The sequence below is a fragment of the Hyperoodon ampullatus genome, assembly GCF_949752795.1.
Source record: "Hyperoodon ampullatus genome assembly, chromosome: 17".
Classification (NCBI taxonomy): domain Eukaryota; kingdom Metazoa; phylum Chordata; class Mammalia; order Artiodactyla; family Ziphiidae; genus Hyperoodon; species Hyperoodon ampullatus.
The window spans coordinates 24,157,660-24,229,748 of NC_136930.1; the positions used below are offsets into that span (position 1 = coordinate 24,157,660).

At 36.5% G+C, this 72,089-nt stretch overlaps 1 protein-coding gene across 3 annotated transcripts; it reads right to left on the reverse strand.

The window, feature by feature from the left end:
* Positions 1-3,274: 3,274 nt before the first annotated feature.
* SNX16 (sorting nexin 16) lies at positions 3,275-35,053 on the reverse strand (the record flags this gene model as incomplete). Of its 3 annotated transcripts, XM_079722339.1 has the most annotated exons (8): positions 3,275-3,480; positions 4,212-4,331; positions 4,854-4,990; positions 9,154-9,223; positions 21,865-22,013; positions 29,009-29,095; positions 34,679-34,818; positions 34,906-35,053. In XM_079722339.1, the coding sequence occupies 8 exons, from the start codon at positions 35,051-35,053 to the stop codon at positions 3,384-3,386; spliced, it is 948 nt and encodes a 315-aa protein (XP_079578465.1). In that variant the 3' UTR covers positions 3,275-3,383. The 3 variants fall into 3 exon arrangements, with proteins under 3 accessions (XP_079578465.1, XP_079578463.1, XP_079578464.1); XM_079722337.1 differs by having other exon boundaries at positions 34,679-35,053; XM_079722338.1 differs by lacking the exon at positions 29,009-29,095 and having other exon boundaries at positions 34,679-35,053.
* Positions 35,054-72,089: the final 37,036 nt, after the last annotated feature.

The following is a 72,089-nucleotide window of genomic DNA, read 5'->3' on the forward strand; positions in this document are numbered from 1 at the left end:
TATTGAGTATACATTGGCTGTATTTTTGTTGTTGTTGTTGTTGTTTGCTTTGTGTGGAGATATTAACTCTGTTCTACTTTTCCATCAATGAAAAATACAAGAAAGTGGCAAGTAGGGTTTGCTCTAATTTGAGGCAATGGTTAAAGCCATAATTTGAGTTTATTGTGTTCTGGCCAATAGCTTACCACTAGCCAGCATTTCTAAATTTGCATTCATGTTCACTGATTTTATTTAAAGGCATCTTTTAAAATAATTTTTATAATTACTGGCATCACTTAATGATGCAGTAATTGTTTTAGTACAGGCTATGACAAGTTCTTACCTAATGTAGTCTAAAATATCATTAAAATTTGAGACTTTACCAGAACAAAAATACATCTGTTCTAATTGAATAACTTAAATAGGGAAGAAAATTGGAGTTAAAAGAAAATAAGAGGGAAAAATAAGGTCATCTTTACTATACAAAAGGATAACTCATAAGGTTCTATAGAGTAGCTACAGGTGAACCACAATTTGGCTTAGAGCTCCCCAGAAAACAAAACAAAACAAAAAAGAGAATGACAGTAATACAGTCTTTAAGATAAAAACAAATCAATTGTTTAGGAGACACACAGGTTTTACTGGAACTGAGACCTACAAGAATTTTCTCCCATGAGTTCTCATAAATGGTACACAATGTGATAGAGAATGCATCAGCTTTAAAAACACATGTATTGAAAATACAAGTTTTGATGATTGTTTTTGCTAGTAGAAGCCAACAGCATAGAAGCAAATTGCAATGGAGTAAAGCTAATTCTATGAAGAATCAAAATGCGGATCAAATATGTAGCTCTTTGAAAATCTCCCAGAATATAAAACTTAGATTCCTTTCTCTTTCTAGTTGGGAATACAAACTTGTTTTAACAACATCTAAAACTTCCTCTATTCCTATAAGTAACACAAATCCATTTCAAAACCAGACTAATTGTTCTTAGACCTAAGGCCACTGTTCCCTGCTAATCACAGAGAGGTGAAGCAGACTACATGATTTATCTGAGGACCATGGTTTTCTAAATAAATGTGCTTTAAATGGTAATCTAAGTATAGTAGATAGAACACATTCTAAAATGCTGAATTTTATGGTTGTACTTCTTATACATGGACTTAATTTTCAAAAGGTTAAGTTAAAAGATTATCTACAAAATTCTGTTTCAGTTACGTTCAAATTTTTAATCAATACTGGTTACATTTGAAGTGCACTGCACCTATTTACAAAAACTTAAAATGATCAGTGATATAAAGTGTAAACTTAAAAAGAAAATCACAGACTCATTCCACATCTGTGAAATGCAGCAGTTAACTGTAATTAAATTTACAATAATCGTAAGGGATAGGAAGAAGAACATAGAAACTGGAGGAGAAAAATAGTATTCAAGATCTGAACAACACAGCTACTGTTGTACTGAAAAAATAATTTATTAAATGAGTATAATACTGGGAATAAGATGCATTATAAAAGTAAATTCTAAATATAAACAACAGTGGTTTTCCTAATTAACAAGAGTTTTTCTTCACCCATTCAAAGTTTTAAATACAATCTTCTGAAAGGCCAGATTTTGAAAGTGTATTGTTCACTTTAAGACAGACATGTATGTAGCACTATAATATCTGGAATTTATCATCTTGTTTTATTAGACTAAAAATGATATTGATTAATTTAAATGATTGTTCTTTTTAAACCTTTTTAAAGCCTAGAATAATATTTTGAAATGAACAAGTAGACCATTTTATTTTACTCTTTCTGTCTCCCTGGACAGCACACACATTTCTAATACCGTTTGTGGAAAATATTGAGATAGAGCATACCTGTCCATTTTGATGAAGACTTTAAAAAATTTTGGTACTTTGGTAAAAAGCAGTCTCCTTTTTAGATCAAAGGTTGACAACAGTATCTATTAATCTACGTCCATAGAATTTTAAACAACCACATCTTAATATGTACATCAAGATACTGATAAGCTTTTAGCTAGTGAAAGAAAAAAATGGAGACTGTTATTCTTTCCCCAATAAGTTTCCTTCAGTTTTTAGAAAGCATACGCAGTTCAATATACCAACTGGGATTTCAAAATGCCAGCATGATTACAGTGCTTATTAACAGCAATATGCAAAACAATAGAAATATAAAATAAATAATTTCATACTATAAAAATGAAACAAGGCACTTTCAACAACTATATGCAAAGCTGAGATAAACATTTTTTTCATAACGTGGACTCAAAGACTCTAGAAGACTTCTGTAAAGAGTGAAATAGTGAAGGCACTACATAATTCTTTTTCCTAACTCCACTTACTAAAGAAATTCACCAATTAAACTTGGCACAAAAGAGTTTAATTGTCATAAAGTGCATCACTTGGCTAAATATATTAAGAAGAAAATCAGCATCAATACATTATAGCAACATATTCACATATACAGAAATAAAAATGCAATGCCAGGAGTTGACATAGGAACTTTGCAGGATATATGGCTTTTCCTCTTTTATTTTTTTTGTATAACTGCCTATTTGCTTACAATCTATATTTTCAAAAGAGTATGCCTTGATTAGCAAAAAGAGGTAGTGTTCTGACAAAGGCAAACCCACTGATTCTATAGGTAGAGATTTAAGATAAGAATTATGTGGAAAATGTACAAGTATAACATATAATACACTGGTACAACATTTATTATAGTATTTTGATATTAGTGAATTTGCTTTTAAAATCAAGACTATTTTATCACTTTAGCTATGTTATTACAGCTCTTTCAAAGAGTTTTCCTTTGGTACTAGAAAGTTTTCTTCTTTTAAATAGTAACATTCCAAATAAGCAACTTTTATTTAGAGATGATAAACATGTCAACATTTAAAACTCAATCCATCTTTACCACTTATTTAAACCATTAATGAAAATATATCATGTCTGAGACACAAGGAAGTATATAACCAACAGACAGCAACATGCAATTTATGTCCACTTAACTAATGTTACTGGTGATTTAAACACACACACACACACACACACACACACACACACACAAAGTGTGCACACCCACGTTAGTCTGGAGCAATATATTGGCAAAACAACAAAATAATTTATGCACAGTATTTAAGGATGTGGGCCTTGATGACAGAACTCCAGATTTTTTTTAGTGTGCTACATACAAAGTTTGGCTAAAAGACAATGTAAAGCAACAGTGAATATATTTCCTATACCAATAACTTAAATTTTTCTTTATGTAAACTTTATACATGTGCAATCTTGCTGTTTTCTGTAAATGCTTCAGTCTCTTTTTTTCTTTTTAAATATCTGCTACTCTATTCTAAATTTGCAGGAACGTAAAAATGGAAGGAACCACCTGAGATGCATTAGTCGTCTTCTGCATTATATGCCACTTCTGCTACTTCTATGTCTGATGTGGAATTTTCAGGTTCACTAAAACTTGAGCATTGCTTATTATCAGCTCTGCAAAAAAAAGAGAAACACAATGAAGAGACTGGATGCATGCTATTTCACTTCACTATTACCTTAAAAATTTTTTAAGTCATGTAAAGAATAAATATTTAATGGAAAATATTTAATGAAAAAGAACATTTAAATATTCAATCAGAAATTTAATATTTTAAAGTTGTCATTGCCAGATAACACCTTTGGAGATACATTTTTAACTCTTTCAGCTCTCTGAACTACCACTTTTCAATAAAAATCTAGTTTGTAATGACCTTTAACCAACAGAAAATTTGTTCTCATAATTATAGCTTAACCACTATCACTAATGTATTAATGGTGACCTTGGATTTATATGTAATAAAAATTCTATGTGTGTTCAAATATACCATCTTTCCATCATTCCTATTAGGTAGACAGGGTGTTTGCTATTAGTGTCCCACTTTTTGCATGGAAAAGACTGACACTGAGAGAGATTAATTTGTTAAGGTTACAAAATTAATGAATTAACTGAGTCACAGCCCAGTTAATTCAGACATATCTTCAAAATAAGTAACGAAATTTATAGGCTGGATGACAAAGATTCATTTTTAGGGACAGCCTAGAATATCTATAATCTTCCTCTGTCTGCTCATCAGATTCATGATATAATAACACTGACTTCATAAAAACATACTCTACAGAGTATTATGACTGTTTCTCTCCAATTATTCAGATGATTAGGCTATAATAAACCAAACATTATATACCTAGATTCTTCATCTAAGACATCTTGATCAACCTCAAGTGCAGAGGACTCCACCTTTGGGATCTGTCCACCTTCTGTTCCTGGCACGAGCAGTGATTCTTCAGGTTCCAAACATAAGTTCCTGAAGGTAAAGTACAGCAACAAGTTATTTTCTATGAATAAAATAGGTATATGTTTATTGTTCTGAATGCATGTAGCGTTAGTAGCCTTCAGCTGTTCTAAGTGTAGTCATATACTTAATAAACTGTTGACTCTGGGTATCAACAGTGAAATCAGTACTTATGATTAATTTAAAATGATTTTAACATCAATTCGATATATGCTGACAAGAAGGCAAACTAGAACTTTCATATGTGAAAAGCTGGAATAAATGCCTAGAAACAAAGATACTATTTAAATAGGTTAGAATAATGTTTGTCTTGGTGAACAGCTAGAGCTTTATTTTCCTGATATTTCCCGTCCTTCAAATTTTCAAGCTTCTAAATAAATAATCAAACAACAGACAATTTCCAAATCTACAAAAATGTACACCATGAGTCTAAGACTTTTGGAGTCAGAAATTTCCTAAATTGTAACATACAAAGGGCATTTAGCCCAGAGTATCGAGCTGAATTAGACTGAAAACGCAAACATCACAACACACCTGATTCTGTTTTCTAGAGTGTCTATAAGAAGTTGCTTTTCACAGAGCAGTTTCTTCAGTGATTCCAACTCTTTTTGTTTTTCAAGTAGTTCTTTTTGAAAACGGTAGTTTGTCTCTTCTAAAGTTTCACAGAAAGCCTTAAAAACAAACAGCAAATAAAAAACACATGCAGAAAAAGAATAACATTAATTACTTATGCAGTACCTTTCTCAAGGGCATAACTGAAGAGTCAAAGAACATAGGTAACCAAAATAATGTGTATACAATCCAGATGATTTGTTCTCCACCTTCATCTTTTTAGGTCTCTGCTACCTTAGTACCTACTGGGGAACTTATAAATAAATACAAGTCCCTTTTCTTGAGAATTATTAAGTAGTAAGCTAGGGTGCCTGAAATGAATATGTGATATCTCTCTAGTGTATAACTGGGAAAAAAATTACTAATAACCACTGTTTTAGCTTCTATTCTCCTTAGCCTGTTTTTGCCCAGTCCTAGATGATACTTTAAAGAAAAAAAATAAAAAAAGAAAACTATGGCTATTGATTCCATTTGTATTAGCTCAGAAGACACAGCCTATAATAACGATTTCCTTCATAGTGCCTTCAATATTATTTTCCCTTGCTTCTCCTTTTACTATATTCACTCAAAGACATTCTGTCCTTTATACCCTGGAAGCTAAACACTATTGAAATAGATTAAAACAAAAAACAAAATCATACTGCCATGAAGAATGACGTCATGAAAAAAATCTGGGTCACTTACCTTGATGAGGCTTTCACTGTTGCTGATCAATTCTTTTAATTGTTCCTAGTTATCTATCATTCCCTGTCTCCTTTGTGACTACGTTAAACCTTCACCCCTGGCAAATCCCCTACAATATGTTACTACTGGTGAGCCCAAGCCCAGCAGATGATCTTTATTCCTATACCAGAAAAAAAAAGTTACTCTCCCAGAATCCTAACCACATTTGCATTCCGTTCTTGTCCTCAAGAATATGTGCCTCTTCAAGTTAAGCCCAATCTCCTTTGGAAGCCTGCCCTATCCCATACACTCTCTCTTAAATTTTCAACCTTTCCCTCTCTTTTGGCCCTTAGGCTTATTTAATCAAGTTGACTGAAGTTGATTAAGCAAACCCTAAAAATCTCTCCACATAAAAACAAAGTCATATCCACCACTCCCTTGATAGGAGTCTCTCTAGCTACTAACTCATCTTGTTCTTTTCAAAATAAAAAAAGATTTCCAGGAAAAAAGTTTTTATCATCCAAATTTAGCCTCCCCATTCATGGCTAAAATCATTAGGAGTTTTACTCTCTTTTCTCTACTAATTATACCCAGGTAAATGCTAACAATGACTTCTAACTGTCAAATCCAAAGTACTGTTTTTCTCAACTTCATAGCATGTCACTACTGACTTAAAAAGTAAAAAAAAAAAAAAAAATTAATGGAATCCTCTTTTATTGTCCTCTGTGAAACTTCCTGGTTCCCCTAATTTTACAGTTACTTCTTAGATTTCTACTTGTTCTTTGCATGTGGGCATTCATCAGAGTTTTGTCCTTGATTATATATTCTCTTGCTCTATATTTCATCCTTGGGCAATTACTGTTATCATTTCAACTATAACCTATACTATTTGCTATCGACTTCCAATTTTTTTTTCTGTTCATCTCCAGCCCAGACCTTTCCTGAGTACACAGATATCATTCATATGCCTATTGGTCCCCTTCAACTGTATGTACCGATGGTAAGTCAAAATGCACTCCCAACGGAACATCTGCTCTACCACCTCATCATCAAAGCCACCAGGCAAACATCTTAGATCACTGCATTTCGCTACTTTCTATGCCCCAGCTAACCCAGTCTTTTCCACTTTCCCCTTCTCCTCCTCCCCCATTGTCTCATCAACATCTCACTATACTCATCTACTCTCTATACTCATTTCTATTGTGCAGTATTGGCATAAGGCTAGGTAATGCGATCAGTGAAAGAGAAGAATGCAGAAGCAAACCCTTCCCTTCATGTTCATTTGACTTTTGATAAAGGTGCCAATACAATTCAACACAGGGTACTGACACATTTTAATATCTATGGAAACTTAAGATCCTCACTTCACACCTTATACAAAATTAGCTCAGTATGGATGTTAGAGTTAAAACTATAAAACTTCTAGAAAAAAAAATAGGAGAAAATCCTGGTGGCCCTGTGTTAGGGAAAGAGTTCTTATGATACAATACCAAAAGCATAAGCCATAAAGGATGTGATAAAGTGACCTTCATTATAATTAAAAACATTAGCATTTCAAAAGATACCATTAAGAAGATAAAAAGACACATACAGCCTATGAGAAAATATTTGCAAATCATATATTTGATAAAGGACCTGTATCCAAAATAATGAATTCTTACAACTCAATAAGACAAACAACCCAACTAAAAAAATAAGCCAAAGGCTCAGACAATTCATCAAAGAAAACATACAAATGGCAAAAAAGCACATGAAAAAGTGATTAACATAAAAATCATTATGGATATACAAATTAAAACTATAATGAAATACCATTTCACACCTACAAGAATGGCCATAATCCAACAGACAGATAATATCAAGTGTTTGTGAGGACATGGAGAAACTGGAACTCTCATACACTACTCGTGGGAACGTAAAATGGCATAGCCACTTGGGAAAACTCTTTGAAAGTCTCTTAAAAAAGTTAAACATAATTTACCATATAACTAAACATTCTACTCTTAGGGATCAACCCAAGAGAGATGAAAACGTATATCCACAAAAAGCCTTCTCTGAAATTGTTCATAGCAGCATTATTCATAATAACACAAAACTGGAAACAATCCAAATATCCCTCAGCTGGTGACTGGATAAACAAAATGTGGTATATGTGCACAACAGAAAACCATTCAATCATAAAAGTAATGAAATACTGAGAGAGACTATAACATGGATGATGCTCAAAAACATTATGTTAAGTGAACGAAACTAGATGCAAAGATTATATATACTGTATACTACTGCATATTGTATATATTATGCATATACAATATTATGCATACTGTATATGAGATTGTATATATATAGGTACACATATACACTTATATGCACATATATATATACACACACACACAGTATGATTCTACTTATATGAAATATCCAGAAAAGACACATTTGCAGAGACTGAGAGCAGATAAGTAGCTGTCTGGGGCTGGGAGTGTGGAATGGCTACAAAATGGCTTGTAGAATTTTTTTTTTTTTTTTTTTTTTTTTTTTTTTTGTGGTACGCGGGCCTCTCACTGTTGTGGCCTCTCCCGTTGCGGAGCACAGGCTCCGGATGCGCAGGCTCAGCAGCCATGGCTCATGGGCCCAGCCGCTCCGCGGCATATGGGATCCTCCCAGACCGGGGCACGAACCCGTATCCCCTGCATCGGCAGGCGGACTCTCAACCACTGCGCCACCAGGGAGGCCCTAGAATTTTTTTTGAGGTGATGGAATTTTCTAAAACTGGATTATGGTAATGGAGACACAACTCTACAAATTTACTAAAGGTTATTAAATTGTACATTTACAATGAAATAGCAAATAGCAAATTTTATGGATGAAAGTTTTACTTCAATAAAGCTGTTTAAAAAAAAGCTATGGCATTCCTCTAACACAAAGAACTGACTCAGTTTAATTGAAAACATTACAAATCTACGAATTAAATCTGTTCCATTTAAACACTATTAAACATTTGGAAGAAAACTTGCATAAATCCTAGCTAACCTATTATTACCAAATCTGTTTGTGAATCTAGCCAATTGCTTCAAGAAGTAGGCTACTTTAACACGTCAAGTAGTGTAATTTGAGTAGCCTTAAGCTTGAGCTGAATTGGTAACAAGACAATAACTTCTACTTCTGAAGATTAGTTTTTTAATTTGATTTTAACTGTAGGTTCTTTACTTTGATACTTAGATGGAAGAAAACTCAGCATGCAAATGTTACTTTTAAATGTAAAATAAATTTCCAAGTAATCTTTTTTCTGAAATGGTATAAATAAAGAGAATAAATGTAGAATTTAATTTTAGGGCTTCATAGACTATAGGACATGTACGAATTTTTATTTTTTCACTGAATTATGTTCATGTATTTCAATGAAAGAAAGCTTTGACTCAAACATTAAAAGCTTTCTGTGCAAAACTACCATGGTCCAAAATTATAACTTTGCTGTTTGATGTTCCATTCAAGAAACAATGTAGTTATTGTATGGTATTATTTGTTCCTCTTTTCATGTGATATATAATACAGCACTTACCCTGCTTTCTTCTAGGCTATCAAATGGACCTGGTGGATCATCCAGACAAAGAAATTCTCTCACTGCAAGGCTTTCAAAGGAAAAAAAAAAAATTAGCTGGGGTACAAATAAGTTTACAAAAGATAGCGAGATAGCAGAAAGCAAAAGTTACTCTGAAGCTAGCTAAAGTGTTTTAAGCAAGTTGGTTCTGCTGATAAATGAAAATAAGCAAGATGGCGTATGTGTTTTCACACAAGTAACAAAATACAAATATAAAATCTATAGAAGATACAAAGATTTTAGGTTATTTCTATGATCTTATGAACATAAATAGATTGTGAATTTATGTTACATAAAAACTACACGACATAAAACATAAATCAGAAATGGTACAGGAAACCAATGTAAATGGTGAAAAGACAGTATTATTTTCAAAGAAATATTAATTTGAACTAGTCTAAAAAAGTCATTATCTTTTTATGAAATACAATTTCTAATTTATACTTCATTTGTTTCTTCTTCAGATGATTCTAAAGTAACTGAAGTATTTACTGTGAAAGAAGTTAAAGATTTTTCTTGCAATCATGTTTATTATATTAATTTACTTAAATGTTTTCCCTAGAGAATTCAAGAGAAAGAATTCTGATCATCCCATTTCTGAATTACCATAAAGTTCAAAATAAAGAAATAATATGACATTGTTATACTTATACTTTTCAATTACCAGAAACAGGTTAAGATGGTAGAAACCTGAACTTCCTTGTTACAAAATACTCCTCTTTCTAAAAAGTAATCTTGGATTGAGAGACAGCTCTATATGTATGTTAAAACAAAAATGTGGAGACTTAAAGGATGATGATGAAGGGGGTGGTGATAAAGAGATAAATGGGATCTTTAGTAAAATCTTTCCAAAGGAGAGAATGAATATAGAGAAGTGATGTTAAGAAAGTAATCCAAAAGAACCCAAAAATAGAAAAAAGAGGAGCAAGTTTCTAGATTATAAAATCTTCATAATATAGATAATAAAAAAACATACACTCAGGGAAACTGAGATAAAACTTGAGTACTCATAATCATGAAATAATAGAGATGGAAGGGATCGTAAATGTGATCTAGTTGAACTATCCATAGTATGCTGCTTATATTATCTCTTTTATATGTTCAGCCAAGAATATGTCTAAACACCTCCAGAAATAGGGACTATAACTATCTCTTAAAATAAACCATCCTAAGTTTGAATAACACAGAAAACTAGAAAATTATTTCTTCACTGAGCTGGATTTTTCTCCCTGAAGCTTCTATTCATGAGTCTTAGTTTGGCTTTCTGGGGCCCTTCCAGGTAAGTCTAAGTCTTCTTTCACATGATAACCCTAAAAATATGTCAAGAATGTTATGTTTACTCTAACCTTATACCTCTAGCAAGCAATACCAACACACTAACATTTCATTTTCTTTTTTCATATAACAAAATTTAGTGAGTATTTAAAGCCTATATGGTCTCCTGCATTCATGGAGCCAACATTTTTTTCCAATTTTACTGAAATATAATTGACAAAAATTATATATATTTAAGGTATATAACTTGACTCGATATATACATACATTATGAAATATGAAGTACAATCAAACTAATTAACATATCTATCACGTCACATGGTTATCATTTCTAACATTTTCAAAGTACATTACACACACAGGGTTTTCACATACCCTACCTTATTCAATTTCCACAACAATCATGTGAGGTGAGGATAGGCATTATACCTCCATTTTACAAGTGATAATAAAGTTCAGAGAGGTAAAATGACCCACCCAAGGTCATTAGTGCAAGTGGTAGAGCTAGACCTTAAATCTGTCTTCTGAGTATAAATATGTGCCTTTTTTCTACCTTTCAACTCTTTTCTCTTATGTTTTGGTTCATTTGTATTCTTTCCCCTTGCTGATCACTTCTTTCTGGCCACTTTCCATTTCTCTGTATCTTTAATCAAAGTCTCTAGAATACTGCAGTTGGTCTAATAGTATAGAGAAGAACAGGACCACCACACGTTCTTTTGGTTTAGATATTATACTTTCTATCCACCCACTATGTATATCGGAAAACCAACTATTAGGCAGAATGAGGCACAGGAAATAAACTGATCTTGGGATTGACAGGTCAAAAGTTTGGATGGGGGCTTCCCTGGCGGCACCGTGGTTGAGAGTCCGCCTGCCGATGCAGGGGACACGGGTTCGTGCCCTGGTCCGGGAAGATCCCACATGCCGCAGAGCAGCTGGGCCCGTGAGCCATGGCCGCTGAGCCTGTGCGTCCGGAGCCTGTGCTCCACAACGGGAGAGGCCACAGCGGTGAGAGGACCGCATACCGCAAAAAAAAGAAAAAAAAAAAAAGAAAAATTCGGGTACCTTTTCACCCCGCTAGAAAAGGAAGCCATTACCCCTTCTTGAGAATCACTGACTAGAGAACTTATTTAGATTTGATAAATATTTGACTGCCTATGTGTGCCATGGCTCTGTTCAGTGATTTCTTATATATTATCAGTGTATAATTTATAAACAAATCAAGTAAATTCAAATAAAGTATAAGTACCAAAGAGTCTGTATTATTAAATGGTCTATGGATTAAATAGAAGTCAATTTAAAAAAATTACTATTTATTTACTTGTTCACTGATAGGTTCAATACAACCCCCTAATCTCTCTTCTGTATTTGGTCTTTAATACTTTTGTTTCCATTTGACCATGATAATGAAGGTAAGAAAAACATCAGAATTAGGAGAGAAACCTATCTAAGAGAAAATCCAACAATCTGGAATTGAAAGGTATGGAAAGACTATCTTTCTGTTTATCACGTAGAGTAACTTCTTAGTGTGGTTGGGAAATCTCTATTTTAAAATTGTGATCAGTTGTTGACTTAACTTGCCTGAATATAAGGGAACCAGAGATGGTACCCTTCAGCACTGTTTTTATCAGAGCAAATTTGCCCTATAGCTTAAACTCTTCCTTTGAGTCTCTTGAAAAAGTTTCCTTTAAAAGAGTTTTACTGTAATTTTCAAACTTCTTAAAAAACTATTTCATCCAGTGAATCTTCACCTTTTATTTCATAATACACCTTCCTTTATTTCTTTCGTGGGTATGTATTTGTTTACATTCCACAATTTAAAAGACCAGTAATTTAATAGCTAAATGAGCTCTTTATCTCAAAATTTATATTAAAAAAAGCTAAAACTAATGCCTACAATTCATTAAAAGGTCTATAAAGAACTAAGTTAAAAAAGTACTAAAAATACTAGATACTTTTTCTGTCAAAACCAAATTAAGCATAAAAAGTCACTGCATGAAAATATTAATTGAGGGATTTCAGATAGAAATGTTTTATCAGTTACTATTTCTCTTCAGTATTCTCTACCAGTAAAAAGAAAGTAAAAATTTGACATTAAATACAACCCTGAGGATAGGGACTCAGGGATCAAGGCTGGTGACAGTGAGGGTCACGGTGAGGGAGATGGGTTGCTGGGTGTGAAGCTGAAGGGCTCACGTTTACCCTCCTGTGCTGGATATGCAGGCAAGGCTGTGGGCCTAGTTTATATCTTGATTATCTCTCACCTAGTTACTTTTAGTCCACTTGTGTCCCTACATTCAGTTTTATTCCTTCTAATACAAAAATACTTCAAAAGCAAACGTTTTATGTCAAACCCAGCTTAAAACCCATCTATGCCTCCTCTAACAAGAGGGAACAAAGCCAAGGTCTTGGCGTTGGCATAAAGCACCTGTGTACATTCAAGCTTTTACTGCCTTTCTTATTTGACACTTCAGCAATAGTACTTCCTCATGCCTATCATGTTGTTTCATGCTTGCTGCTATCATCCTGGCACATCCTTCCCACCTTCAGCTGGCTAACTCAGACTTCATATTCATGACTTAGCTCATCTATTATCTCCTCATAGAACCTTCTCTGACTAAATCCCCCTCCCCTATACTCTACTGGGTTCAGTACTCTTATATGCATTACTACACCACCTTGAAGAGATCCCTTTCATAGGACTTACTACAGTGTATTATTAGTATTTTCTGTTTACCAAGCAGTCTGCTTCAACAAAAAGTAGATGACAAGTTCCACGGCTGTACAGAATCTGAATAAATTAGCATAGCACAGAATAAGTATTCAAAAATTAATGAATTTATTTGTAAGAGCTATGCTAATTGCTCTTAAAAAATAATGAAACTATTAAGAGCATCAGAACAAATTTCTATCCACTATTGTAGATAAATAATACAGAACAACTCTCAAATTTGAGATGGAATTTAGTTTTTAATAGATATGCCTGCTTTGACGAGGGAGTAAGCTTAGGACAGCAACATGTAAGACCAAGAGCCTTAAGAGTTAAAAGAAGGTTAGAATCTGGATGTTTCTGATGGTATGCATTCAAGATTTATAAAGAAGCACAATGAAAGGAATAGCATATGAGAAACTTAGAGCTGAAAGCGGATTTTTAGAGAACATTTAGTCCAATTATTTCATTTTCTAATTGGAAACACTAATCAAAATCAGTTAAGTAGGGCTTCCCTGGTGGCGCAGTGGTTAAGAATCTGCCTGCTAATGCAGGGGACATGGGTTCGAGCCCTGGTCCGGGAAGATCCCACATGCCACGGAGCAACTAAGCCCATGCACCACAACTACTGAGCCTGCGTTCTAGACCTGCAAGCCACAGCTACTGAAGTCGGGGCACTTAGAGCCCATGCTCCACGACAAGACAAGCCACAGCAATGAGAAGCCCGTGCACCGCAACGAAGAGTAGTCTCTGCTCACCGCAGCTAGAGAAAGCCCGCACGCAGCAACGAAGCCAAAAGTAAATAAATAAAATAAATAAATTAATATATAAAAAATAAATGCATATGTTTAAAAAAATCAGTTAAGTAATTGCCTAAAATTATTTCACTACTAAGCCCAGAAAACTGAATTTTGCATAAGGTCTTTGAGACCTAATTTAATAAGTTAAGAGTTTATGTGTATCTGAATACAAAATATTTAGCTTTATTACATTAAAAGAACTGTCCATAACTGAAGGTCCACCAAACTAATATTTTGTGGTAAAAATCATCCAACCAACCTTAGCAATAATGTGTTCATTCTCATGAGCTGTCATTATATAAACTATTGCATATATAAATGAATTCTTTTATTAAAATACTAACTCAACCTCTCTTGACAGTATCTTCACATATAAAAACAACTTACACATAAAATTTCCTGTGAGGTGTGAAAATGTATAAAAAATAGTTTCTTTACATAGTCTCGTTCAAAAATTATAGATTTATTGAATTTTACAACTAGAAGAGACCTAAGAAGTCATCTAATCCAATATATCCCATGTAAATAATTCCCTCTTTAATACCACTGATAGTTATCTAGCCTAGTCTCTTCAAATATTGATGCTTAAGGTAAACTTACTTTCTCAAAAGGCAGAATTTTTATACCAGATACATTTTTATACCAGACAGCTTGAAATGACATGTAGCTCTTTTTTCTCTGAGCTGATGGGGGCTTCCTCTAATTGTTCACTTATTCCTAGTTCTATACATTAGTCTTGCTATTCAGAATGAGGTCCCTAGGCCGGCAGCATCAGCATCACCTAGAAACCTGTTAGAAATGCAGAATCTCCACTCCAGACCTTGTTAATTCAGGATGTGCATTTGAACAAGATGCACACTTATAGCTGGAGAAGCACCGCTTTAAAGCTAAATATCATTTGATTAATTCTTTTCCCCATCACAATCTTTCAAATACGCGAAGATGGTTATCATGTCCTTCCAAGTACTTTTTTTTTTCAAAGGGTAAATTCTCATTTCTTTCAATTGTTTCCTCATGTTTGGATACTATATACTACAATATATATTTTTTAAACCATGAACTGCTGTTAATCCAGATCTATCTGCACTTTTTTCTTTTAACAGATGTAGAATTTAAAACACTGAATTTTGGCATGGAACTCCTTTTAGATGAATGGTAATATAAGGAAAAATATGTAATTTTAACCCTTGTATCTTAAAGGATTAAGAAGAAAAATGTGGTAAATCAGGATATATGTGTAGTAATTCTGAAAACAGAGAATAGTAAGATATTTGGTGTGCTGATTAAATGATATAATTATTTCAAAGTAGCACAAACCAGAATAAAACAGTAAATAGCTAAATTTTAACTATAACAGATTATGCAATATGAGAACATCCCCCTCTATCCATCTTTACACATCCTTCACCTTGACAAGCTGAGTTACATGCTGTTTCGGGTATAGGACTTTGCCTGCTTGCTTCTGCATTTTGATATAATATTCCCTCTCATTTGGAAAGTCCTTCTTTACTTTCTCTTTATCGGTTCAGATAGCATTCATTCTTTAAAATCCAGCTCAAACGTCATCCTCTAGGAAGCCTCCTCTAATTCTCTCAGTCAAAAGTTCCCTCTCCTCCTCTTCTGAAAGACATCCGAGCTCTATTCATTATAGTTCTTTTGGGTGTGTCTTCTTCCTATTCAGTTTTCTTGAATAAAGGATTAGCATCTAATGCACCTTTGTGTAGCTGTAAGACCTTATATATAGTAAGACCTAAATAAACATTTATCAAACAAACAAAAACCAATAATAAATCCTTTATCATAAAAATATTAACATTTTTATGTTTTCTTACTTTGTATTCTCCAAATGTATCTGAAAATAACATTCTCTTAAAACATCTAAACCAACAATTCTTAACATCCCTTCAGTTCTTATTTCACTTCTGTTTTGTTATAGTTAGAGAAGTTGTAATATTAAGAGCTGCCAGTTGTGTACTGGCAAGCTCTTAGCCAACATGAAGGTTAACAAATAACTGTGTCATGAGGTGCTAAGGAATCAAAACGGAAAGTGAAAGAACTGTATAAAGAATTAATATCAGATAATTATTTGGCCAAATAAAGATAGTAATTTTAATTTTCTATGCTGCCATTCCAACTGTAACAGGATGCTAACAGGTATACCAAAGGGTAAGGTAAACTCACTGCTATTTTAAGTAGTGATTCTTAAATATGTAGTTTCATGTTTTTATAAAGAAGTATTGGGATTTTGTCTTTATCCTTTGCTCCCTTATAAGAATTCATAAATGGCTGTTTGACAACCTCAGATTTTCTGGATATTTTTCTAATTATTTGTCCTCCCACCCATAATCTTAATCTATTGTTGAAGATTCTCAAACCCCACTCCCTGCTTCAGTATTGCTTGATTTACTGCAAACAGGACTGATCTTCCCCTTCTCTGAATTCCCTTTACTTTTATAATCTGTATCAGGCCAAGTAGGACTTCATAAACTCCATTATTTTGTTCAAACAGAAGCTTAATTTCTTCAAATGAATTAAGTTCAGTAAGTATATCCTCAGCTTCCTTTTTACCCTTCTTAGTATGACAAAGGGCAAATGCTTGGGATACAGATTAATAACTTTTCCCTCTGCCAAGTCATGTTTTAAACAGTAATTTATTAAGAAACTGCTTAAACTGTGAAATAAAAAATGTTACTCATCACTCGCAAAAAATATAGTACCCTAGAACAAACAAGGTATACAAACCTTATTTAGAGTTCTATTTAAGTTATCTTACTTGTATTCCTTAAATGTCTGAGATATATGACAAAAATAAGTAAGCAATAAATGTGAGGCACAATAGAGGTTTTCATGCAACACTTTTTAGAACCTTTAATATTCTAGGAATAGCAAATGAAACCTTTCCCCAACTTACTTGACCAAGAAATCTTTCTGTCCCTGAAACACCTATCTATAAATTGAATATGATTATCACTGTTCTAAGGACTGCAGTTTTAGAAACAGGATCTTGAATGTTTACCATACAGATACAGATCTATTAACAATAATTTAAAAAAAAAGATACATCTCAACGAAGATACACTTTTTTTTTTTTTTTTTTTGCGGTACGCGGGCCTCTCACTGTTGTGGCCTCTCCCGTTGTGGAGCACAGGCTCCGGACATGCAGGCTCAGTGGCCATGGCTCACGGGCCTAGCCGTTCTGCAGCATGTGGGATCTTCCTGGACCAGGGCACGAACCCATGTCCCCTGCATCGGCAGGCGGATTCTCAACCACTGTGCCACCAGGGAAGCCCAAGATACACTTTTAATGTTTAAAAAAATCAAGAAATCACAAGATGAGTTCATCAACGTGGTTCATACTATTTAATATTTCATTAAATAGAAAGAGTATAGTCATTTATAGAATAAATTTGATTTTAATTTACCATATTTGCAATACAGAGACGTAAGAGTTTACTGAATAAGGAATAAGAGAAAGGGGATATGATGTTTTGACTTCTTAGCTGTAAAAGTCTTCTTTTATGGTATGGTATAAAATATATTTTCTTCAAAGGCTTTCTCTATGATTTTAGACTGTTGGTTTCTATTCCTGCTATGTGTATCTGAATTAACACTAACCTCTGTTTTTTCTTTGGAGAGATGTAAAAAATTATAGAAAAGTAGGGAGCATCCATCTTCCCACCACCTAGGCTGGAACACACAGTTGCTAAGTTTTGTCATATTTGTTTCAGTCTCTTTTTCTTATAAATAGTACAACAGCAAATATCAACAGTTCTGCCATTCATTCAACAAGTACTTATCGAGCATGGACTCTGTGTTGCATTGTGCTAAGCACTGCACACTGAATGGTGGGTAAACCAGCCACATGACCTACTACTGTGTATGCACCTTACAGCCTGATAGGAGAACACAATCAAATAATCACAGAAATAGTTACAAACTGAGATGTTGTGAAAGTAAAGTACCAAGCAGCCTTTCTCAGCTGGGATTCCATGACAGGATTAAACCCTGCTGACAATGATGTGAGTGACTATTTTCTCATTCTCTTAAGAATGGTACATAGCTAGTAGCATCCTAGAAGTACGTAATGAGAAGTTAATTCATTACATGCAATGGGTGTCTTAGGGCATTAGGAGTTGACTTTCAGAACCAGTAGAGAAGATACTATGAGAAAGACCTGACCTAGTTTTTGGTGGTGGTGGTAGGTGAGGGGTTGGTCCAGAGAGCCAGTTACCTAAAAGTCTGTGTTGAAACGTGAAGGAGTTATCTAGGCCAGGGCTGGGGGAGCAAGGGTAGTAGTGTGAAACGTTGCCTTTCTAGGGAATAGCATATTGAAAGGTCCTAAGGGACAAAGGAGCAGGCGACTTCAAAAAATTACAAGACCAATATGGCTGATGTACAGAGAATGGGGGCAAGGGAGGAATAACAAAACATGAAGTTGGAAAGACAAGCAGGTGGTCAGGGACCAGAAAGGATGACTTAAACTGCATTACAAAAGATGACTGTGGCTCCAATGGGCTATAGAAATAAGAGTGGATGAGGAAGATGAGTGATGGGAAAGGAGTAATTAAAGTGAGAGAAAACTGCTAGACTAGGTGGCGATGGCAGGAATGGAGAAAAGTAGACAGATTCGAGTAGTGCTTAAAGTATAAAGGCAGGGATGTGTCCAGATGACGTGTGGGTTTTAGGTAGAGGATGATGCTGAATATTGGGGGAAAAGTCACTGAAGTCTTTCCTAGGTTTGAGGTTTGTCTGAAGGAGATGTCAAGGAGGCAACTGCAGATGTGAATCTGGAGATGAGAAAAGGGGTCTGGCTTATAGCTCCTTTATTAGAGGAAAGTGAGGGGGGATGGGCAGAGATCTTAAGCAGTCACTGAGCTTAGCACATATTAAGAAGCAAGATGTAAAAGCAAATTGGAAAAGAAGAAGTAAAACTGTCACTGTTTGCAGATGACATGATACTATACATAGAGAATCCTAAAGATGCTACCAGAAAACTACTAGAGCTAATCAATGAATGTGGTAAAGTTGCAGGATACAAAATTAATGCACAGAAATCTCTTGCATTTCTATACACTAATGATGAAAAATCTGAAAGAAATTATGGAAACCCTCCCATTTACCATTGCAACAAAAAGAATAAAATACCTAAGAATAAACCTACCTAGGGAGACAAAAGACCTGTATGCAGAAAATTATAAGACACTGCTAAAAGAAATTAAAGATGATACAAACAGATGGAGAGATATACCATGTTCTTGGATTGGAAGAATCAATATTGTGAAAATGACTATACTACCCAAAGCAATCTACAGACTCAGTGCAATCCCTATCAAATTACCACTGGCATTTTTTACAGAACTAGAACAAAAAATCTTAAAATTTGTATGGAGTCACAAAAGACTCCAAACAGCCAAAGCAGTCTTGAGGGAAAAAAACGGAGCTGGAGGAATCAGACTTCCTGACTTCAGACTATATTACAAAGCTACAGTAATCAAGACAATATAGTACTGGCACAAAAACAGAAATACAGATCAATGGAACAGGATAGAAAGCCCAGATATAAACCCACGCACCTATGATCAACTAATCTATGACAAAGGAGTCAAGGATATACAATGGAGAAAAGAAAGTCTCTTCAAAAAGTGGTGCTGGGGGTTTCCCTGGTGGCGCAGTGGGTGAGAGTCCGCCTGCTGATGCAGGGGATGCAGGTTCGTGCCCCAGTCCGGGAAGATCCCACATGCCGCGGAGCGGCTGGGCCCGTGAGCCATGGCCGCTGAGCCTGCGCGTCCAGAGCCTGTGCTCCGCAACAGGAGAAGCCACAACAGTGAGAGGCCCGCGTACAACAAAAACAAACAAACAAACAAACAAACAAATAAATAAATAAAAAGTGGTGCTGGGAAAACTGGACAGCTACATGCAAGAGAATGAAATTAGAACACTCCCTAACACCATACACAAAAATAAACTCAAAATGGATTAGAGACCTAAATGTAAGACCAGACACTATAAAACTCTTAGAGGAAAACATAGGAAGAACACTCTTGGACATAAATCACAGCAAGATCGTTCTTGATCCACCTCCTAGAGTAATGGAAATAAAAACAAAAATAAACAAATGGGACCTAATGAAACTTCAAAGCTTTTGCACAGCCAAGGAAACTATAAACAAGACGAAAAGACAACCCGCAGAATGGGAGAAAATATTTGCAAACGAATCAACGGACAAAGGATTAATCTTCAAAATATATAAACAGCTCATGCAGCTCAATATTAAAAAAAACAAACAACCCAATCCAAAAATGGGCAGAAGACCTAAATGGACATTTCTCCAAAGAAGACATACAGATGGCCAAGAGGCACATGAAAAGCTGCTCATCAGCACTAATTATTAGAGAAATGCAAATCAAAACTACAGTGAGGTATCACCTCACACCAGTTAGAATGGGCATCATCAGAAAATCTACAAAAAACAAATGCTGGAGAGGGTGTGGAGAAAAGGGAACCCTCCTGCACTGTTGGTGGGAATGTAAACTGATACAGACACTATGGAGAACAGTATGGGGGTTCCTTAAAAATCTAAAAATAGAATTACCATGTGACCCAGCAATCCCACTGCTGGACATATACCCAGAGAAAACCAGAATTCAAAAAGACACATGCAACCCAATGTTCACTGCAGCACTATTTACAATAGCCAGGACATGGAAGCAACCTAAATGCCCATCGACAGATGAATGGATAAAGAAGATGTGGTACATATATGCAATGGAATATTACTTAGCCATAAAAAGGAACGAAATTGGGTCATTTGTAGAGATGTGGATGGATCCAGAGACTGTCATACAGAGTGAAATAAGTCAGAAAGAGAAAAACAAATATCGTATATTAATGCATATATGTGGAACCTAGAAAAATGGTACAGATGAACCGGTTTGCAGGGCAGAAATAGACACAGATGTAGAGAACAAACGTAGGGACACCAAGGGGGGAAAGTGGCGGGGGGTGGGTGGTGGTGACGGGATGAATTGGGAGATTGGGATTGACATGTATACACTAATAGGTATAAAATGGGTAACTAATAAGAATCTACTGTATAAAAAAATAAAAAATTCAAAAAAAAAAGAAGCAAGATGTATATGCATAGTACATGTGTAATATACATAAGAGAAAAACTAAGAAAAAAGGGTGAAAAAAGTAAGGGCACTTTTCTTATTTGTTTTCCATTCTTATGTGAAAAATTGCTAAAGATAGTTACAGACACGGTGTCCATAGAATATACTATGGCTTCATTATAAATGCTCTGTAATTTTTTTCAAAATGCTTCTAATTTATCTGATAATGTAAGTTTCAAAATTAAATACCCAGATGATATTAAATCATATAGCAATTTTCTTGTAAATATATTCAGATACAAAAACCCCATATAGGTCCTTTCTTTCCCTTTTTAATATTTCTGGTATTTTCACTTTAAGCTCTGCATAAATTAACCTGACTTCACAATTTTCAAATTTTTGCATTACTTTGGAGACATATAAATATTATCATCAAAATTATATAGTGTTATTTAACTAAAAATCTACCAGTATGTGAGCCACTCTGTTTAAATTATTACTAAAATTCTAAAATCAAGTTTATAGCTGGGTGGTTTGAATATATGGGACACTGAATTTTCAACTTTGCTGACTTTTTGGAGGTGTTACTATAAATCAAACACCAAATAAAGTCCTTGCTGAAAAAAGGCAAGAAAATTACAGTTAGTGCTTTATTAGAGATAAACACGCCTACCTTATATTTTTGTGCTTGAGTATATATGGTCCTAGATTTATTCTTTAATTTAAACCAATTATTGGAATGCATTTATAACCTGTTATTCAATTTGTTACATACCAGTTAGCAATGTCCTTGTGAGCTACTAAATTTTGAAGAAATGCTTGTAATCCTAATTGTCTATCTTCTAAAAAGTCGGCATTGTAATTATCTTTAAACCAGCGTTTTGGTGGAAGTGCTAATCGAAAGCCTGGAAACATCTCTTTTAACTGAAAAAGAAGAAAAAAGAAGATACAATGTTCAACTCAATTATATGAATTCTACAAAATCTATCCTGTTGACTATGTGAAACTATTCACATAACAAGCTTACAATAGAAGAATTAAATTCAGCTATGCTTTTTCTGCCTTGGTTGTTTTATTTCTTGATTTCTACCAGTTGTGTATGCATAGGAGTTACAGTTGCTCCCTGTCCCTGCTAACACGTGGCACTGCCTGTCTTTTTAATGTCAGCCATTCCAGTGGGTGTGTAGTAGTATTTCACTGTGGCTTTAATTTACATTCCTCTCTTGAATGGTGTTAAATATCTTCTCATGCGCTTGGATCTGCGTATCTTCTTTGGCGAATTATCTATTTAAATCTTCTGAACCCTCTGCTTTAAAAAAACTGGGTTACTTGTCTTTTAAGTTGTCAGAGTTCTTTATATATTCTAGATGGAAGGCCTCTGTCAGATATATGTATGACAAATACATTCTCTCAGACTGTGGCTTGATTTTTCATGTTAACTGTCTTAACAGAGCACACTTAAAAATTTTTAATGTTACCTAATTCATCCATTTTTTTATTTTATGGTTTATGCTTTTTTAGATACCATCTAAGAAATCGTTACTCACTCCAAGGTCACAAAAATTTTCTTTCACGTTTTTTCATAAGATGTTTATAGTCTTAGCTTTTACATTTTGGCTTATGATCAATTTTGCGTATTTGGCTTAAATTTTACTTTCTTAGGAAAGACTTTTCCACCTTTTAAGCTAGGTTAGATTTCCCTTTATACACTCTGATCAAGTGACTATAACTGGATAACAAGTTATCTCAAAACTCAGTGGTGTAAAATAACCATTTATTAGGCCATGGACTCTGTGGGCTGGTAATTCGTACAGGGAATGGTGAGGATGCATTGTTTTGTCACAATGAATTAGAACCTCAGCTGGAAACTTGAAGTTGGGAGCTGGAAGCCACTGAAGTTTGTTCCCACATATTTATACTGGATCATGCTGCTTGTTGGCTGAGACATTAGCTGGGGCTGTCAGTCACAAGCCTAACATGGCCTCTCCATGTATCTTGGACTTCCTCACAGCATAAAGTCTGGGTTTCAAAGGGGAGCATCCCAAGAGAGAAAGCCAGGATGAAGCTGTATGCTTCTTATGATCTAGCCTCATCATCCCACAGCATCAGTTCCACTGTCCTCTATTGGTTAGATCAGTCACAAGCTCACCCACGTTCAAGGGAGAGAGGAAACAGATTCTACTTCTTGATAGTCAGTGGCAAGATTCTGGAAGAGCATATGGGACTGAGAATATTGCTGCATACATTTTTAGAAAAGACAATCTGCCACACATTCTCAAATCATTATTTTTTAAATGACATTTATCACGATGTAAATTAAGTAATGTTTATTTAATTTTGGACTCTTCTACCAGACCAGTCTTCTAAACCTTGGTTGCACATTGGAATCACCCAAGGAACTTTGAGTAAGAACTCATAATACAGACACTTTGTGAGGGCTCTATTATAGAACAGCTCCCTCTTTTCTGAGGATAATTAATGAGGATCTTGTATTAATGACTGTGTCCTATCTCTGATATATTTGCATTTAATTAGTTGGGATATGGCCTGGGCATTGTAATTTTAAAAAGTTTTCCAGGGAAGCCCAAAGTACAGCTAAGACTTAGAATCATTTTACGTTGCAATGATTGTCTTATTCATAGTTGCACCCCCAATGTCTAGCATAATGCCTGCTACATTACAAGCAGCCAACAATTTACGTTCAATAAATGAATGAAATGAAATCATGTACTGTTCAAATTTCTATACTTAAATATAAGACAAAATATCACAATGTAAGAAAAAAGACTAGCAAAAGAGAAAATTCACAGGGTAAAATGCTAAGTAAAAATATAAAACATAAATTCTGTCTATATTTCTATCCTGAAAACCCTGATTTGATTTCAAGATGTAAACAGATAATTTTGGCCTTGGTGTCTGGTTGTTTACTGTGTATGCAATGCAAGTAATAAAAGCCATAAGGAGAAAATAAAAATAGTATTTTTATTAATTTCAAGCTTTAAAATTTAAATGTCACATATGTCCACATGCATGGTTAGATTTTTTTCCCCTAAAAAAATAATCCTCAGAAAAGAGTGAGTTGCTCCACATTTGAGCCCTCACCAAGTGTTTATATTATGAGTGCTTACTCAATAACTTTATTTTGAACAAAGGACAATTTGAGAACTATACATTAGCTTGAAATAACTTTAGTAGAGGCTAGTTTTTATATTTCATTAAATTAAACATTAATAGATTTCCTGTGAAATGACATCATAATAGGCATTTGATGTCTCCATAAAAAGCCTTTAAAAAAGTAATGCACATAAGTTTTGGATTAAGCTGGAGAACTGAGTACACTCATCTAATTCTCTCTTTCTGCAGCCCTGCTAAAACTACAGTGAAGAGAAAAAAAAAAACATAAAACAACATACTGGAAACCAAAAAGTAGACAGGAGAGTAGCAATTGACTCAGGAGAGTGAAGAAAACCCAAAGTGCAGAAAAATTTATACCAGGTTTATACTTACAGAGACCTCAAATTGCTTACAAAGTGGCAGCACAAGGCAGGAGATTGGAAAACACTTCTCTGGAGAGTCTGATCAATCCAATAGGAAAGATCTTAAGATCCTGACGTCAGAAGTTCTCCAACACCGCCCTCCTTCCCCATTATACAGTGAATCTTAAAGTCAACATAAGCCTCACCCATGGAGTAAGAGATTCCAATTAGCTTTTAGTACCCAACTTTTAATCATGACTAGACAACCAGAGAGAATTACTACACACTATTACTTAACATGGAAGACAAAGACAAACAGAAAAAAGTAACTCAGAGAACATAGACAATACAAGGAGAAAAAAACCATAAAATAATAAAAATACAAATAAAAACAATCACTAATACACTCAATGGATTAAGATACTACATTCAAGAAATAAGAATAAAATGACCAAAAACAGGGACATTCAGGGAATAAAAAGGTGGTTTTAGAAAGAAATAAGGAAATCTCCTTCGAAATAGCAAAAAAGAAAAGGTAGTAAAGAAAGGGGAGGAAAAGATCTGGAACCAGCCCAAATGTCTGTTTTACAAGAAAGGTTACAGAAAGAGGGAACTGCCAACACAGAAGGGAGGAATTCATTAATAAAGCAGTTCAAAAACATTTTTCTGATCTGAACCACATAGGTTGCTCACAGAGTGTACAAGATAATAGAAGAAAATAACTTTACAAAAAGTCATTGTGAAATTTCAGATTAATGACAGAGAAGATTCAACAGACTTCTAAAGAAGAAAAAAAACAGGTGACATACAAGTGATCAGGAGCAAGAATAGCTTTGGGCTTCTCAAGGGTAATACTCAACACTAAAAGCGAGATGAAAATAGCTTAATGTCTTCAAAATTCTGAAAAAAATACTTCCAATCTATGATTCTATACCTAGCCCACATTTCAATCAAATACGAAAACTGCATGAGAATATTTTTAGACATGTGGGGTCTGAAAGACATCACTTCCCATGTAATCTTCCTCAAGAAGCTACTAGGGGATTAGTTCTACTAAAAGGAAAGATTAATTCAAGAAAGAAGACATGAGATAAAGGAAATAAAATCCAACAAAGGAAAAAAGTGAAAAAATCCCCAGAAAGACAGTAAAAGGCAAACTTAGGACACTACTTATGAACTGCCTGATGTCAATCAGTTCAGGACAGTGTGACCCAAGAGACAGACATGTTGAGGATTACCACTGAATTTCTTTTTAATGAGAGGATCAAATGCTTGGTTGAGCTTAGCCCAGATTTTCATATGAGCTTGGCTTGTCTTGACAGTGAGCTGATAATGGTTCTGCTCCCTCCCTATGCTCTGCTGTGTGGAACCAACTGAGAATACTCATTTTACCTCACAGAAATACTCAGCTTTGACCTACTCTGCAACCTGGGAGTAGAAAATTGCGAGCTTTTAAGCAGAATATAGAGAAAACCCTACTCTCATGACCATATTTCTGCAAATTATTCATCACCAGCCTGCCCTACAACCCTGCCAGATGCCTCAACTCTGAAAAGCTCTATGTGTTCCAGATCTTGCTCATGACTTTGCCCTCTGACTTTCCCAGAGGAGGCTCTTAAAAACTCCTAGAGAAGCTGAAGCCAGATTATAACCCAGGAGATTAAAAAAAGAGGGATAAAAAAAACACTAGCATTCTATAGAAAATTTTCTTTCTAAATAGTGTTATTTTAACTATGTTAAATAATTTTCATATTATCAATTTACTATTTTTTCCTCCTAGTATAGATAAATGGAAAACATAAACTCTTCAACATTAGAATCAGATCTATATAGTTTCTATATAATACCAAATTCCTAGCACAGTGCTGAACTCAAACTACTCACTTCACAAATACTTCATGATTGGTTTTATAAAATAAAGATCCTAAGATTTTACTTTATTTTTAACAATTACAGAAATAATAACTACCATTTAAACTGTGTGGCTGCTGGTGCTTGACACACATTTTTGATTCTTGCCAGTAAAATCAGGTGATGGGTGGAGCTCTTTCTGGTACCTAGAAGACTGACACAGACACTTATCAATTTTAAGTGCCCAACTCAGAGTATCAAGGAGATATTTACTAGATTTAAATTAAACTTCTACTAACATCTTTCTTCAGAAGCTTAAGAGCTATCTAAATCTCAGCTTGCCTAAGATAAATATTTTGGCAATAAAGATGAATCTAGAGAGACCAAGGGACGTAAACACTAAATAATAGTTGAGTCCTGAAAAGAAAAATAAGAAGTCATAAAGGATGAAATAGCTCAAAATTGAAACTATTAGATACTGTATGAACAAAAATTATAACAATTTCATAAGAAAGCTAAGAATTCCACTTTAGTATCTGGTAACTTCATGAATTACTTTGGCCTTCTTGTTTGTTTAATCATTAAAAAAAATAAACAGAAGTAAAGAATTACAGGTTTTTAAATTGTGAATATAAAAAGAACTCAGAAACAGAAAATAAAATTTACATATAATGGTAGAAATATATTAGAAATAATACTTTTAAGTATTTTGACATGTTGCAAAAAGTCATCTTAACAATACCTTAATTAAGGATAAAATAGTTCAGCATTTTATATTTTACCTTTTCATTCAAACTGAGGTTTTCAGAAATGGTATCTGGACAGTTGCAAAGTCACATAAATGGTGTTTCCCACCACCAAACATTTTAAGAATATACCAACTTGAGAAGTTCTGAGTATCCAGGAAGAAGGTGGGGGGAGGTGGCAGATGGGAAAGAATAGGACCAGTAAAGTTTTCTCTACTAAACATATGTCAAAATTAGGGAATAATATGTGGTCCAAGTTCAGCTTACTTGGCTTCTCAGAAGTATCATAAATCACTTGCTTCTTTTGGAAAAATGCTCTTTCTCTTGGTTTCTTAAATACCAATTACCCCCACCTGCCCCACATGATTTCTCTCCAGCTCTGTGAATGCCCCAGCTGCTGTTTTTCTACTAACTCTTACTGCAATTAACTCAATGAATTCCCTAGTGTTGGAAATTTAGGTTGGTTCTAATTTTTTAACTATTAAAAACAAAATAAAACATGAACAAAGAAAACAATACATAAAGCATCATGATAAGTATCCTTAGGGCTAAATCTTGCTCAAATCCATAATTTATTATATAGGATAAATCCCAGAAATGTGATTGTGTCAAAATTATGCTCAGCTTTAGGGTGTCCTCTAGGAAGACTCATGTTTCCAACAATGGATAATACCATTTAAAGCCTGTCAACTTGACAGGTGAAAAATTGTTTAATTTTCTTTTCTTGGAGTACTTATGATAGTAATTTATTGGTCATTTATATTTCTTCTGTGGATTACCCCATTCATATCATTTGCTGAATTTTCTATTTTTTTTTAACTTATTTTTAAGGGTACTTAATATACTGAGGTTTATTATTATTGTCTTTGTCTATTTCACACGTGCAGTGGGCAGAATTCTAGAAGGCCCTAGGACCTTTGCCCCTGGTGTTGCCTCTGTGTTTTGTTTTTACACAGGAAAAGAGATTCTGTAGACACAATTAGGGTTACTATTCAGTTGACCTTAAGATAGGAAAATTATCTAGGTAAGCCTAATCTTATCACATGAGCTCTGTAAAGGGTAAAGGTTTCTTCCTGGCTGGTGACAGAAGAGAAAGTCAAGAGATATTCAAAGCACAAGAAGGACTTGACCGTCTCTTCCTGACTTTGAAGATGGAAGGGCCATGAACAAGGGCTGAAGAACAGTCTTTATGAGCCAAGAACAACTTTTGGCTGACAACTAGCAAGGAAACAGGGACTTTGGTCTCACAACCACAAGAAACCAAACTCTGCCAACAACCAGAATGACACTGGAAGCTGATTCTTTTTCAGACCCTCCAGGTAAGAGGCCAGTCAAGCCAACAGCTTGATTTTGACCTTGTTTGATTTTAAGCAGCAAACCCAGCTGAGCACTCCAAATCTCTACATAATGAACAGGTAAGTTTTAAGTCACAGCTTGTGATAATTTGTTATACACCAATAGAAAACTAACACAGTGTGCTAAATTTTTCTTTCTTGTTCATTCTTTTGTAGTCATATGATTTAGGGGGTCTTATTATACATATACATCTTTTCAAACTCACAAGATTATATAAATAATCACTTATATCTCTGTTGCCAATTTTAAGGTTCTCACATTTTTAATATTAAAAATAATTTTTTGTTTCCAATAAAAGGAAGTTATGCATAGAGATGTGACTTCGAACTATTAAAGTTAAATGAAACAGTTAATTTTGTTTGGAAATAGCAAAGGCTTGACTTCGCTCAAATAATTAACAAGGAAGAAAAAACACAAATATAATAGAACTCCAGGAACAGATAATAATTCAAAACTGATAAGTCAGTTTTAGATTTATTAAAGTACTTACTTTATCGTTAAGTCTAGAGAAGTCAGTGTATCTTCTAAAAACTACCCAGCTTTCTTCTGGACTCTTCTTTACTAGTATTTTATATACCTATGCAGAGAGAGCGAGAAACAGAGAGTTTTAAAATATATTTATGTAAAAATATTTAAAAATTCAAACCAAATAATTTAGAAACTTTTATTTGACAACCCAGATCATAACAATTAATATATAAAAAATATCAGAAATTAAGACCATCAAATGTTCAAATAATCAAATGTAGGTACCAAAAGCAAGATTTTTTCTTAAGAAACATGACTGACATATTTGAGGCAAAATGCTTTTTTGCTGAACACTAATAATAAATAAACTTATCAGCCTTCAAAATATATTTTATGCTAATATATTCTAAAATTAATAAAAGAATCAATCATGCTTGAAAAAACTTTGAAAAATCTTGTCTTATACAGTTGACTTAGTTTTTAAATTCAGTAACTGCCAAGCAAAGTTTTCAAATAAATTAGATGATGTTTTAATCTTCAAGGCTGAAATACAAGGTAAAAAATACCCATATTAGATAAAAGTTTACATTTATATAATTACATACAATTATCTAGGCTATTGAATAGAAAAACTTGGTTGAAGCAAGTCAATATTTTAAAAAGCATATAAGAAAAAGCTAGATCCTATTTTTCATAAGTATAATTTTGGAAGTACTATTTATAACAGAATCTCAGAGAAACATCTCCTGGTAGTTTTTGGTACAGTGTTTTGAGCTAAACTATATACATGACATATGAAAAGTACTCAGTAACTATCTATCACATGAGTGAAACTCTCTTAAAAAGAGTAACTTTTTTTCTTAAAGTCTGCTGTGCAATAACTTTCAATTGAAGCTCTAGAGTTGCACTCTAACCATAGGTGGCTATAGAACACTCAAAATGTGACTAGTCCAAATTGACATGTACTGTGAGTGTAATACAGACCAGATTTCAAAGACTTAGTATGAAAAAAGATGTAAAAATATGTCATTCAAATGATTATATACTGGTTGCATGTTGAAATTATATTTTAAGTATATTAGGTTAAACAAAATACATTACTAAATACAATTTCACCAGTTTCTTTTTACTTTTTCTTAACATGGCTACTAGGAAAATTTAAATTATAAATATGACTCATATCATAATCCTATTGGATGATCTAGAGACAATTCATTATTTAGGGACTGTAGATCATCCTTACCATTTGATTTTTCTCCCTTACAGACTTCTTTTTCAGCTTTGAAGGGAGTCAGCAAGGGTTAGGATGAATCCCTTTGTTTTGAAGTAAATCATAAGTACTTTATCTTTATTACATTTAAAGGTGAGGAAGAAAATTATTTGGATACCCTGTGAAGTCTCCAGGCAGCCCTGATGTAAAATAGTCACGAAGGGGATACAAAGAAAACATTCTTTTTAGGAGTTACTAATTTAAATTGACTTCAAAACTTTTGACTATGAATAACTGATGCGTGATACAAGTCAACTTCATATGATAATTAGGTTTATCTATACATAATACATACCAGCTTTATTTTCCTGTTTTAAAAAATGAGCCCTTTTCTAACTAAGCCACTCTTTACAGTGGTCCCTAAACATTCCTGTTTCTCTAGGAAAAACAAAGAGGTTTTCATTTTATCTTTTCTAGAAAGATCTCTTACTTTTCTACTTGTTTAAGTAGTGCTTTCAATGAAAACTTTATGGACAGTATTGATCATTGCCTCCTCTATGTTCTAATAGCAGTTATTGTCTCTACTCTTTATTTGAAACTTAGTATATACTACTTTGTACTGTCTAACTTGTTATGTACTCTCTGTTTTAAGTAAACAACAACAAATATAGATGCATACACTAATCATAAGATACATACAGAAAAGTGCAAAAATCTTAAGTATATAACTTAATGAATTTTCAGAGTAAACACACCATGTAACTAGTACTAAAAGCAAGAAACAAAACATTACCAGAGAAGTCCACCTCATGACTCTTTCCCGATCCTACTCACCACCCCTCCTAGTCACTTTTTGTTTTTAAACACTTTTCAAAGGCTTGACACTCTCTATATAAGATCTTGCCAGTTTGTCCTAATACTTTCTTCAGTTAATAGATCAATTTAAAGAAATACACCAAGGTAAAATTATTTTACAAACCTAAGACTCCCAAGCTTGTAACTCCAGCTTAGACTTCTACCCTAAACACAATACCGAATATAGAGATATAAAATACATATGTGTGTACACACTCACATGCACATACACATACCTGACATCCCCATTTTGATGTCTAACAAACATCTCAAACCTAGCACTTCCCAAAACAAATCTTGATCTTCCCCTCAAAATTTGCCATCTCGTTAAATGGCAACTCTGTTCTTCACATTGTTTAGACCAAAAACTTCGGGATCACCTTTGACTTCTCCATCTACCACATCCCAAGGTTCTACCTTCAAAATATATCCAGAATCTGATCACTTCTTAGGACCTCTTCCACCACCTGGTCCATGCCACCATCATGTCTCCCATGGATTACTGCAGAAACCTAACTGCCTCCTGCCTCTATTCTTCCCCCACAAAAATCTAATCTCAATTCAGCAGCCAGAATGAGCCTTTAAAAAAACTAAGTCAGATCATCTGACTTTTCCTTTTAAAACATTTTCAAGATTCCCATCTCATGCAGAGTAAAATCTAAAGGCCTTATAAAGGCTATGTACTCTACTTGATCTGGGTGTCACACTCGCCCGCCTTTACCTGTTACCTCAGTTCATACATCTCTTCCCATTGCTTACTCTCCTGTCAGCCACAAGGGTCTTGGCAGTTATGCCACCTGTCTGGAAAGCTTTCCCCCCCAGATATTCCCATGCTAACGTCTTAGTGCTAACATCTTTTCTGTGAGGCCATGACTGACAACACTATTTAAATTGCAACTCTAGTTTCAAGAAACTGTCTATTTCCTTCCCCTCTTTTATTCCTCCCTATAACACTTATCACCATGTGACATACTAGCATTAAAAAAAAAATACTTATCTATCTTTCATTCACTCAGTTGAGTTGCTGTCCCAACATTACCTGGAAGAGGGCCTGGCACATAACAGGTACTCCAAAAATGTCAAATTAATAAATAAATGACTATGACTAATTTCATATTTGCCACTTATTTCTTCCTCTGTATTGTCTTGAAAGAGTTTATATATCACTGCCTTAAATCTGCCTATGAACTTTTCACACATGTCACCTCAATGAATGCTCATTCCTTCGTATGGAAGGTAGGTCAATGTAAGGAAATGAGCCACAATTTATTATAACTTCCAAAAATCACTCGCAAAAAAGTCAGGTCCATGCAGATTTCCCATCATATCATCAGTCTTACAATATTTGAACTCTAAAGACTGTCTCTTCATAAATTATTTCAGTATTTTTTTTCTTGGTGGTCCTTCCATACTGTCATAAATTTACAGCATGAAATGTTGAAATAAATAGGAAATCATTACTTCAAGAAAATCCAAGAGAAAAAACAGTTTGAAAGAACAAGTTTATAAATGAATTTAATTTAGCAAGGTCACTGGATGCATAAATATATAATAACATATGAGACCAAAATATATAAACTAGCAAAGAACAAATAGAAAACATTATGTCTAGAACCTCAAACGACATCCATACCCAGAAATAAATCTTACCAAAATATGTATGACGTCTTCCCTGAAAACTACAAAATATTATTAAAATAAGTTAAAGACTTAAATAAATGGGTTAGGTTCATAGATTCAAAGACTTAGTACAGTAAATATGTCAGTTCTCCCTAGATAGATTCAATACAATCCCAATGCAAAGGGCCAAGACAATCCTGAAGAGGAACAGCAAAGTTAGAGTAATTAAGTTACCAGATGTCAAGACTATCATCAGGCTTTAGTAATCAAGACAGTGTGGAATTGGTAAAGCAGGGAAAAATGGAACACAGAATCAGACCCATACATTTATGGTCACCTGACTTATGACGTAGGCAACAGAGTAAATGCAGAGGAGAAAGAGTTGTCTTTTCAATAAAAATTTGACTTTAGGGAGAAAAAAAATGTGTCTTGACCCTGACCTCACACCACGGACAAAAAGCAATTCCAGATGGTTTACAGATCTAACTGTCAAAGGTCCAACAATAAAGCTTTTAGAAGAAAACATAGGACAACATATTTTTAACCCAAGAGGAGGCAGATTTTATTTTATTAATAAATTTATTTATTTTATTTATTTATTTTTGGCTGTGTTGGGTCTTCGCTGCTGTGTGTGGGCTTTCCCTAGTTGTGGCGAGTGGGGGCTACTCTTCGTTGCGGTGTGTGGGCTTCTCATTGTGGTGGCTTCTCTTTTTGCGGAGCACGGGCTCTAGGTGCACGGGCTTCAGTAGTTGTGGCTTGCAGGCTCAGTAGTTGTGGCATGTGGGCTTTAGAGCGCAGGCTCAGTAGTTGTGGTGCACGGATTTAGCTGTTCCGCTGCATGTGGGATCTTCCCGGACCAGGGCTCGAACCCGTGTCCCCGGCATTGGCAGGCGTTTTTTTAATCACTGAGCCACCAGGGAAGCCTGAGGCAGATTTTAAAAAGTGCTAACCATAAAAGAAATTTAATATACTGGACTATATTAAAACTAAGAATTCTTGATTATCAAATGCACCATTAACAAAGGCAAACCACAGAGTGAGAGATGATAGTCACAATACACGTTCTGAAAAAGGACTTATGCCCAAAATGCATAGAAAACTACAAATCAAAGTGGAAAAGGCTTTCCAAAAGAAAAATGAACAAAGGTCTTGAACAGACACTTCAGAAGACAATACCCAAATGGCCAAAAAAAAGTATTAAATGCAAATTAAAACCACAATATGGTATCACTCTACCCACTAGAATAGCTAAAATGTAAAAGACAGAAAAATACCACATGTTGGGAAGATGTGGAGTAACTGGAACTCTCATACACTACTTAAAGGAGTATAACTTAGTACAACCACTCTGGTACATTGTTCATCAGTATCTTCTAAAGCTGGGCAGATGATCCAGCAATTTTACTCCTAGGGAGCTATCAAAAAGAAATGAGTACATGTGTTTACTGAGTGATAAGTACTAAAAGGTTCACAGCAGTAGTATTTGTAAGAGTCCCAAACTGGAAATTATCTAAATGCTCCTTAACAGTAGAATGGATAAATTGTAGTATATTCACATAAAGGAAGAGCATCAGTAATAAAAATGAGCTGCCTACAATTACATGCAAAATCAAGGATGAATCTTACAAACATAATGCTGAAGAGACCATACCCAAGAGTACATACTCCATAAATTCCACTTACATAAAGTACAAAAATAGGCAAAATTAATCTAGGCTAATAGGAGAGTGGGCATTGACTGAAAGAAAGCATGGGGTGAGGCTTTTAGGCTGTTGTAATGGTCTGTTCTTGATTTGTGTGCTAGTTTCACAGCTGTGACTGGTTTGTGAAAATTCGTTCAAGTAAAGCAAAAGTTCACTATGGCATGACAACTTAAGGGTTATAAACCATTTGAATTTTATGTTCAAGAAGTTACAAGTATAGGCTAACATCACTTAACACAAATTTAGAACACAGGTTAATCAATTTTTCATCTTCTACTGATGTACAGCAGAAGTCAATACTCACAGTAAATTTAGCTCTTTCTTCCATCACCTCATAACCCAGGATAATAGGTGTAGAAGGTCTATCTTCCAAATTCACTGTTTCAGAATTTTGTTCTTCACTTTCTCTTGGTCTAGCAGAATACTCAATGGAAGAATCTGCACCTGTAAATTTAGTCCTAATGAGGGGACTGCTACAGACAGATGAAGTGCTTTCCATTTGATCAGGTACACTTGTCTGTTTAAAATTACCCATATTTGAGTCTTCTAACTGGCCTTTGGAAGAGTTTGAGCTTGTTGAGATACTCCCAAAAGAAGAACTTCTTTGGTTTCTGTTGGTTGCAAAACTGGAAGCAGAGTTCCCTATTGGCATGGGAACTGGGACATAAGGAGTTGCCATCTTCTTTTGGCTTTTGCAACAAACCTGCACACTTCTGAGTTCAAACAATTAGAGAACAAGTAATATGCAATCCATTATTTTCTTCTTAGGAATTCACTACCTAAAAATGAGAAGAACATATTGAAAGATTAGTCTTTAATCGGGAGCATTATCCAAAAAAACCCCAAAATGCTCATATCCATTTAATTTCGTGACACTCTATTACTTTATTTGGAATGAAAACATGTCCCAAACCTCCTCCTTTAATCCCAAAATGTCATCTCTAAGAACTCCCATTTTTAAGGTAAGGAGAGCAGAAGTATTCACACCCTTTTTCTTGACCTTGATCCTTTTTATACCCACTTTATTTCTTCGTGATGGATTTCTATAACGTCCATTGTAACCTGATCTCATCTATATGAGTTGCAAAGAGGAAAAGTGATAAAGACCGTCCGGGAACTTTATTCTCTGCTTATGATCCTGACACTACTAAATACAGTACAGGAAGGGAAGGGTAAAGGGAAGGAAAGAAAGGGAAAAGAATTATTCATATTTCCTTCTGATTTAATTAGTGAAACTGAACAATTACCCTGAGTAATGATAGTGAGCCAGAAGCTTAGACACCTTGTAAGATAAATAATAACAGTTCTTAAAGCAGCGGTTTATTAAACCCAGGATCAAATGGATTAAAAAAAAAACTTAGTCAAATTACATTAATCAAATAAACCCCAAAGAACATTAAACACATATCCAAAAAGATTAAATGAATAAAAGTTTAAATATTCTTCAGTTTCTAGATCATCACTAATTCTGCTACGCCATAAAGTGCAGGTATGTAACCAATCTTCAAAACTATACTCGGTAAGCTCTGTTGTCAAAAGGACGAGTTTATTTTGCCTCAGAATAATTTTGTAATAATACAAAGAAAAAAGCTTTACCACTAAGTTGTTAACGAATAAACTAAGAAATGGCGATAACTACAGACCAGGGAAATGGCACATAACAAGAGGTCTGTCTATCCAATTACATCTACGCAACGCTACTGGTGAGAAAGGTAGGAAACAAGCCGCTCAGACTGACAGATGCTGAAATAAAAATTTTAACCCAGCACGTGGCTCTGGGCTACCTTCCCCATCATCAAAGATTCAGGAAACTTGAGCTGCTGATTCACAGCTCCTCGGTTCCGCCAGATGGCCTCCCCAAAAAGAAGTAAATAAAAGTCTGAAATCTCAACCTCCTCACCGCCTGTAAGGTCGCCCCGCCTCCAGTCATTCGAATGAATACCTGAGGCCGCAGGGCTGGCGCGGGGGGCGCTCAGACAAATACAGTCATTGACCTTGCAAAAACGTGAGCGCTACCCAAACGTTAGAAAAACGTACTGGGCTCATTAAGAGTGTCTCCACTTTTGCCTTGGCATCGACATGCTCTGAGGACGAACATCTCAGTGCTACTCTGGAAAACCAAGGGCAGGTGAAGTGTCCCGAGCCTGAGCAACACGGTGGGCGAGAGAAGTCGGTGACGAGAGCAAAGTGCAGAAGCCCGGGCTCAGCTCGACCCCAGGAGTGTCTGGTCGGTGTCTGATCAGGCCAAGGGTCTTCGGCTTGGTGGATGGCAAGACTCACCGCTCCCGGGTCTCCTTGGGGCCCCAAGACGGTCCCGCCTCCGCCGCCCGGTGCGCAGCCAGCGCCTCCCAGACGCCCGGCGGAGTTGGCGGTGGCCTGAGGGTGGCCTGGAGCTCCTGCCGCGTACGCCCACCCTCCTGGGGAGCCGGCCCGCCGCCAGCCAACCGCGGGGGCGCACGTGTCACTGCACGAGCGCCCAGGACAGCGCCCGCTGCCCAGTCCCTACCTTAGCCCGTTCCGCGATCCAGCTCGGGCGCGCTTCCCTGGGACGGTTAAATCCGACCCTCCTTAACCGCAGCTTTCCGTCTCCACCCACCACACCGAGAGGCCTCACGTGACCCCCCTTCCAGAAAACAGCCGCTCCCTGCCTCTGCCCGCCTCCGCCCGGGCCACAGGGCCCAGGATCCCGGCGAGGTGGAGGGCGGGGCTGGGCGGGGGGGGGGGGGCGCCGCCGCTCCAGGAAGTGACGTCACGCCAAGGGCGCCGGCCCCCAGAGGCACAAGCCGGAGTTGCGGGGCTAGGGGTCTCTGGCAACTAGGTTGAAACTACTTTTGTGGTAAGAATTTTACCTTCTTTTCCACAGCTTTATTTTTATAAGTTAACTTTTGAGAAATGGAGACTACGGTACCTAGTTTGCCCAACAGGTGATGAGAAGACTGCAATTCCCGGGAGGCACTGCGGCCAACATTGGACGGGGCTTTCTGCTCTGCATCATGGGACTTGTAGTCATCACCAGTTTGGGCTGGTTCTACTAGGTTACAGATTAGTTAGAGTTAACAGCGCTTCAAGGGATGACAGTTGATTCTGAGTGAGAAGATAGAATGCTCCGCTACAGCCTATTCGTCCTACATAATTCAGAACTCCTCAGTGACAGAGAACTTCTGAAATTCTTCACTGTGTTAGTGGTGGTTTTTTTTGTTTTGTTTTGTTTTTACTATCTCAAGAGCAATTTTATCTCAAATAATATGGTATTAGGCTTGTTAGACGTGCACATTTAAAGAGCTGAAGATTATCAGGAAAGTCGTTCTTTGATAGTCAAATACTGAAATTCAGACCAGTCTGCAGGTCTGTTTATCATTAGAATTGAGCAATTTGATATAAAAATCATTCCATGATTTCTAAGGCTTTGGAATATTACGAAGACTCGGAAAAATTGATAGTCGTAATTTCAAAATGCACATAGGAAGGTAATCTGGTTTGTGGCATAATAATGGTTTGGGGTTGATAATATTGCTCTTCCGGTGTGAATGAGACATAAAAAGAGAATTCTGTAGAAACAGTAGACTAAAACATGAGGTAGTTTTCAGGACAGACTTGGGAGTCTTGGCTGTGAGGTGGCAGTTATATCTATGATTTCTGTAAGTTAATAAAGGTATAGAAAGAAAAGAAAAAGGAGCTTTGCAATATTTTCCTCACTTGTGGTCAGGACTGCAGGTGGTAGCAAAAGATACTTTTGATGTGGGAAATCTGATAATCTTAATATCAAGGAAGCTGAGGAATATTAAACTTTCAAGAAGTAAAGGCATAGAGATATCCCAGTTAGGAGGAGAAAAAAGATCTAGGAAAAATCATTGGAATTGTCCAAAAGGAACTTCCTTCACTAATTATTGAAAGGAGCATACAGGATATACATACTATATGTAACTTTTATCTTCCAGAATATCTGGTATAGATTAATGTCTAGATTTTACTTTTAGAAAATGAACTGAATATTTCTTAAAAATATTTTTAAAGAGATATAATTGACATATAACATTATATTAGTTTCAAGTGTACAGTGTAATGATTCAATATTTGTATATGTTGTGAAGTGATCATCACAGTAAGTCTAGTTAATATCTGTCACCATACAACTACGATTTTTTTCTAATGTGATAGTTACAATTTTTTTCTCATGTGATGAAGACTTTTAAGACTTACTCTCTTACCAACTTTTAAATGTGCAATATAGTTTCATTAACTATAGTTACCATGCTGTACATTACATCCCCATGGCTGATTTATTTTATAACTGGAAGTTTGTACCTTGTGACCCCCTTTACTCATTTCACCCACACCTCCCACCTCTGGCAACCCCAGTCTGTTCTCTGTATTGATGAGCTTGGTGTTTTGTTTTGTTTTAAATTCTACATATAAGTGATATTACATGGTATTGGTTTTGTTTTTCCCTGTCTGGCTTATTTCACTTAGCGTAATGCCTTCAGGGTCCATCCACATTGTCCCAAATGGGAAGGTTTCATTTTTTATGGCTGCGTAGTGTTCCATTGTGTGTGTGTGTGTGTGTGTATGTGTGTGTGTGTGTGTGTGTGTATCAAATCTTTATCCATTCATTTATAGATGGACACTTAGGTTGTTTCCATATAATAGCTATTGTAAATAATGCTGCAATGAACTTGGGAGTGTCTTGTATTTTTCTGAATTCGTATTTTGTTTTCGTTGGATAAATACGCAGAAATGGAATTGCTGGATCATATGATAGTTCTATTTTTAAGTTTTTAAGGAGCCTCCATACTGTTTTCCATAGTGGCTGCACCAGTTTACATTCCCACCAACAGTGCAAGAAGGTTCCCTTTTCTCCACATCCTTACCAACACTTGTTATTTCTTGTCTTTTTGATAATAGTCATTCTAACAGGTGTGAGGTGATATCTCATTGTGCTTTTGATTTGCATTTCCCTGGGGATTAGTGAAATTGAGCATCTTTTCATGTGCCTGTTGGCCCTCTGTATGTCTCCTTTGGAAAAATGTCTGTTTAGATCCTCTACCCATTCTTAATTGGGTTGTTTGCTTTTTTGCTATTGAGTTGTATGAGTTCTTTATATATTTTGGATATTAACCCCTTATCAGATATATTATTTGCAAATATTTTCTCCCATTCATTTTCTTGATGGTTTCTTTTGCTGTATAGAAGCTTTTTAGTTTGATGTAGTTCTTACTAGTTTATTTTTGCTTTTGTTGCCTTTGCTTTTGGAGTCAGATCCAAAAAATCATCGCCAAGACTGACATCAGGGAGCTTACTGCTCATGTGTTCTTCTAGGAGTTTTATGGTTTCAGGTCTTACAGGCAAGTCTTTAATCCATTTTGAGTTGATTTTGTGTATGGTGTAAGATAGTAGTTTAGTTTCATTCTTTTGCATGTGGCTGTACAGTTTTGTCAACACCATTTATTGAAGAAACTGTCTTTTCCTCATTGTATAGTATATTCTTGGCCCCTTTGTCAAAATTAATTGACCACATGTGCATGGGCTTATTTCTGGCCTCTGGAACATCCTTAATATTTAAGAAAGGATATCCTGTGGTTGTCAGAATAAAAGTTGTATTATCACAGACAACATCTAATGGCTAATCTCTATGCATGGAATATTTTATTGATAGTTAAGCTTGGATGCCTCTATACAGTGCACACAAACTGAATTGCATACGTTTTAATTTGTAAAGTAACAGGTCTTTAATTTGTAAAGACCATTTTTCTGCCCTTTCAGTATTGTAATTTTATATAAAAGATATATACCTAGCAGGATGTATTGAGCCCACTCAAGGTACTATTTTATACAATGATATATAGATAGTGATACTTGGCGGTAGTGGGTTTAAGGGGCAGGGGAGAGGAAAGGTAGAAAAAAACACAACAGAAAAAGTATGTACAATAGGCAGACATCTCTTGAGGTAGCTTCCTAGATCCCAACATTTCCCCCTTCTACAATACTGGGGCCCTCATGGCCATGTTCGTAATATGATACTTTTATAACAAAAGTTTTTTGTCAAAGTTGATTGTATCTGAAGAGGATATTTGACCCAAGTTGTGTCCAAATGATGCTCTCTTCTAGGAATTATTTTGAGGGCGGGTGGTGTGGATACAGGCTGGAAGTCACAGAAGCTAAAGTCAGACTAAGGGAAATTCTGTGGTCCATGAAGTCCCACGGCTGAGATCCCTGGAGTTGATCTGGTTCTTCCCCGTTCTCCACTTTTCCTTAGAGTTCATGGGTAACTTAGTGTTCTTCCAATAGATTTGCTTTTTACTTAAATCTAGCCAGAGTTGGTTATTTTGCTTATAACCAAGAGTACAACTAATACAGCAAGTTGGAATGAGGCAAACTGAAGGTGCAAAGTAAAAGCTGATAAAATGCAAGCAAGTCCTTCTCAATGATTTATAATAACTAAAAAACATAAAATGACTCTTTTTCAATTATTACTTTGATATATTCATGGATTCCCTAATTCATGTATGTTGTTTCCCATAGGCAGTGTTTCTGTAATCTTGATATTCAGGATCTGTACTCCACCTGCCCTTTATTTTCTCCCTGACATGAAATTGTAAGAGTTCAGAAAAAGAACCACAAGTGATCTGTTCTTAGCGTAACAGGAGGTGACCAAAATTGTAACAGGGCAGCATGATAGCCAACCTTATTACAGTGAATCTGTGACCTATGCAATTTCCTAAATCCAAGGTAGGAATTACATGACATTTATAATGGGACAAAGAAGAGACTTCAATACTGCTACCATTGATTAGGATTTTCCACTCGTCATATTACATAAGGAAGATTTTGAAAGCATGTGTGGAAGTCCTACTGGAAATACAACAAAGAGACCAAATTCCTTCACCAAATCACAGTTACAGTCTTAGAACTGAAAGGGACCATAATGGTCATGAAGATAAGCCTCCATTTTAGAGCTAAGACTACTAAGGAAAACAGAAGCTAAAAGTTCTGCCTGTAATCAATCCCAGAGCCAGTGAACTCTTGACTCCCAAACTGGTAAACTTCTTACCATGCATAGTAAGATGCCCTTTTCTGAGCACTTTTGCACTCGTTGTGTCCTAAATATCTTTCACACTTCCAACAGTGTCTTGCCCCTGGTACATTCTCAGTTAACATTTGATACCTGGGAAGTCTTCATGGATTTTATGCATGAGGAAGGCCTGCATTGGGCCTTTAAGGATTGCTAGGAATTGAATAAGTAAAGGAAGCAGGCAGGGCACCCTAGGCAGAGTCAAAAACTTGAGAAAGGGCATAACAATGTGGGATGCTGTGGGACACTGAGGAGACCAACCTGATTGGATTGAAGGGTCTTTGGATGTAACTGGAAATAGAGATATGAGCTCCTACTCATCCCTCAAGTCCATCTCCAATATAAACTCATGAGTAATACCTTCCCGATTTCCTCGGATGGAATTAAGTAAGCACCACCTCTATGAGCCCATTGTATTTGTATTTGGTACATGAATGGAGACAATCATCACATTATTTTTGAGTACTTTGTTATGTGTGCAGCCTAAGGGCCAGGATTATATATTGGACATCCATGTGTTGACAGCATTTTTTATGATACCTGAATAAGGCAGGTACTTCATGTAAAGTCTCCATAATAACTGTTTTTTTTAATATCTGGCCCATCTTACTTATTCACATTTCCTATAATATCCCTCTAGACTTTTGCATTTTCAATTCCTAGTTTAGAGAATAAAATCCAAAATTTTTGAGTAGACCCATGAGCCCCTTCATGTAATGACTTTTTTCTCCTTTATGGTCTATTTCCTCCAGATTAATTAATTAGTAAATTAATTAACCAGCTATTTATTGAGTACCTATCACATGCAATGAATCTCAAAGTCCAGCTATATCAATTATTTCCCAGTCTAAGCTTTTCATTTTTTTTCTCTTACTAATATTGCTTGTAGCTTTTGCCTGGAATTCTACTCCTCTCATCCCATTTCTGAGGCTCAGCTCTAGGTGACCTGCTCTGCAAAGGCTTGTCTGAATTCCTCTTTACCATTTCCACGGTCCTCTCTACAAGCTTCTGCTGTGCTCTTGCCCCCACTGGGTGTGGTTATCCCTACATGACTGCCTTCCTGACTAGAACATATGCTCCTTAAGGCAGAGGACATGTCTTTTTCTTCTCCACTGGCTCGCAGAACCTCTGGCGTATGTTGGGGCTAGACTGAATAAATGAATGAAAATGGGTGACTAAAGTTTTCTTATTGGATCAGCTTGGTGGTTTAAGAGAAACAGAAACACATACAAACATTCTCAGTGGAATCTGGTTTCAAAGAGACTTAAAGGGAAATTTGCTCTGTGAAACAAAGTGAAACAACTCTGCTTAAAGAGAAAGGATTCCTTCATTTGCTCAGAGTAATTTGTAAATCACTGGACTAGATAGATGATGTCTAAGGTCTACTTCAGATCTAATGCTTTATGAGTTTATGTGTATCGTTTGAAACCTCAAGGAGATAACCAAACAAGTATCACAACCTGGTTAAGATCTATAAAAGGCATTATGCAGAGCAAAAATAAAATGAAAGCCAAAAAAAAGCTAAACTACCGAAATTAAACAGACCAGTGGATTAGGTTTTAGTCTACATTTAAGTCTTTGTCTTAATAAAGTTTGAGATATGCTGCAACTTCTGGGATAAACATAGAGAAGGAATTCTGGTTTCTGAGGTCCCAGTGCCAGGTTTCAACATCCCAGTGTGCAAGAGATCCTTTCAAAAAAGAAAAAAAAAAAAACGTTTTCAGGGGAAAAAGTATAGCCTTGGAAGAAGTAGCAAGTCTCTGATCCATCAATACCAGGATTCCTGCTCATCTCCTATGTGGGATATCAGCCTCTTCAGGGAGGGCTTAAATCATCTGGGTTTCCTGTGGTCTTTTGTTTGGATTACTTCCAACTTTTTTCATCTGTAATATGCAACAATAATAGTTCTTCATCAAAGGGTTGTTGTGAAAAATAAAACATGATCTTGCTTGGTAAGTGCTTAGTACAGTGCCTGGCAAAATGAACAATAGCGATTATTATTATCTTGAGTCAACTCGGTAGGTCAACTACTTTAAGAAGATAGACAATATTAATAGTAATGTATGTAGATACTTGTTGAATGAATGAATGAACTATGAACAGAGAACTGCACTATCGATTTTATGTACATTAAATTATTTAACCCTCAAAATAATCCCACGAGTCACGTACTGTTATCATAATTGATCCTTTACAGATTGAGTCTCTGAAAGGCCAAATAGCTTGTCCTTTATATATGAAAAGTTATTCTCTGAGAAGTTATCTTGTTTAGAAAGGTTAGGACTCAAGCCCAGTTCTGTCTGTCTCAAGCTCAGATTTCTCCTCCACCATTCCTTCTCTGTCATTGCAGGGGGTAGAATCTAGACCCTCAGAGGACCATACTTGGCAAGATATAGATTGAAAACAAAGTCTTTGGACTTAGTTCCAGGAACTCCTGGGGTCCTCACTTCATCTAACAGTATGATAGCTGGCTCAGATGATTTCATTTATTTTTTCTCTTTGACTCTTACCTAGCTCTAGTATAATTCATGCGTCCTAGGTTTGGCTCCTAAAATAATTTGTCTTGATACACTGATGTTCTCCTGTGCCTGTTCTGTCCTCAGATGCTTTATTGTTATTCTGGTTTGCTATTTGGTATTGGTTCTGAGTTCTCACTTCTCTCATCTTCCTTATTGAAAGACTGGATGGACCAGAAGGATTGGGAAGGAATTAACCAGGTGAAGGATGTGTCTGGATGGGAAGCGAGGGGTATAGTTGGGAAAAGGAGTATCCTAGGCAGAAAAGGTATAGAGGATTTTATGTAGAGATTGCTTAATGATGAGAGACAAAGTTGTTTGAATTGAAATAAAAACTTGCAGACAGTTTTAGTTTTTATGTGGTATCAAATAGCCTCAACTCTGTGAGGAGCCAGATCTTCCTCTTCATTCAACAAATATTTGTTGCCTGCCTACCATATGTTCCAGTTATTGTTCTAAGCCTCCAGGAATTTATCAGCAAGAACATATGCAAAGCCACTCTTCTCATGGAGTTCACATTTGGTAAATGTTAACGTGGGGACAGACAATAGACATAACAAGAAATAAGTTTTAAGAATTCATCTAGGTTTATATTCTTTGAAGACAATAAAATAGAGTAATATGATCAGAGTGGCTGGGGTAGTGGGACGTGCAGCAATTATCCACTGAGGCATCAAATCGGACCTCTCTGAGAATGTGAATGTCTAGAAGAAAACAACTTTGTAGACATGGGGGGGCAGAGCATTCTAGGAAGGCTGCTTCATATGTTCTGTAGGAGGAAAAAGGAAACCAGTTAGCAAAAGCATTCCCTTTTCCTTTTCAAGAACTCACTCTAATTCCAGGAAGTAAGAAGCCAGATGTTTCTCCAATTGTATATGTGATCCATATGTCTCTGAGACATTGGATGTTAACATTAATACCCAAATCTTGCTAGTTTCAAGCTCCCACTTCATTTTAAGGAGTTCTAGTCTCTTGTAAATTTTTCCTTTTCTACATACCCTTAAACTCCCCAAGAGATATCTTCTGTGCTCCAGGGAATCTGTTTTGGTCATTGCTCCCTGTCACCATTGCTGGATGAGCTGCTGTCACTGCTTTTGCCACTGATGGAGTCATGCTTACATTGACAGCTCTGCACTAGACTTTCCACTAACAGAGCTGAGATATTCAGTGTCACTTGAGTCAAACTCTTACACCACGGATGCAAGCTGGAGATCTTCCAGTAATGCTACCTGCCCCTGCTGGACTGGAGACCCACAGGACGGCAGACTGCTGCCAATTGAAACGGAAAACTTTCTTTCACTTTTGCTTGAATACTGAATTGTTACACAGTTTGACAAGCAAGCCCTTTGAGTTTTGTTCCCCTAGTCCTCTTTTCCCCAGGGAGCACCATACCATGTGGGTGGCTGAGTTGACAGAAGCTCCTGTAACAGTTCTGCAGCAGACCTTATTGGATGCCAACTCTCTGAGTGTCTTTCTGAGTCTAGGGAATTCCAGTCTTATGAATCTGGGTGAGAGGTCAGAGCCCATTTCCCCCTATAAAATTCTAAATTGCTGTATACTTGCTTTCTCAGCCTCCACTGCAGCTAGGGTACAGAACATGCCCTCAGCATTACCAATCAGATGAATCCTTTCCCATGCCGGCTGTGTTGGTCATCTGAGGTACAACGTCTAAAGCTCAGTGACAGAAGCATCCTCACAAGACTTGTTTTATGGTTTGATTTTAGGCTTTGTTCCTGGTGGCATTGTCCCCAAGTTTCCTAGAGGTTCTGTGGGCTATTCAATATCTTTAAAATTTTTCTTTTATCTTAAATTGGACAGAGCCACCTTAGGGCTGCTTGCCACATAGGCAAGTGAAGAGAAGGGTCAAGAGAAAGGCCAAGAAAAGGGAAGGGTTTAATTTCTGTTCTTGGGGGGAAATACTCTCTTCTCCACAATTGGCTATGAATAAGGAAGCACAAAGAGTCCTGACTGCCATTGGTCGTCATCTTGCAACTGCAAGGGAATCACTTTGGGATGGAGCCGATATGAGGATGGCAGAGTGAAGGGGGTAAGCATCTTGATGACATGATGGTGCCTTTGATTTTACTGTGCCTAGAGTCTGCTCTGCTTCTGGTCTTGAAATTATCTGAGGTAATAAATTTCCTTATTGATAAGCAAGCTTAACTTGGGATTTTCTGTTGTTACTACCTTTACTGTTATACAATAAATACAGATAATAATGCCTAGCCTTTACTGAGAATGCAAAATGTTGCAGGCATTTTTTATTCATTCAACAAATACCCGTTGAGCTCCTTTAATTGCTATAAACACCCTAATGTTACAACAACGTACTGTTATGTATGCAGCTGGATATATAGACTTAGACATATGTGTGTGTATATATATATATATATATATATATATATATATGTATGTATGTATATGCTTTATAGATATACACATAAGCATGTATATAAATATAGGTATGGGTGTAGATATAGATAGACATAAAGATATGCAACTGGCTGATACATGAGTTTTATCACCTTTGGCAGCTAAGTACCAAAGATGAGGATATAAGTTGCTAAGTACTCCATGTTCTAAGGATGCAGTACGCAGGTAGGTAGAGCCAGCAAACTTCTCCAAAATTCTCATTGAGGGCTGCTAGTTCAGAGAATTATTGAGGTGTGCCACCAACATTACCCAGGTAATATTTGAGAAGGCCTGAAGAGAGAGGATGAGGTGCCCTGGAGAATTCAGTGTTTTTGAATACAGTGTTTCTTTCCCATCACAACAGCTAACAGTTTAACCAACAATTTTTCAACCTTATTATCAGGATGGCCAGTTCCTCACCCTGGGATATGTGCTGGACCATGCTTCTCTCATTCAGCTCATTTCACATTTTAATACCAGGTTCTAAATTGGTTGGTATGACTTGGGGGTATAAGTAATAGAAAATATGGCTCACACTTGCTGAAACGTTAATAATCAAATGTATTGACACAATTACCTGAAAATATAGAGGTAGGATGGATTTTAAGTTGGGTGATCTGATGACTTAATGGTTCTGTTTTCTGTAGGGTTAGGCTAAAAAGCCTCACGATGTAGGATAGCTGCTGGTAGTAATGAAGTATATATGTCTCCTCGTTAATTCTTATGGGAAAAAGAACTTCCATCTGAATATTCCAGGCAGATTCCTGAGATTTATCCTGATTGGACAGTTTAAGTCAGATGCCCAACAATGCAGCAGTGACTGTGGCCAGGGGAATAGAACATGTTTGTTGGCTTAAATCAACCAAGGTCCAGCCCTGAAGTAGGTGACTTTGGATAAGCTTTATGCAAAGAACATGGGTTGCATGGGGGAGGGTGTATATGTCAGCGTAACAATCTGGATGCTGTTGGGAGGGGAGGATGGAACATGGATGCTAAAAAACAATAAAAAATGTTCTCTATGAGGGTAGTTAATGACATAATGAGAGGTGATCAATGATGAGGATATGTGTAAATCCTAAATAAGAGGCAGAAGAACTTGGATGGTGTCCCAATTAATGGGTAAAGATGTATAGCTTTAGAGAAAGGTTGGGATGGTTTTCAAGGATTCTTCCTCAATAAAGATCAGCTCATACTTCCACTGGATCTCTATTGATTTATGGAAAGTCAGGTTAGGTGGTGTCTAGTACAGATCGAGGTCACGTATCTGCCCCTCTAGCGATCCACAGGGAGAAGCACCCACTTCATTGTGGCTGCTGAGTGATGAGAAGTGTTTGCCTGTCAGCAACAGTCCAGCTGGAAAAATGGTAAAGCTGACCCCCCAATCCCAGTTCTTCCTTTTCTAGAAGTGAAGAGAACAGAAAAGGAAGGAGCATTCCACTTAGGCCTAGTCCCAAAAGCTGGTTGAACATTCCTACTTGAATGTCCCATCAGTACTTTAAAGTCATTATTTCTTCATTGTCTCCCTCCTCTCTACCTTGATGTTCCCCTCCCCTCTCTACTTTGGTTGGTGACAATATTCCTACCTACTAGACCACCTGAAGCAGAAAATTTAAGAATTATCCCAGATTTTTTTTTTTTTTTTTTTTTGCTGTACACGGGCCTCTCCCGTTGCGGAGCACAGGCTCCGGATGCGCAGGCTCAGTGGCCATGGCTCACAAGCCTAGCCGCTCAGCGGCATGTGGGATCTTCCCGGACCGGGGCACGAACCCATGTCCCCTGTATCGGCAGGCGGACACTCACCCACTGCGCCACCAGGGAAGCCCTGTCCCAGATTTTTATTTCTCCAGTCCTAATACCCTGTCAGAAGCAGTCTCTATCAATAGTTTTTTAACATATCTTTCAAAACTGTTTTCTATTCATTTATCACTACAAATACATTCCTTTGGGCATCCAATATATTGCCCTGGACCAATACAATTGGCTCCACATTGGTATCCTTGACACCAGACTTTCATTCTCCACTTTTGCTACTAGAGTGAGAATTCTGAAACATAGATCTACATGCATCATAATCCTTTATTATTAAGCATCATTTATGAGATAAAACACAAAACTCTTTAGCCTGGCAGCTGGCACAAAGGACTCTATGATCTGGCCCCTGCCTACCACTCTAATCTCCTCATTCCTGGTTTTCTTTTTCTCTCTTTTTAGCCCCTATACTGGATGAAGCACTTGTTGTAAATGTGAAATGCCTCCTCTCCTTGGTCCATGCTGCCGCTTTTCTCTCCTTTGAAAGAGTCCATTCATAAAGCTTACATTTTAAACCCTTCATGTGTTTTTTCATAAGTTTCCCAAGCTTACTTGGCATTTCTTCCTCTGTGCTCCTGTTTGTCCTTAGTGTAAACTTCAGCCTTTATCACACTGTATTGAAATTGTTTTCATATTTGTCTCCCCCTTCATTCAGTCAACCCACGTTTGCTGAGTACCTTGTGTGTGTGAAGCATAATTCCAAGTGCTGGTCATTTAAAGATAAACACTTTATACTTAACAACTTCAGTTAGCAGTTAAGTAGAGATAGGCACTTGAATCAATAAATATGAATGTGTTCTAGACGCTAGGATGGATCTCTCAACAGGTTACCTGATCAACATAAAGAAGAGAGAGGCAGTTTTACTTGGAGTTAGGGATTAAGTGTCAGGTTCGGTGGTAGTCACTTTACATGTATTACCTCATTTATTCCTTTCACCAACAGATATTTATTGAACACTTATGGTTGCCATACTCCGACCCAAGAGACACAGTGGTAATAAAATCAGAATTAGTTTTTGCCCTCATGGCATTTACAGTGTAGTTCAAAGGCAACAGACCAAACAGGTGATTACAATGCAGAGCAGCAAGAACCATAACTCGGTCAAGTAGAGAGTGTTCATACGAAGGAAGTGGGCCAACCCAGGCTGTGGAGTGGATAATCAGTGATGACTTCCTGGAGAAAATAACATCTAAATTCAGATTTGAAGGATTATTAAAAGTTAAACAGGTGAAGGGAATGGGGATTGGAAGTGTGGGGAGGGGGACATTCCAGGCAGGACAGTATTTCCTAAGGTCTGGTGTGAAAAACAGCATGGCAGAGTCAAGTGTATCAGGGGCAAAACATGATGAGTATATGAATATGTACAATTTTCCATGCACTCCAGACCTTAAAGTAAAGGAGTCAATCTTGCTTATTAGGTCTTTTGCATAATGTAGTAATGGGCTGATTTTTTTATATAAGTAAAGTAACCAAGGGGATAGCTGAGATTGCCTTTCCCAGGAAGTTCCATGTGTGCTTCCTTTCTGAGGACATGAGAGAAGTCTAGGCATCTGACTGCTAGGTTCTCAGTATGTCCTAAACCATTCTAGGATGGATTACCTTAGCTATTGGTCTTGGGTGGAAGATTGAGGACCAGGAGTGGTACATGATGGAGGTGGGATAGAATGGAGAGTGGAGCTACCTGACTATAAGAGAGCCATGTGAGGAAAAAGATTTTTGCCAGCTGCTCAGAATGGAAAACCTTCAGGGGAAGGAAAGGTGTATAAAGGTAATGCTTAGGTAGCTTTCTTTGAAATTCTTCATGAAACTCCTGGTTCACCTCTTTAAGAACGTCATACTTAAGGTCTACCCTGTCCTTCAAGCTTTCAGACAAGCTCATGTTTCTGTGGCTGGAACACTACATAGAGACTTGACTGGGAATTCTTTGGATTTTAGAAGGAAATGCAAGAAGAGAAATAGAGGAAGTCCACAGAGCAAATACCTCAAATCATAGAATTGGGAAGGCTCAGGATGAGGCCGAGGAGGTGGAAGACCAGGTCACAGAGGACCTTGAAAGCAAGGTTGAGGAGCATAGAAGTTTCCTCTCGGGAATGGGCAATGGGAAGACAGAGAAAAGAACCCAAGATCAGATTTGCATTTCAGACAGATTATTCTGTCTCTGGTGTCCAGAAGAAATAGAGAGGCAAATCTCAAGGCAGGGAGGTGATTTGCTAGGGTATATAGAAATCCTTGAGGGCAGGTATTACTACCTTGATTTTTCAGATGCAGAAGCAGAGCTTAGGGAGGTGTTTGACAGTAAACAGAGAGGATTAGGACTCTGGATTATCTGACTCCAAAGTCCATAAATTTTCTTAGTAGATCATACTGTCCTTGTGTACTCGACTATACTATTCTTTGAAGGAAGAAGCTGGGTCTTCTTATTTATGGGTTCAGTGCCTGTCCTGGTTATTAATGAGTGACTAAACTTGGCAAAACCTAGTGGCTTAAAGCAATAACATTTATTTTGCTCATGCCTCTGCAATGGGAACATGGCTTGGGAGAGACAACTCAGCTTTGCTCTACTCAGCCACACCTAGGGTGGCTTGAAGGCTGTGACTGGAACCACCTCTTGGCTTATTAATATGCAAGTCTGCCAGCTGATGCTCACTGTTGCCTGGAACCTTCGTTGGGGCTGTTGGCCAGATGCCTCTACCTGGACTTTCCTTGTGTCTTGTTCCTTGTTTCCTCACAACATGGTGCCTGGGTTCCAAGAGTGATTATCCTAAGAAAGAGTGGATCATGCTGAGGTTGTATTGCTTTCTTAAACTAGCCTCAGAAGTCACTGCCTTCTGCTTTTTGTGAATGCATCACTAAGGCTAGCTCATATCTAAAGAAAAGACATTAGACTTTTGATGGGAGGAGTGTCAAGGAATTTGCTGATGTGATTTAAGTCAACTACAGTGCCTGATAATCATAGCTAATACTTACCAAGCACTTAAACGTAGCAAGCACTCTTTTATACTTTTTACTTATATTGAGTATTTGATCCTCATGACAACCTTATATTATTAGACCCATTTCACACGTGAGTAAATCTAGGTACGATAAGTTAAGTATTTCACCTAAGAGGGCACAGATAGTGGGGGCGGGGGTGTGTGGACTACTATTGGAACCTAGACAATTTGTCTCCAGGGTCTATGTTCTTAACCACTCTGTTATGTTATCTATTACAGAATCTGGAATATAGTCAGGACCAATATATATTTGTTGAATGAATGAATGTTTTGTATTTTGGGCTTCCCTCAAATGCTAATAAAGACATTCCTTAAGTGAATTATTTCATATCTGACATTTCATATCCTGTATCCATCATTGAATGGGAGATATACTCTTGTACAAGTGAAATAGGTTAAATCATGGATTTCCAACACCCCTCGCCCCCCCCATATACATACAAAAATCATTGAAAGAGCATGTAGTTGTACATATTACATTTTTTCTCCTTTCCCAAACTGGCTCTAGTTTTGGCAAGCGGGGACTACTCTTTGTTGTGGTGCACGAGCTTCTCATTATGGTGGCTTCTCTTGTTGTGGAGCACAGACTCTACAGTGCATGGGCTTCCATAGTTGTGGTGTGCAGGCTTCAGTAGTTGTGGCTTGCAGGCTCTAGAGAGCAGGCTCAGTAGTTGTGGCACTTGAGCTATTTGCTCTGCGGCATGTGGGATCTTCCTGGACCAGGGCTTGAAACCGTGTCCCCTGCATTGGCAGGTGGATTCTTAACCACTGTGCCACCAGGGAAGCCCTTCAGTGCTACTTACATGGTACAGTTAATTTAGAATCTAGGAAGAGCCACCTTGTGGTAAAATTTAGCATTTCACCGTTATATATATTAAAGAAAAAGTTACAAGCAGCTTCAAAAGGAATCCATTGGCTAGCAAAACAAAAGGTATTGATATTATATTACAAGTCACTTAATATGGTTTCTGAGATACATGGTTTGATTTTAACCTTAGCAGATATTATCCAAAGGTATTTACTGAGAATTCAAAAAGCCTAGATTAGAGTAATTCATTAGTGTATGGACTAATTCATTAGTGTATGAAGAACACTAATGGATTTATATTTAAAATGCTTGTTTCAAGGTGTCAGTTTTTTTCCTAGTACACTGTTTTAGCACTGATTTGGACCTAAAAGTGAAACTTAAAAAGTATATTCAATTATATTTTTTTCTTAATATTTAATGATAATACAGCTTAAATTTTATTATATATTTCAATATATTTACATAACAATATATAGTATTATTATGTATATAATATACATAATATATTCATGTATAGTACTCATGTATCAATAATCAAGAATACTAAATTTCCTTTTTGGTTCAGTTATTACATTGACACCTTTGCAGTTTTTCCTAAATTTCTTTCTTACATCCCAGCAATTCACTGAATTATCTGTCTTTCAATTGATTCTTACATGTTCATGTCTTCCATAAAACCTTCCCCATTTAGTTGAATGTGGTAGTAAATAGTTTGAAACTCTCAGTGAGTATTCGTAACGTGTACTGAAGTATGAAATGCCACACCATTGATGAGTTTCCTCTATCTCCTTCTCCACTGACACTTTGAATATTTGCTATAAGTTAAGAGGTTAATTCAGCATCTTATTATCTGCCCTTCCGTTCTCCTGCCACTTCTCATTTCCTTTATTCCTGTTCCCCAGATCTCATCTGAAAATCTGGGTCCTGTCTGATAGTGGTGGAGTCGAGACAGGTGGTAATGGTCTAGTATTGCCATGGAAATGTGTCAGGGAGATCTGCAATCTAAAATATAGTCCAGAGGGAAGAGGAATAGATGCGTTAGATTGAAAAAAAAGAGAAAAGGAAAACACTGAGACATGCTGCTTCTCCTCACTAATTAAACCCTCTGTGGCTCCTGCTTCCTTTCTCATTTCCAAGCATATTTATCCCTCTCAAACCTCCAAGGAGTATGACTTTTGTTTGTCTTTTTGCTTATGTCTGTTGACATTTCTGGTCTGCCAGTTCTTCAACTCCAAATCTGGAGTATATGAGGTTAAAAGAAAACACAGGTAACTCACTACCTTGTGGTTCCTTGGGTCTCCACGTCCCTAGCTGGTTTGCCTTCTCTCCACTTTCCAGAGTCATGTTTGTTTTATATACAGTTTCCAGGGTTTTCAGTTGTACTTAATGGGAGAAATAGGGGGAAGAAGATCTGCTTTTCCTTCTTGAAGCAGAAGTTTCAAATTACTTTCTCTGTTTTCAAATTTACTTTTTATAAATCACTTCTGTTACTATGTGGAGAACAGATTCAGAAGGGAAGGGAATAGGTTCCAGTTCAAGATGGCAGTGTAGAAAGACCCTGAATTCACCTCGTCCCACAACACATTGAATCTACACCTACTTATCAGAGCAATTACTCCTAAAGAAGAACTAAGGGCTGATTGAACAGCTTCTGCATGACAAATAATAGAATGACCACATACAGACAGGTAGGAGAGATGGAGACATAGTATCAGCAGGAATCCCACCCCTGTTGTGGTGACCTCCAGTAGGGAGGTATATCACTGAGGGGTCTGCATGCAGACTTACCTGTCCTGGGAAATGGGGAAAGAAGAGTGGTTTAAAGGGCACCTAGACTGTACATGAAGGAAATCTATTTACTAAACCTAGAGCATCTGCCATATAGGAGGGGACCTGCTGGAATTCTCTTGGGGCCCAGAGGCACTGGAGAGTGCCATTTTTTTTGTTTTCCCTCTCTACTTTAATAGTATAAGCAGGAACGTGTTTCAGATGCTCTAGCAGGCCTGCCAGGGCCATCCCAGTGTGCCCCAGGCCCCTGGCCCAAACCAGCTTCAGCTGTCCCCCAAAGGTGACTCTGGCATCATGTGCTCTGGGGCCTCCTCCTAGTGTGTGCCCACTCCAGCCATCCTGCCAAGGTGGCCCTGATGTGGTACACTCTGGGACCCCCACTAATCTGCACCTACTCCAGTTCTGGCTGTCCTGCCAAGGCAACCTCTGGACCCCACCCTCAGCTGGCACCCACTCCACCTCCAGCCAGCCTGCCAAAGCCACCCAACACATGCAGCCTACATAGGGGACTCTCCTGCATAGAGCCACAGCTTCAAGACTGGGAGAGGTAACTGTTTTGCTTAATTCATAGAAACAAACAGAGAAACAAAATGAAGAGACAGAAAATATGTTCCAAATGGAAGAACAAGATAAAACCCCAGAAAGAAATCCTAATGAAATGGAGATAAATAATTTACCTGATAAAGAGTTCAAAGTAATAGTCATAAACATGCTCCCTGAACTTTGGAGGAAAATGGAGAAACACCCTGAGAACTTCAACAAAGATTTAGAAAATAAAAGAAAGAACCAATCAGAGCTGAAAAATACAATAATTGAAACAAAAAATACACCATGGGGAATCAACAGCATATTAGATAATAAAGAATAGATCAGTGATCTAGAAGATAAAAAAGTGAAAAGTACCCAATGAGAATGGCAAAAACAAAAAAGAACTTTTAAAAATGAGAATAGTTTAAGGGACCTCAGAGACAACATCAAGTGTACTAACATTTGCATTATAGGGGTCCCAAAATGAGAAGAGAGAAAAAGGGGCAGAAAACTTATTTGATAAAATAATAGCTGACAACTTCCATAACCTGGGGAAGGAAACAGATATCCAGGTTGAGGAAACACAGAAAGTACCAAATAAGATAAACCCAAAGAGATTCACACCAAGACTTATCCTCATTAAAATGGCACAAGTTAAAGAGAAAATTTGAAAAGCAGCAAGAGGAATACAACTAGTCACATACAAGGGAATCCCCATAAGGCTATCAGTTAATTTTTCAGCAGAAACCTTGCAGGCTAGAAGGGAGTGCTACAATGTATTTAAAGGAAAAAGGAAAAAAAAAATCTTAACAGCCAAGATTATTCTACCTGCCAAAGTTATCATTCAGAATTGAAGGAGAGATCAAGAATTTCACAGAAAAGCAAAAACTAAAGGAGTTCATCACCACTAAAATGGCCTTATGAGAAAATTTAAAGGGTATTCTTTAAGCAGGAAAGAAAAGGCCATAGCTAGGAAAAAGAAAATATATGAAAGAAAAAAAAATCTCACTGGTAAAGGCAAATATATACTGAAGGCAGTGGTTTAGCCACTTAAAAATCTAGTATGAAAGTTAATAGACAAAAGTCATGAAATCAACTATACAATAAGTACATAAGAGATACAAAATAAAAAGATATAAAATATGACATAAAAAGTGTGGGAAAGGGGAGTAAAAATGTAGTGCTTTTAGAATGCATTTGAACATAAGCAGCTATCAGCTTAAAATAAACTACTGCATATAGGTTGATATATATATGAACCTCATGGTAACTGCAAACCAAAATCTGCAATAGGTACACACATGCAAAATAGAAAGGGGCCCAAACATAACATTAAAGAAAATTTTCCAGTCACAAGAGAAAAGATCAGGAAAAGAAGAATGGAACAGATAAGAACTACAAAAACAGCAAAAAATAATAAACAATATGATAATAAGTACATACCTATCAATAATCAGTTTAAATGTAAATGGACTAAATGCTCCAGTCAAAAGATATAGGGTGGCTGAGTGGATATGCTACCTACAATAGACTCATTTCAGATCTAGAGGTACACAAAGACTGAAAGTGAAGGGATGGAAAAAGATATTCCATGCAAATGGAAATGAAAAGAAAGCTGGGATAGCAGTATTCATATCAGACAAAATAGACTTGAAAACAAAGACTGTAACAAAAAACAAGGGCAGTACATAATGATAAAGGGCTTGAGCCAAGAAGAGGATATAACATTTGTAAATATTTATGCACCCAGCATGGGAGCACCTAAATATATAAAGTGAATAAATATATAAAGTGAACAGATGTAAAGGGAGAAATTGTCAGTAATACAATAGTAGTAGGGGACGTTAATACCCCACTTACATCAGTGGATGGATCATCCAGACAGAAGATCAATCAGGAAACATTCGCCTTAAACAACACATTAGACCAGATGGACCTAATATATATCTGTAGAACACACCATTCAGAAACTTCAGAATACTATCAAGTGTACATGGAACAAGCTCCAGGATAGATCACATGTTAGGCCTCAAAACAAATCTCAATAATTTTTTTGAATTGAAGTATAGTTGATTGATGATATTATATTAGTTTCAGGTGTACAGCATACTGATTCAATATTTTGTATAGATTATACTCTATTTAAAGTTATTAGAAAACAATGAATATATTTCCCTGTGCTATACATTATATCCTTGTTGCTTATCTATTTTATACACAGTAGTTTGTATCTTTTTTTAAAAATAAATTTATTTATTTTATTTATTTATTTTTGGCTGTGTTGGGTCTTTATTGTTGTCCACGGGCTTTCTCTGGTTGCGGCGAGCAGGGGCTACTCTTCATTGCCGTGTGCGGGCTTCTCATTGCAGTAGCTTCTCTTGTTGCAGAGCATGGGCTCTAGGTGTGCAGGCTTCATTAGTTGTGGCACACAGGCTCAGTAGTTGTGCCTCATGAGCTCTAGAGTGCAGGCTCAGTAGTTGTGACACACGGGCTTGGTTGCTCCATGGCATGTGAGATCTTCCTGGACCAGGGATCGAACCCATGTTCCCTGCATTGGCAGGCGGATTCTTAACCACTGTGCCACCAGGGAAGTCCCAGTAGTTTGTATCTCTTATTCCCATACCACTATCTTGCCCCTCCCCCCTTTCCTCTCCCCACTTTGTTCTCTGTCCATATACTGTGAGTCTGTTTTGTTATATACATTCATTTGTTTTATTTTTTAGGTTATGTATATAATTGATAACATAGAGAATTTATCTTTTTTTGTCTGACTTATTTCACTAAGCATAATACTCTCTAGGTCCATCCATGATTTTGCAAATGGCAGAATTTCATTCATTTTTTTGGCTAAGACTCCATTGTGTGTTTGTGTGTGTGTGTGTGCATGTGTGTGTGTATCACATCTTTATTCATTCATCAGTTGATGGACACTTAGGTTGCTTCCATATCTTGGCTATTGTAAATAAAGAATGCTGCTATGAACACTGGGGTGCATAAATCTTTTCAAGTTACTGTTTTCATTTTCTTCGGCTGTATATGCAGCAGTGGAATTGCTGGATCATATGGTAGCTCTATTTTTACTTTTTTGGAAACCACCTTACTGTTTTCAATAGTAGCTGCACCAATTTACATTCCCATCAGTAGTGTACAAGTGTTCCCTTTTCTCCACATCCTTGTCAACATTAGTTATTTGTAGACTTCCTGATGATAGCCATTCTGACAGGAGTGAGGTGATATCTCATTAAAAGCTTTTGCACAGCAAAGGAAACCATTGACAAAATGAGAAGACTACCTACTGAATGGGATAAAATATTTGCAAATGACATGACTGAAAAGGCATTAATAGACAATATATATAAATAGGTCATACAACTCAATAATAAAAAAAACAACTTGATTAAAAAATGAGCAGACCTGAATAGACAGTTTTCCAAAGAAGACATGCAGATGGCCAATAAACACATAAAAAGATGTTCAGTATCACTAATCATCAGGGAAATGCAAATCAAAACCATAGTGAGATATTACCTCACATATATATACACACATATATACACACACAATGGAATGTTACTCAGCCATAAAAAAGAATGAAATATTGCCTTTTCAACAACATGGATGGACCTAGAGGGTATTATGCTAAGTGAAACAAGCCAGAGAGAGAAAGACAACTACCATATGATTTTACTTATATGTGGACTCTAAAAAACAAAACAAATGAATAAATATAAGAAAAAAACAGACTCATAGATGCAGAGAACAAACAGGTAGTTGCCAGAAGGGTGGGGTGTAGGGTGACGTGTGACATAGATGAGGGGGCTTAAGAGGTACAAACTTCCAGTTTTAAATAAGCCATGGGGAAGTAATGAAAAACACAGGGAATGTATTCAATAATATTGCAATAACTTTGTGTGGTGACAGATGGTAACAAGACTTATTGTGTTGATCATTTGGTAATGTATAAAAATATTAAATCACTGTGTTATATGCCTAAAACTAATATAATATTTTAGTTCATTATGCATCAATAAAAAAGCTGCAAAACTAAATAGAAGGGAAAGAAGTAGTGAAGCAGCAGAAGCTAGGAGACCAGTTAAAAGTTGTTTGAATCAATTAAGAGATGACATTGACCTACATGAGTGTAGTGGAATTGGAGCGAAGTATATGTTTCTGCTTATATAATGATACATTCTTGTTAGATATTTATGTATTTCATGTTTTTATTTTTTCATCCAGCATGTATTAATTGAGTACATACCACATGCTAGTGCCTGATTTAGTCTTTTGGTATAGAGTGGTAAGCAATATGAGTATTATCCCTGACTTTTATGGACCTTATCAGCTAATTTGGAAAGATATAATAAAGAAGTAAATAAGTAAGTAAAAATGTTATGAAACAAGTAAAGAAAAAAAATAACTTGTAATTACAACTTGTGACAATGCTGTGAATGAAGTCAACGGTGCTGTAATAGAGCATAACAAGACTTACTTAATGGCATAGAGAAGGCCTCTGAGAAGATGGTAATTGATGTGAGACCTGAACAATGAGAGGAAATCAGACATGTGAAAATCTGGGGTTTAGGTAGAAGGAGAAAGGAGGAGAATTGGATGAGGAAGTAGAAAGCACTTTGGTTATGAGATAAAGGGTGACATGGGAGCTTGGACTTTTGGTGAAGTAGGAATACAGGACAAAATGGAGTTAGTCTTGATAGGCTCTATGGGAGGATGTATACTTAGCACTTGGGCTGTGAACACTGAATAGTTTACTAAGCAGTAAGGAGTTTTCAGTGCAGCTGCTTTTCTGGGAAGCATTATCTATGATAGTTGATAGGGCTATTGCTCATTCAAGTCCTCTCAGAGAGATTTGATCCTGATGGGCAAAATGACTCCCTCAGGCAGCTGTTGTGGAACTTGTGCAAAGCTTGTCAGATTCTTTTTATTTTCACTAAGTCTGTTTTTACCAGAACCCCACTGTTATTGCCTTGTTTAGCAAATATTTATTATGTTCACGAGTACAACATGTGCACTGTAATATTTGTGCCCATATGGCAATACCATGATCATTTAGCTTTGTTCATTAACTGAAGAGAAGAAAAAACAGATATACTTGAAATATTGTGTTGGTTCATATGTGTGCCAATGATGAAGATAATGTAAATTACTAGAGAAGAATATCAACATAAATTGAAGATGCCTTAATATACAACTTATTTGTTTTAAATTTTGACCTCTTTAACTAAAACACATTTTTAGTGTAAGCAGACTATTAAGGATTTTTGGGGAGAAGAAGGAACTCTGCAAAAAACAAGTAGAAGTCTTATGTGTTCTACCATTAGACTGTAAATCTTTAAGTGTACAGACCATGAAGGATGTATCATTGAAGTCCTAGTACCTATATAGCTCCTGGAGTGTACAAGGTGCTAAGTAAAGGTCTGTAAAATGAATGAATGAATGAACAGAAAAATGAAATATTTAAACTGATGCTTTGAATACCAACCAGCATGATTTTTGATCACACAGGTGCTCATTTCAACTGGTGAATTTGTGTGTGTGTGTTTGTGTGTGTATGTGTGAGATATCACACAAGTACATACTGCCCTAAGTGACAACAGAAATAATTAGAAAGTAGGTTCACCACCAAAGAGTTTTTGTCTACATTGTCTGTTCTTGGCTATTCCATCCACTCCATCTCTGTTAATTCCTACCTTCAGAGTTAAAGTTTACTGCAAGGGATTACGGATGTACAAACTGCCTGCTAAAAGGCACCTAGCTGCTCATAAGCTAAAGACTGGTTTAATTCTGGAATATCTGTTGGGTTGGGGTACAGTTTCAGAATGGAGATTGACTTTTCTACCAGGGAGGTGGAGAGAGGAGGCAAAATAATGTGGCATGTAGCAGAGAGGACAATCTTTCAGAGGGATTAACATGGTTACGGTAATTTCCATTTATTATTGGCAGTGTGCCTGATAGTTTTCTAAATGCTTTATATTGGCTCTATTAATCCTCAAAACAACACTCTAACTACTGTTCTCCTCCTGTTTTTCCAGATGAGGGAATTGAGTGTTCCAGTTACTCTATCTTTGTTACAAATTACACCAAAACAACCATTTATTAGGTTCACGTATTTGTGGATCAGGAATTCAGATAGAGATGGCTTGTCTCTCTACTCCACAGGGTCTGAGGCCTCAGCTGGGAGACTTGAAGACTGGGTCTGTGATCATCTGAAAGCTCATCCACTCACAGGTTGAGTGGTTGATGCTGATAGGTGCTGACGAACTGCATGTGATATTTTCACATGGACTAATTTTCACTTCCTAAGAGCGTGGTGGACAGATTTCAAAGGTGAGTATTAAGAGTGGAGAGAAGGAGAGGAGGATGGAGAGGGAGAGAATGAGAGAGAGATCATTTTTATGAGTAGCCTTGGAAGTCACTGTAGCATTAACTTCTGTCACATTCTGTTCATTGAGTGACTATGTGACTATGAGGAATGCCCAATTTCAAGAGGAGGAGACATTGACTTTTCCTCTTAATTGAGGAGTGACAAGGTTCTGAAGAGAAATGTTGACATGGTCACTTTTAGAAAATACAGTTTACCATACAGAGGCTCAGAGAGGTTAAATAACTCTCCCAAACAGCTAGTAAGTGGAGCAGCCCCAGCTGCTCCGATTTACTTGTCCCTGACTTTGTGTGCTTGCCCCTTGGTCATATTGCACAGTAGAGTGTTGTAGGATCAATACAATCCTAAAAGAACTATTATGAATAAATAAGCAAAGAAAGTTACATGAACAACTTGAGTTCAGACTTTTGATTCTTATGGAAGACCCCCAGGCTTCATGATTTGCAGATCACTGAGACAATAGTTTGTACTTTTTTGGGTACCTTTTTGATGCTACCTATTCACTTTTTACCTTAAATTATGTTCTTTGTGCATATATCTTATGACTCACCACATCTCCCAACACATATACTCTGGTTGCTCATTTTTTTCAGTGTAGGATCTTTGTCTAATTTGATTCATGTTTCTACCTATTATGAGAAGCAGGCTCATAGTAAACCCTCAATAAATGCTTGTTAACTGAATAAAAATATGTTTATACTAGCATAAAATGGCAGAATAGTATAACTTGGTTTTTGTTGAACTGCTCTGGGATACTTTGATTATTAGTATTGTGAGGACCAGATTAGGTAATTCAAGTGAAAGCACTGTAAAATGGTAAATGCCAAAAAATGTGGTTTTTGGTGAATATGGTAGTGGTGGATTCAGTCCTGGAGCTCCAATAGACCTGTGAGGGAGACATTTTAATTCTTGGTCTTTGACAAGTAGCATGAGCTGTTTTCTAGGAGTAAAGATAAATCATGGTCATTGGAGGGTAGGAAGATCTTCTCAATATGTTTTTCTATGTATCTATGTATCTATGTATCTATGTATCTATCATCTATCTATCCATCTATCTATCTGTAATTTAACATAGCTCATAAATAAGACCATTTTACTTGTAATATTCTATTTTCCTTTTACTCTTAAAAATATATCTTAGAGATCTTTTTATGTAAGTACATGTAGATTTACCATAGTCTTATATTGCTATGTACAATTTTGTGGTGTGGACACACTGTATTATATTGAAATAATTCCTTATTTCTGGACATTAGGTTGATCCTACTTTTCTGTTGTTGAAATTGTAGATAGTGTTGCAATGGCGTACTTGTGCATAGCAAGATTTCTATAGGATGAATTCCTGAAAGTGAATTACTGGGTAAAAAGACATGCTTTTATATGTTTAAAATTTTGATAGCTGCTAGAAAATTACTCTCTTAAATGGCTATGTGAATATACTTCTACCAATATTTTCCTACATCTTTTCAGTGCTGACTTTGTTGTGCTTTTTCTAGAAAGATTGTTGTATAGAACATTAAAGAATCCTCATGTCAATAACAGAAGGATTTTGAATTGATATCTGGTTTGAAATTCTTACTCTGCCACCAACTAGTTGTATGATCTTGAGTAAATCACTCCTTTTCTTTTCAGCCTCAGTTTCTTCATCCATAAAATACAGGCAGTGATAACAACCTTCTTGAATTGTTGAAAAGAGTTAATGAGATAACTACATATGTACAGTGCTTGGTGAAATTCTTGGAGCTAAAAATTATAGTTAAATTATTTTTCCCTTCCTTCATCAAAGTTTTATTTAAATATATTACCTGAAAATATAAGCCCTATTTTGGCCTTTATGCATCTTATTACAAAGTCCTGCTTGATTACTAAATTTTCAGGAGAACATCATTTTTTCTGAACTTATAACTTAAATTAAATACACACACACACACACATATATATATATAAATATATACATATATATATATACATATATTTATATATATATACATATATTTATATATATGAATATATACTTATATATATTTTATATATATATATATATATATATATATATATATATGAAGAATGCATTTTGATTTTCCTGACTTAAAAATCCACACACCTGGGATTGTAGTTTTTTTAAAACTTCCTTTTAATTACTCCCTTTGACCATAGAGCAATCATTGTTTCTTGATAACATTTGTGTCTTACAAAGTATGTTTTGATGGTGCTATATCATACTAATCCTGAAGAAAAGCTATAGTTTTCCTATACATTGTTTTCACTGCAGATGTACTACTTTAGGGAAATATTTTAAAAGCTCAAATTTCTATCTGTTAATGTAAAATGTTCCCAGAAAAAGATAAAGGACAAAATTAAAAATTTCACATTTATACTGTAACCCTTGATTGTGTTTCCAGAAGTTGCCTGGTCTGAATGAAATTATTTGGTTTATAATGAGTTTTAGAAGAAATGAAGAGAATGGAGGTATTGGAAAATGAAATATGTCTCTTAATTCAAAAGAGACTATAATTGTTTCTTTACAATCTAAATCGAATTATTTTGACAGTGGTTTCAAGCAATTGGAAAGCAGAATTATTCTCTGGAAATAATGACTTCATTATATAACCTATAAAATATAAGTTAAAAAAACCTTTTATTTGTCTTTCTGCTGAAATAAATTATTTTAAAATGAAAATATTTTTATTCTTGTTCTTATGCAGAATTCATTTTTTTCAAAATAATATATAAACATTAGAAGACAGGTGTCTGATTCTGTACTGGAGCTTTCATTTGGGCCACCAGGAGATATAAACTACCTAGGCAAAGGAAGTGAAACTATATATATATCATACGTATATATTAGGTTAGGTAAATATTTATGATTTTAATTGATTTGTTTTCATAGATGTTTCAAGCAATTCATTTTTAAATTTACTATTTGAGATGAATGTAATTTAAATTTTCAGGAATATAATTTGCATTTTTATATTATACACTCAAACACATACACAATCCCAGTACATGAAAAAAACACTACATTGGATGCAGTAGGATGCCCCAAATGTTGATGCTTATAAAAGAAACATGATGAATTAATTTTCCTCACATGCTTAAAGAATACTTTGAACTATTTTTTTTTACCTTTTAGGGAAAATGATCTCCCCAAACTCCAATACTCACTAGATTTTTAATAATGTGAAATAGCACCCAATTTTCACCTCAAGAACAAATACTAATTGTCCAAATCCAGATGTTAGAAATAATTACTAAAGCCTTCAATCATTTTCCTTTTCCCATCTACTGGTACATGGACCATGCAAATCATTATTCAGGCATAGCCCTTAAACGCTTGGAGTCTTGATTGGGTTCCCACATTTTGGAGACTGGGAAATTTGGTAAAACAATGAAATAATACTTATCTGCCTGTTTGCATGTCTATTCATTTATCTAGTTAATATCTATCTATTCTATGGATCTATCTGTCCATATCTCACCAACTTACCTACAGTACATGTACTATGTATATTACTCTTTCTTCTACTAAACAGGTACTAGTTTCTTCTGTATATATACTGTGTCAGTTACATTTCTTTTCTTTTCCATTTTTGTATAACATTCAATAGATTAACCTTTAGAATATAGGTGTTTGGGAACAAATACTCATAGAATCACACTTGGAAAGTTGTAATTGTTTGAAAATTCCTTCTTGTTTTGAACTGAAACTTCTGTCCATTGTACTCACCTTTACTAACAAGCAGCATGACTAATCTTTCCTGAAACCCTGATCTCATTTCATAGTCCTACTGTTTGTTTCTCCTTTCATCTTTAACTTAATCCTCTCCTACAGGGTTTCACACTCAGCTTTGGGGCTTTGTCTTAGATACATATCTCTAAACAAGAAATGTTTATATGTTCAAATATCTGTATATACCTCCCCACTCTGGTAACTTTCTTTTTCTGTGTTCTGATTGTTGATCTTATTCTCCACAAATCTCAACTGCAGACAATTCTTAAAAGTGTCACCTATGCTCATACCAATGTGCAGAGTAAGGTTAACAAACATAATAAATCTGAGATTATAAACTAGTGTGATTAAAAAAACCTCATAAGTCTAATTCTTAGTCCTTCTGTATGATGCTGTCAAAGATAAATCTTCTGAAAATAAGACTTTCTCAAATCAATATCTCAAAACTCTTCACTAATTCTGTACTGTGTAGAGAATGAAGTACGAATGCTGTATCAAGGCACTGCAGACCCTTTAATCCATCTTGCCAACTTTATCTACAAATATTCTCTCATCAGAAACCTTAGCAAAATAAATCTGCTCATTATTCTCTGATAGTCAGTGTAGAGAGGCCAGGTTGTCTGTATTTAATTCCTGCTCTACTACCTTCTCATTGTATAGCCTGGGTAAATTAATTAAGCTCTGTGCCTCACTAAAAAAGAACTAATAATAATACCTATTTCATAGGGTTATTATGAGAAGTAAAATGTTCTTACATAAAATTCACAGAAAACCGTACATGATACATGGAAAGGATTCAATATATGTCAGCAAAAAATGGCAGATTTGAGTTTATTTTCACATACCATTTCTTTTTCCTATAAAATCATTACTTTTTTCTCTATTTATTTAAGCCCTCCCTTCCTTCAAGACATATTTCATATCAAATCTCCATTCTTCAGTGATGTCTACCCTTCTGAAGTTGCATGTTTTTTTTCCTTGTCATTGATACTGTGCTTATTAGTTAGACCAACCACGTTATTTATTATTCAAGCTGGGACTCTTTTGATAGTGAAAATGAGTACCATTGATAATTACACTGTGACAACTGGTATAAATTGGGACTGACCTGGGCAAAGAGACAGATGGTTACTTTATGAATAGTGCAGCCTTAAGTTATCAAATCTGTTATCAAATCAAAGCAAACTTTATCTTTATATGCAAATTGTTATGGAAAATCTCCCATCAATTTATGTGTCTCAGCTATTTCTGGCCATTCCCAGAGTACTGCATCTCACCTGTTCAGACACAAACACCTCAGTTTCTTCTGTTCAGTCTTCTTCATTTGATTCTAGGGCTTTCTTCTGCCTTCCTGACCACTGATCCTTACTAGAGAGCCACTCCCACTGGTGCTGCTACATTGCCCAACCCCACTGACTCCCTATGTTACCCCTCCCGACCCTCATACTCACATCCTTCTCCAGGCTATGGAGAGGAGGAACTGCTCCCACTTGTATCATTCCTTCTCACAATGCATGCACTAGGCCTTTCTTAATGATCCACTACACAACTGAGACCATGATAATTCTTACTTAGGCTTTACTAATACATCATGGATAAAAGAAAGGAGTAGAGAGGTTTAAGTTAGAGAATTCCTAACAATCACTGCTCAAACCTGTGCTCACACCTATGGTCACTTATAGGCTCATTCTTTGCCTTGCTTTTAGCCTGTCTCCTCTGACCAGGGACAGCTCAAACCTCACCGTTAGAACCACTCCAGAATTCTCAGTCATCTTCATGCATCAAATGCCCATGCCCAGAAAGAGACAAGTATCCTTTATACCCAAGTTCCCCAACACCACCATTTCCCATCCCAGCTCTCTGGTTTAACCTCTTTTTGGATGACTGACAGTAGGAAAACTCCTCCTTTCTGGGGAAACCATCCCAGTACTCAAGGATGTGGTCTGGTTCTATTCTCTTGTTAAAATAATTCTAATAGCCTGACATTGGTATATTTCCCTAAAACTGGGATATTTAGCTTTATTCACTATTACCTGTTGTATAGCATCTGCTACTTTATTATGTTATTTGCATTTTCATAAATATGTTCTGTATCCTCAACTTGATTGTTTGTTCCTTGAGAGCAAGTATTTCCTTTGCCTAGCAAACTTCCTGACACAGAGATGGTATTCAATGACAGTTTGTGGTTCATGAGTGTGGGGTGATACAGTAACACAAAACATTCCTAATTTATGAAATACCCATTCCTTCTTCAAATATTGTGTTCTCCTTGTAAGACATAGTTTATGTGTAACGTTCCATGAATCTCTGGGTTCTCTTGGCAGGGCCATGTTGCCTCCTGGTCTACTCAAAGCATTTTCCTTCTGGTGTGTGCTGCTTACGTTGTGACATACCTTCCCTTCTGGCACAAGTTAGTCTTGTATTCTTGGTATCAAGCACAGGTAGGGTCAAATGTTGGTGAAAGGAAGATTTGTTTAGGAAGTGAAATCCACAAGAGATGTGTCACAAAATCACCAATACTAATGCTGGGCTCCTGGGGATTTGTGTTAAGAAATTTCCCCACCAGCTTTATCTTTTTCTGAACAGATGTGTCAGTAGAACTTCAGTGGCCTGCTCTGGCAATTCTTCAGTTTGTTTAACACAGAAATATTCCTCTCAAGTATAAATTTTCCTCTTTTCAACTCTAATAGTTTTCACATAATAATATATCTTTGTCAACCAACACTTTCTGTGTGTGTTCCATTGGCTATCAAACATGACACAAAACAAGGAAGGTCTTACTCTTTTATCAGCGCAATGTATTTTTCTATCATTCGAGCTGACCTGGTGTCAGCAGCTATTTCACCAGACACCATCATCTGTACTCACAGTTAACCACAGAGATGTATACTCAGATTTTGACCTTTGTTCTACACACTGAGGACAAAAAAGATGAAACAAAACTGGTTTATCTGAATAAATAAATTCTACCATTTACTATAATTCAGTTTTAAGGTGGTTTTTAAGAATTACATACTCATTTTAGCTAAATAAATTGAAATCTTCCAAACAATGGCAGATATATGATTTTTATTATTTCATTGATTGCCATATAATTTAATGCTTTGCATCTTTGCTGGGCATTATATTGTCTACCTGGCTTGTGAAACAAATAATGAAATCACAACTTAGTCTTTGGTGGTAGGTTAATGATATTAATAGTCTTATACTTTATGCAGTGTGCAATAAACTCAAGGAAATTATATTGGCAAATATGGAATTTGGTCTGAGAAACTTTTAACTTAGTATTTGTTGGGGATCATTGAGGGGGACCAATAAATGCTACCTCTCTTCCCCAAGGAACAAGGCTGATGGAAGTCCAAATATGATCTCTATTCCACACAAAGTTAATATTTCAGAATGTGGCCTACATTTGTATACAAATGTGTTTCTTAATACTGAATTCTGGAATTAGACCAATTTCCTCACAAAGTCATAACTGTATGGATTAAGGCAACTTTCTGCACAGACATCACAAACCAAAGGGCTGGAATCTGTGGCTGGAGCTGAACAGACTGCTCGCTCACTGTGGGCAGGGCCTTCCTAAGAGAACAGACAGCCTAGAGGAAAGGGTTTTCATACCCACTTTCTCCTTCTGGACTCACCAGTCACCTACAGGCATTTAGGGGATCGTGAATGAGGGGGTGGAGAGAGGCCAGGAGTGTTTTTCTAATGAGGTTCCCTCTGCATCAAAGGAAATATCGGGATGGCCAATAAGCATCTCTCACCACTAACATCTCCTGGGTTTTTACACCTTAATCCATTGGGTTTAACTATTAAATCTTTGGTCAACCAAAGTTAGAGCCATGCCACTGGGAAAGGGAAGTAGGGGTCTCTCAGGATGACCCTTCCCCTGAGGCTGCTCTGCAAATACTAGTCACTGCTCCACTGAGTACCTACTAGGACCACTAGTAGGCAGTATAGATTTTACACCCAAAAGGCTCTAAAATAGGTCATAACAATAACCAATTAAATTAACTCCTCTAAGGCCACTCTGTATTCAAGGCTGAAGTTCACTTATATGTTACTTCACCTCCCAAATGTACACAACCACGAATCCAGAAGGGCCTATCAGAGGTTCTTCAAAGAGAACAAATGACAAGTCATAAAATACAATCCTCTTCTTATTATCAAATTCCCAGGGAGAAATGAAACTTGTAAACTTAATCCCCCTTCCAAGCTGTATCCATTAAATTCTAGTAGGAAGCAGATGGCACGCACAAACTGGGCAATAGAGAAGAGTTTAATAAAAGAATTGTTTACACCAGTGGAGACAGGGTATAGGGAAACAAAGAAGGATGGACTATATTCTGGGGTTACTGAGAGGGTGTACTTGACACCACCCTGGGCCTGAAGGGGCACAAGGAGGGAGAGATCCTCAAATTCTGGAGAAAGTAATTGTATGGAGAGGGCTACCTTAAATAGAGGGAGGAAAGTTAACTCGTGGTGATCTGGGAAGGAACAAAGGGAATAAACACCCTGACCTAGTTTTCCTCTTATCCTACTGGTGCTTTCCAATGGTTGAGTTCAGTGGGGAGTCAGAGGGCCAGGTGCCTGCACAGCCTCTGGGGCACAAAGTGTACAGAGTGATCTGGGGGAGCAGGCAGAAAAGAACCAGCTCGTAAATCCAAGTGTTAGAAAAAGTGCTAAGGAAATAAAGTCCAAAATCTAATTCTGTTGCCCTTGTGTTGTAAAATGCCAAAGAAATTTAAGTGCAAAATCCATTCTGTTTAACTTAATATTCTGCTCAGTCTCAGCTAGTCATTTCTCAGTGCTTGGCAGAGTTGGGTTTCTTTGAAAAGCTGCAGGCTGAGCTGTCTCCTTCTGCAATGGCTGTAGATCCTTCAGAGCCTCAGAAGTTGTATTTGCTTAATGTCAAATGTTTGTTTTGTGAGCTACACTTTTAAAGAGACTAAATGATAACTAGGCACATCAGACAGTATCAGCTCTAGACACACACAGTAAATTTTGAAATGAGCCAACCCCTAGTCCCTAGAACAGTTGTACAAGACAAAATAATATTTCCAGAATCCAGAACCCAAGATTTCATCTACCCAAATATTATTTGTCGAAGACCACAGTATTAACTCAAAGATATCTAAGTGAAGACAGAGAAAATATTCTTTTTTTTTTTTCATTTTTGTTAATGTATTTATTTTAAACTTCATTCTTTGGAAAATCTCTGAACATTAAAATATCTAAATTCTGAAGCCTTCCCAGAAGACAAAACTGGATCTAGTGTTGGGAGTATGAAGAAGAAGGATTTTGACTTAAAAAAAAAGTTAGAGACCTTTATCAATTAAGAAATAAGAGATGACCTAAGAAGGATTCCACATTGGTAGATGTTCCAAATGATAATTTAAAATTTCTTCCAATTAGAACATTTTCTAATGTTATGATTCTTTCCTGGTTTCTTTGATCACTATTTTCTCTGAACTCCTACAGATTTTATCTACCCAAAACATAAATTAACCTTATGTTTCTCAACTGCCTATCAGAGAAGATATTCTTGATCTAGCTTTGCTGTAATGCCAGTCTATGCCAGTTGGTCCAGAATTCATAAACTCAGATGGGAGAAATCAGTAAAAGTTTAATTTTTCCTTTAGGCATATATGGGGGGATATCCACCTCTGTGTGCCATGCCTTCCAGATCTTGCATTCTAGATTTGGCTGCTGTTTTTCAAAGTTTAGAAATTTTTAATGGTGGAAGCTTCAGACAGAAAATCTTATTTGAGGAGCCCCTCTTTTCCATCCCATAGTCAAAGCCTCTTATTTTTGCATTTCTTCTTTGTACTGTTTATCTGTGCCTGACATTGAAAATCTAAACCTAGAAACTTACTAGTGTAGTGTGGCACAGGCAAAACTCAGGTATAGCATGAGATAAATCCTTTCAGCATACTAGAAGCAAATTTCTGTCTCCTGTCTTATTTTAGGGCCTCTGTATAAAAAGACTGCTTCCTACAGTTGAACTTTGTCTCAGCCACACATGCCTAGGAAGCTACACCTGTGTGGTCCAAGGTCTTGCAGCAGGATCCCGCCTCCAGAACTTGCCAAGTCAGCTATACATCAATCTTTAGATGAAGCCCACAACCCCACATTCCTTATGGCTATCATCCTGTTCGTTAGTCCTAGTGCATGTAGCACTGCCCCCCAAAGGAAGAGCCACTGTAAGCTCTGATCACCAACAATACCATGAGAAAATACCATGAGGCTTAAGGCTTAAAGTCTTTCAAGCCAGGGCAGAAACAAACAAACAAACAAACAAATAAAAAACAATTGGATAATTGTACATTTCATGATAGTCTGATAATATTTCTACACGTGGTCCAAGTTAAAAAACTGAAGCCATGGATCATAGCTACCCCAGAAACCTCAGTCACTCCTGGTGTATGTCAGTCCCCAAATATTAATTATCCTTTCTGTTACAGAGACCCTGACCCCGTGTACCAGATATTTCCTCCCTTAGAAATAAAAACAGGCCTCCTTACCCATCATAGGGTAAATCTTATGTCCTGACCTGGAACAATAAAGAGTATAATCTTTTGTGGTGAGTTTGGTTCCCAAGAAAAGGAGAGAAGAAGGTGCCAGATAACACATGTTCAGTTTCTCCTTCTGTGGCGACCAGGAAAACACAGTGCTTACATTTTCTGCAGCAGGGAGCATAACTGCCTGACTGCCCCAATTTCTGCCCTTTCTGGAGCCAACTCTGCAATTGCTCTGAAGCACCTAGGGCTGCTCCCACACCGTGACTGAGCAAGGCTCAGGGACTGATGCCACTCATTCCTCAGACTTTTTTAGTGGGCAACCTACATGTGAGGGCCCCATTGACCTTGCCAAACCTCTCAGAAAGACACCTCAGTCTGAGACTTTTACTGATTCTCCTTAGCAGGTATCAGACCTGCATTGCGTTATGAAGGCTCCCTCCTGCCTTCCCTGGCCCCCTTCCCTTCATCCTTCTTGGGCATTTCCTTCAATAAACCTCTTGTGTGTCTAATCCCATCTTGCATCAGCTTTACAGAGGACTTGAGCTGGCATACCTTCCAAACTCAAAGATTTGTTAGGTAATTCTGCCCATCTCCCCTGGACTGAGTGAGGGGGAGGAGAGAGATAAGAGTGTGAAGCTAAAAAAATATCTCTTTACATGGAATAGGACATCAGGATTGGGAAATAAGCTTCACGCTCTCCGGCTTCATTACAAGATGTTAGGGAAACTAGAGTATATCCCATTTTTTGTCTGTTTAAAGTGTGGCTACATCCAAATATGTCTTAATGAAGTTGCCAGGAACAGAATATTAAACAGGCCCTTTGTATGGCCTCATATGGCTTTTCACTGTGGTGAGAAAATATAGCTGATTGATTTAACTAGTTGAGTAAAAATTAAATGTCAAGTATTTAGTTTTTAAATTTCAAATTTCAAATAATTGCTGTTGTGTCTTACAAATACTGTGACCTCTTGATTCTTTCTTTTTAGTGCATTTCAGTTTGGTTAAAATTGTCAGCATCCATTCAGTTGCTCAGCCTAGAAATTTTGATTCAGCTCTTTCTTTATGGTCCATAGTTAATCAATCATCAAGGGCTTTAGAATGTACTCTTCAAAGATATCCGGAATCTATTTCCTCCTTTCT